This window comes from Pagrus major, chromosome 22 (assembly GCF_040436345.1).
Source record: "Pagrus major chromosome 22, Pma_NU_1.0".
NCBI lineage: Eukaryota > Metazoa > Chordata > Actinopteri > Spariformes > Sparidae > Pagrus > Pagrus major.
In genome coordinates, this window is record NC_133236.1 from 14,046,926 (window position 1) to 14,119,014 (window position 72,089).

The window sequence follows — 72,089 nt, forward strand, 5'->3', positions numbered from 1 at the left end:
CACCTGACGGGTAGAGCCGAGGCTTGGGCTACAGCCGAATGGAGCCGAGGTACCGCCATCTGCAATTCTTTGGCTCAATTCACTAAGGCATTTTCCCAGATCTTTCAGTCGATTTCCCCTCAGCCGGGAGGCGGCGCGGGCTCTGGTGCGATTGCGGCAGGGAGGACGCCGGGTTTCTGATTACGCCATCGAGTTCAGGGCGCTCTCCTGGCAGCGGAGAGCGGCTGGAATCAGGAAGCCTTGTTCGACACATTCATCGAGGGCCTTTCTGACCCCCTCAAGGATCAACTCACCCCACTCGACTTGCCTGCAGACTTTGACTCTCTCATCGCCCTGACTATTAAGATAGACAAGCGTCTATTTGAGAGGGAACGGGATCACCGCAGGTCAACATATTCTCCGCCCCTCCAGCAGAGGCGCCAGTTTTCCCGGGGAAGATCTCCGTCTTCGTCATGGCGTCGCCCTTCTCCTCCCAGGACTACTTCCTCTCCACCGACGGAGGAGCCCATGCAGGTGGGACGCACCCGCCTCTCTCCGGAGGAACGACAGCGCCGTATGGTAGATGCGAGGTGCATTTACTGTGGGCAGAATGGACATTATATCGCCACCTGCCCTCTGAGAAACTCCGCAAAATCCAGCAAGATCACTAGCAGTACCTGATCCATTTCTAATCCTGCTAAACTGCAAGTCTCAGTTACCCCTAACCTCTCCCTCACAAACTGTAGTTACCCCAGTGTTTATCGACTCAGGCTCAGATGCTAATTTCATGGACTTTTCTCTTGCTAGTTCTCTCAGGCTAAAGACTTATCGGCTCCAGAGACCCATAGAGGCCTTCGCACTGGACGGCAGACTTATCTGTAAGGTCACCCATCACACTCAGTCTCTCCTCCTCTCCTTTCCAGACTCCCACACGGAGAGAATTAGTTTTCATGTTTTCAAGGCTCCTCAGCACTCATTAGTTTTAGGTCACCCCTGGCTCTCCTCACATAACCGACACATAGACTGGAACACTAGTCAAGTAATATCTTGGGGAAAGGACTGTATGGGAAATTGTTTTCCCACCACCAAGGCTCTGACCCCCTCACTTGACGCTAATTATCCCGACCTCTCCAAGGTTCCCTCCTGTCACCACCAGCTAAAGGAGGTGTTCAATAAGGCCCGAGCCCTTTCCCTTCCTCCACATCGCTCTTATGACTGTGCTATTGAGCTCCTTCCAGGAGCTGCTCCGCCTAAGGGGAGGCTATACTCCCTGTCCGGACCAGAAACCTTGGCCATGAGGAGGTACATTGAGGAATCCCTCACCACTGGAATCATCCGTCCCTCCTCCTCACCTGCCGGAGCAGGGTTCTTCTTTGTTGACAAGAAGGATAAATCTCTACGGCCCTGCATTGATTACAGAGGACTTAATGACATCACCATTAAGAACAGGTACCCCCTCCCTTTGATCTCTTCTGCTTTTGAACTATTACAAGGAGCCAAGTGGTTCACCAAATTAGATCTCCGCAATGCCTATCATTTGGTCAGAATCAGGGAGGGGGATGAGTGGAAAACTGCTTTTAACACCCCCAGCGGCCATTATGAGTATCTGGTGATGCCTTTTGGCCTAACTAACTCACCAGCAGTTTTCCAGGCACTGGTTAATGATGTCCTTAGAGACTTTTTGAATGACTTCCTGATATCCTGATCTTCTCTCCCGACGAGCAGTCACATATCCAGCATGTCAGCCAGGTCCTACAGCGTCTCCTCCAGCACCAGCTCTATGTCAAGGCCGAGAGTGTGAATTTCACGTTGACTCATGTGTCCTTCCTCGGCCTCATGATCACCCAAGGAAAAGTGGCGATGGATCAGGAGAAGGTGAGGGCGGTGGCTGGATGGCCGATTCCCACCTCAAGGAAGGAGGTACAGTGATTTTTGGGCTTCGCTAATTTCTATAGGAAGTTTATCAGGAATTTTAGCTCTATTGCTGCACCTTTACATGCTCTAACCTCTCCTAAGACTCTTTTCCAGTGGACTAGCCATGCCGACACCGCCTACACTTCCCTCAAGAAAAGTTTCTCGTCTGCTCCCATACTCACTGTGCCAGATCCTGAACGCCAGTTTATTGTGGAGGTGGATGCCTCAGATGTGGGCATAGGGGCAGTCCTTTCCCAGAGGTCTGCAGCAGACGGTCGTCTGCACCCCTGTGCTTATCTCTCCAAAAAACTTTACCATGCAGAGAGAAATTACGATGTGGGAAACAGAGAACTGCTGGCGGTGAAGGTGGCGCTGGAGGAGTGGCGGCACTGGCTGGAGGGAGCACAGAGCCCTTTTCTTGTATGGACTGATCACAAGAACCTTGAGTACCTGAAGAAGGCCAAGAGACTTAATGCTCGTCAAGCAAGGTTGGCTCTTTTCCTTACCCGCTTTAATTTCACCCTGTCTTACCGTCCTGGCTCCAAGAACACAGAACCTGATGCTCTGTCTCGTCTGTATTCAGCTGAGAGTTGTGATCATTCTGACTCCATGATTCTCCCTCCGTCCTGTGTGGTGGGGGCTGTTTCCTGGGGAATAGAAGACCAGGTCTTACGAGCTAATGTTAATAATCCCCCACCAGTCTGCTGTCCGCCGAATCGTTTATTTGTCCCTGATCATCTTTGTTCACAGGTCATTCACTGGGCCCACGCTTCCCGACTCTCCTGCCACAACAAACCCTCTTTGTGACAAGACAAAGATTTTGATGGCCCGCCATGGAAGGGGACATCACGGACTACGTCACTGCCTGCCCTATGTGTGTGTAGGAACACGTGCCTGTGTTCCTTTCTCTCTGATGCTGAGGCCCTGTTTTTGTTATCACCTCTGTTTTTCTGGATGAAGCAATTCTACAGGAAGAGGGGCGCCATCTTATCGCCTGGCAGAGAGGACAGTGTTTTTCTTGGTTGTAAATACTTCGTATGAAGACACTTTTAATTAATTTACAACCCAAAGCCTGTGGATGAACTTTCTCTCCCTTTCAAGCACACAAATCCTCTTTCACAGGTCATGTTGAGGCCTCTGCCAGTTCACCAGGAGGGACGAACGAACTGGTCATCAGAAGGTGTCAATACAGAGTCTTTATATATGTAAATTAACTCACACATCAAATGGTTTTTTTCCTTTGTTTTAGAGTATCTCTCTCTACCTGTGTCTCTCTCCTCACCTCTAACTTCTAAAGCACACGTCAGAAGAGAAGACACTGGAAACCTTCTGATTTGTTCTATGCCCTCACTCCCAGGTCTGTGATTTATGACACGTCTGGATGCTATCTGTGGTCACATTCCACACAAATGGTCTCTGTGTTCCTCCAGATTTCAGACCATTTCTAATTAACCATTAAGTCAGGATCTCATTCTCTTAATTCCAACAGATTAAGGGTCAGTAAGAGAAGCTCATAAAACTGATCTTTCTCCCGTTTCTCTGTGATGAAATTTGGCTAAAATCAAATTTAATGTTTAATTGTGTCATGTGTTTGGTGGAACCACAGTGCCCTCCAGTGGTGAGTCCGGGTACAAAGGAATCAGACTGTTAAGATATCTATGTTTTAATACGTTTTCCTGATTAAAAGTCTGTAATATGTTTCTTCATTTACAGGTATTAGAACTATAAGAAATGCTTATATGTGGTCAGATTCTATCAGTTCTACTGAATCTTTAAGTGTTTTCATGTTTGATCCAGTGTTAATTTCTTTTAGTCGTTCAGCGAATTTAATCAGGTCATATTATTTCATTAAGTCCATTTATTTTGCCATGGTAAGGTCCTGAGAAAGGTGAAGCACGATCGCGAAACATTAAATCGGTTTAATTTAATTCAAGTTTCGTAAGTGTAGGCGATATGATACACAGTGAGAATCGTCAGCCCTCCCCTTAGGGACCGCCTGCCGATTTGGACTACAAATACCAAGAGACAACTGCTCACTCGCTCTCTTGCTGTAACCTCTTGCTGTAATCTCTTGTTGTAACTCTTTTTGTAACTCTCTTCTAAATTTTTCTTCACTTCTAAATCTTTACTTTTTGTATTTTTGCGACACTCTCTTAGGCAGAAATCTCCGCACAATTGACCACGTGCGATTTTTACCTCAATACCCTAATTTGAGGATGCACTGACTCTAAGTGCTTTCGTTTCGTTTTGTTAAGTATCAGTATTTTACTCAGTAGAAGTTAATTTGACTTAATTCGTCTTGTTTTGAGTAATAACTGAGGACTCGCCCGGCCAGCGTTATTCTCTAGTTATTTTCGTCAAGAAAGTTGAATTAGTTCGATCAAAAGTTCAGAGTCATCACTACATGCAAGAAGAAGACTTTTAATCCGACCACCAGCGTTGTGCAGTAATTGCCTGCATCAACAAACCGTGTGAACGGTTTGCAACGAACAGACATTTTGCCAAGCCGACCGGCCTGCCTTCAACGCTCACAAGCGGTGCCATTCCGCTGGGCAGCGGACCGGGACCTTCCTGCCGAGTACTGGACAGACGGCGTTCTCCCTCCGACACCGGGACGGGAGAAACCCACTGCAAGCCGCAGACGCTCTGCGACATCCCTCCGGCCAGCGGACCGGCACCTCAAGCCGAGGTCAAGCTATCAGCTCCGGAGAGGTCCAAAGTGGTGAACATCTCCCAGTCTTCAGGCAAAGTAGGCTAAACACCCACGCACACTGCTGGAGTCACACGCATGTTCTTGAGTTGGTGATGTCTCTTTTCTTTTGATTCATAGTACTCTTTAATTAATAAGAAATCCGGTTAGGGTCTCGTTAGTGTCAAAATTACTATAGTAATCTTTGAATGCTTCCCAGACTCGCGACTTTACCATCCGCTCATCTCCATCCATTCATTACCATGATCATTTAGTCTCTACATTTTATGTTATCAATATCGTTTGTTTGAATCATCCTTTCATTTATTCACCTTGATTTATTTAGTAAATAAACATATTTAACCGTACGTCGTTGTCTGTGCAGGTTTGTTTTAATGTGGAGAACCGATGGATATGTGTAGAATTCATTTCTTCATGTGTGAGATTGAATAAATTGTTCTGAAATTGATTAGAATTGATACAAGTTAACCTTGTTTAGTCGAATTTGATTAATTACCTCCGGATTATTCAAATAGATAAAACATTGGAGGTGGTGCCCCATTAACGAGTGTTTATTATTAGTGTATCTCCTACATGTGCACGGTGCAAAACCTCCTGTCGCCCCACTTCAGGCCTGCTTCGCCCTCTCCCCGTGCCAGGACGGCCCTGGTCGGACATTTCTTTGGACTTTGTCACCGGACTCCCACCTTCGGAAGGTAACACAACCATTCTCACAGTTGTAGATCGTTTCTCTAAAATGGTTCACTTTATTCCCCTGCCGAAGCTGCCCTCAGCCAAGGAGACGGCGGAGGTAATGCTGCAACATGTGTTTCATCTCCATGGTCTGCCTAAGGATATTGTCTCCAACCAGGGTCCCCAGTTTGTGGCACAGTTCTGGCAGACTTTTTGTTCGCTCCTGGGAGCCACGGCCAGCCTGTCCTCAGGTTATCACCCACAATCCAAAACAGTCAGACGCTCTCTACTGTGCCACTCGGACCAGTATAAGGTGGCGGCAGACAGGTGACACTCCAAGGGACCCAGTTATCAGGAGGGACAAAAAGTGTGGCTTTCTACAAAGAACCTGCCCCTCCGTGTGGAAGCCAGGAAGCTTGCCCCCAGGTTTGTGAGTCCATTTCCTATTTCAAAAGTTATTAACCCTGTTGCTGTGAGGCTTAGACTCCCCAGGACCATGAGGGTACACCCGACATTCCACATCAGCCAGGTGAAACCCTCCAGAGAAAGCACTCTGGTCCCTGCCTCCAGACCCCCGCCTCCCCCCCGGTTTGTGGACGGGGGCCCTGTCTTCACTGACATCTGGCTGTTCGCCAACGGGGACGTGGGTTCCAGTACATGGTTGACTGGGAGGACTACGGTCCGGAGGAGCACTCCTGGGTGCATGCTAGACGCATCATAGACCCTGACCTTATCCGAGAATTCCACCGTGAGCATTCAGGGGAGCCGAGGCCGCCAGGTGTCGGCCGTTGAGGGGGGGGTACTGTCATATCTCCCCAGCTAAGTGCTTCCCTCTTATTTTGTCAGTTTCTGTCTTGTGCTTTCTGTGTTTTATTTTGTTACTCACCCTGTTGTCTCTGTTCTAAGTCCGTCACTTCCTGCCCCTGTGTCCTTACCTCCTGTGTGATTACCTGTCCCCACCCTGATGTGTTTCACCTGTGTCTCATCGTCTCACCCCCTGTGTGCTTTAAGTAGTCTGCCTTCCCCAACTCCTGTACCAGTTCGTCTTAGCTTGTCTTGCGTTCCAGCCCTTTTCCTAGTGTTCCGAGTGTGTTTTGATAGCCCGACTTTTGCCTGTTTCTTCTGATGTACCGTACCCATTTTTGGAATAAAGTTTTTTTGTCTTCACTGAGGCCTGTGTCCTGCATTTTGGGTCCACCCTCTGCTCGGCCATGATAGCCTCACAAAATGTAACCATTAGAAGTTCTGTCCTATAACTGTTTATATGACTAAAAAGACAATGCATGATGTTTTTGCTAAGACAAGAAGTAATTTATTTGTTATATCAGCAAAATATCATCATTTTTGTAATGCACCTTTTTATTGAGCAGGAATGTTTTTAACATCAAGCAATTTTACATTTTTCTAAATCAATGGGAGCTGTTCCTGAGATCACAACACACATCTCAAGGGCTTCATGTTTACGCATCCAATTATTTCTTGCTTTGCAAAGCACAAAGATATAGCTGAATCAGTATTTTCAAAAAGAACACTGTTCACTCAAAAGAGCTGTCATTATGATGCTGAGACTGATCGTTGTCCACTCTAGGTGGGGGTCTTTCCACTCCTCTTTACCAAGTTACAGAAGAGAAAAACAAAACATTAGATCTGAAAAATTTAGTCAAATTAATAACAGAGAGGGTCAAAAATACAGCTTGATGCTTTTGTTAAAAGTCACAGTGACACTGACAACAGCCAGACAACAGCAGCCTGCCACACAACGCAAATACACATGACTGCATGACTTTAAAGCCACTGCATGTGTTTTAATGTTGCTTAACTGGACCTCCTTTCAAATCAGTGTGGACGTGTACAAACTGACTGACACCTCCCTCGTCCTCCTGTTAGGTTGGGACAACTTTCCCTGTGATCATTTTTATTAGCACTTTAAGTTCTGAGGACATCATAGAAGTCAACTTACACCTGACTGAAGGTCTTATCAACCACATCAATTAGAGACACCTGTGTGGATGGACAAAGAGTGTCATCTGTACTAGAGCTGCAGAGATTAGCTGGTAACTCACCACTGAGTTTTTTTGTCAAACTTCAAGCAAAATGTGATGATTGCAGCTTGTCAAATGAAGGAATTAGCTATTTTTTCCTCATTTTACATTTTAATACCTTGAATGTCTTTGTCTCTTTTGGAAACAGCCAACAGTACAAATGTCATTTACACAATGATCATCTTGTTTCTTATAAAATTGTTATTTTGACTGTTTTTCTGATGCTTTATAGACCAAATGATTCATCTATTGATGGAGGAAATGCCAGAAGACACAAGTACATTCAGAAACAGAAAGAAATAGGAAGAGTGTTCATTTAATAAAGTGATCCCACCAACACACATATTATTTAGATCTGCTTAATATAAACATTTACCTCTGGCTTAATGAAAAACAATGTTCTTGATCATGATCACCAATAAAATTACAAGCACACATTCACTTAAATAATACCACAAAACAGAGACGGTCTTTTGTAATGCAGCTTTATTCAGCAGGATAGTTTTCACTATCAAGCAATTTTACATTTTTCAACATCAGTTGGAGCTGTGACTAAAGTCACTACATCTCAAAGACTTCATGTTTACTCATCCAATTATTTCTTGCTTTGCAAGCACAAAGATATAGCACAGACTCAGTCTTGATCGTATCGCCTCAATTTGTCGTCGGCCACTTCATCTTGGGATCTTTCCACACTGTTTGCATACCAAGTTAGAGAAGGGGGAACAAAAGAGAGGAATCAGTTAGTTAAATTATCAACAGAGGTCGATCAACAGAATCTTAATTGACAAATATTCAATAATTGAATAATTTTGCAATAATTTTTCAAGCAAAATCTGACAGAAATTAACTGATTCCAGCTTCTGAAATGTGTCGACTTGCTTCTTTACCCTCTATTATATCATCGTGAATTTAAATGGGTTGGACAAAATAAGGTAATTGAAGACATCAATTTGGGATCTGGTTAATACTGATGCTTTCTATATTTGACAGGTTTGAGGAATTTCACAAAGACTTTTTATGTCTTTTATTCGTCTGTTTGAAATTAACAGAAAATATTCAGTAATACTTACCTTCTACGTCCGTTTCCTAAAGGGACAAAAAGATGAAAATGACATAAATAAACATTAGTATAATATTATCACATTTGAAAATCTTTGCATCGAGAACATTAATGATGCTCTCTTTACTAGTATAAGGTTTATTATCTGAGATGCCAGGACTAAATAAAAGATTTTAGCTAAACACAGAACTAAATGAAGTTGTATGTAGTCAGTTAGTACAGTCAAGTGTGATTTGTTGATCTCAGACTAAAGTAGCCTGCTGTTTGTGTAAATCAGAGGTCAATCTGTTAACATCAACTCAGTATGTAGGAACACTTGTGACTTGCCGCCTCCACTGCCACCACCGCAATTACTGCCAGCGCCACTACAACCTCCAGTTTGAGGACCACTCTCCCCGGGTTCAGCCATGAGGAGGACCAGCGTCAACACCAGAAAGATCATAACACATTTCATCCTGAGGAACAAATCACAATGGCCACATCCAGAATCATTCACTGCCTTCATTCACCAGTGTCAAAGCTCATCACATCTCATCTAAAAGACTTTGCATTTATTAAAGTAACATCAGGATTAAATTGACTTCTCACCTTTCCACAGCTTGTTTGTCAGAACCAAAAAAAAAACTGGTGTCACAGACAACAAAGTGAGCACTGTGAGATCTAGAGCTGATGTGGACGTCTTTGCTGAGCAGTCGTGAGTTACCCGTCTCTTTATAAGGATGGAGACGGAATAATCTTATCCAGTCATTCTGTATTTCTCAATGTGTTTTTCAAAGTCAAGTTCTGCACATGGATGACAAGATGTTGATCTAATCTCACTTTGTCATGACGGGACATTTCACTGTCCTCACAGTCACACAAAGTTACACAACACTACTTATCATCCCCCGACTCTATGGCCTCACAAAATGTGACCATTAGAAGTGCTGTCCTATAACTGTTTATATGACTAAAAAGACAATGCATGATGTTTTTGCTAAGACAAGAAGTCATTTATTTGTTATATCAGCAAAATATCATCATTTAAAACAACAGGCACAAAACAGAGACAGCTTTTTTGTAATGCACCTTTTTATTGAGCAGGAATGTTTTCAACATCAAGCAATTTTACATTTTTCTAAATCAATGGGAGCTGGTCCTGAGATCACATCACACATCTCAAGGGCTTCATGTTTACGCATCCAATTATTTCTTGCTTTGCAAAGCACAAAGATGTAGCTGAATCAATATTTTCAAAAAGAACGCTGTTCACTCAAAAGAGCCGTCATTATGATGCTGAGACTGATCGTTGTCCACTGTAGGTGGTGGTCTTTCCACTCTTCTTCACCAAGTTGGAGAAGAGAAAAACAAAACATTAGATTTGAAAAAAGTAGTCAAATTATCAACAGAGAGAGTCAAAAATACAGCTTGATGCTTTTGTTAAAAGTCACAGTTCAGTTCAGTTCAGTTCAGCTTTATTTATATCCCGAGGGAAATTGAATTTGCAGCAGGCATCAAAAACACAATAGACAGAAGACAGCACCAAAACATCAACATATCACTGGCCACAACATAGTGCAGTAGTACATAAAAACAGGTAGTACAAATAATAAAACATACTACTAATAATAAATTACTGTTAATAATAATGCATAATGCTCTCAGTGCATAGTAAAAATGTAAACAGTCCACACAATGCGTTAAAGTGCATAGTGCTGCAAGAATTAAAGAAAACACTTTAATACTTTAATACCAAAGTGCACATAAGTGCAGAGGCCTGAGAGTATAGGCAAGCCTAGCCCGGGAGATTAAGCCTGTTCTGGTCTTAGGCATCCTAAAACGGCGTCCAGATGGGAGGAGGTCAAACTCCTTATAAAGTGGGTGGTCAGGACAGTCGAGGATAAGTTTTGCCTTGGTCCATACTCGCTTGAGATATGTATCCTGAAGCTGGGCTTGCTGCACCCCAATCACCTTGCTTGCCACTTTGGTAAGCCTTGCTAGCCTGTTTTTGCTGGACAGGGTGAGGAATCCAAACCAAGCCACACAGCAATAAGTAAGAACAGACTCGATAAAACACTGGTAAAATAAGGTCATTAAAATTTGATCAGACTTTGAATGAATTTAGTTTTCTTAAGAAGAACAAGCGCTGCTGAACCTTTTTACATACTGCATCTATGTTTGCTTCAAAGCTCAGCTTATTGTCAATGACAGTCCCTAAGTATTTATATTCTGATACAATCTCAACCTCCTTGTCCTGAATGATTGTCCGAGGAGTACTGCTAGGTTGGGATTTTCGGAAATCAATAAGCATGTCTTTTGTTTTTAACACACTGATTAACAGGAAGAAGTCATTGCACCATGTTATAAAATCATCTACCACAGCACCATGCTCAGTTTCACTGTCCTTTAAAAGACTTATTATAACACAGTGACACTGACTAACAGCCAGACAACAGCAGCCTGCCACACAACGCAAATACACATGACTGCACGACTTTAAAGCCACTGCATGTGTTTTAATGTCGCTTAACTGGACCTCCTTTCAAATCAGTGTGGACATGTACAAACTGACTGACACCTCCCTCGTCCTCCTGTTAGGTTGGGACAACTTTCCCTGTGATCATTTTAATTAGCACTTTAAGTTCTGAGGACATCATAGAAGTCAACTTACACCTGATTGAAGGTCTTATCAACCACATCAATTAGAGACACCTGTGTGGATGGACAAAGAGTGTCATCTGTACTAGAGCTGCAGAGATTAGCTGGTTACTCACCACTGAGTTTTTTTGTCAAACGTCAAGCAAAATGTGATGATTGCAGCTTGTCAAATGAAGGAATTAGCTATTTTTTCCTCATTTTACATTTTAATACCTTGAATGTCTTTGTCTCTTTTGGAAACAGCCAACAGTACAAATGTCATTTACACAATGATCATCTTGTTTCTTATAAAATTGTTATTTTGACTGTTTTTCTGATGCTTTATAGACCAAATGATTCATCTATTGATGGAGGAAATGCCAGAATTGAATCATTTCCAAAGTGCTGCTTTACCAGAGACACAAGTACATTCAGAAACAGAAAGAAATAGGAAGAGTGTTCATTTAATAAACTGATCACACCAACACACATTATTTAGATCTGCCTAATATAAACATTTACAGCTGACTTAATGAAAAACAATGTTCTCGATCATCATCACCAATAAAATTACAAGCACATGTTCACTTAAATAAGACCACAAAACACAGTCTTTTGTAATGCAGCTTTATTCAGCAGGATAGTTTTCACTATCAAGCAATTTTACATTTTCAACACCAGTTGGAGCTGTGACTAAAGTCACTACATCTCAAAGGCTCCATGTTTACTCATCCAATTATTTCTTGCTTTGCAAAGCACAAAGATATAGCTCAAACTATATCTTCAAAATCAAGAACAGACTCAGTCTTGATAGTATTGCCTCAATTTATCGTCGGCCACTTCATCTTGGGATCTTCCCCATCTGTCTCCATACCAAGTTAGAGGAGGGGGAACAAAAGAGAGGAATCAGTTTGTTAAATTATCAACAGAGGTCGATCAACAGAATCTTAAATGACACATATTTTAATGATTGAATAATTGTGCAATAATTTTCAAACATAAATGACAGAAATTTACTGATTCCAGCTTCTGAAATGTGTCGACTTGCTTCTTTACCCTCTATTATATCATCGTGAATTTAAATGGGTTGGACAAAGTAAGGTAGTTGAAGACATCAACTTGGGATCTGGTTAATACTGATATTTGCTATGTTTGACAGGTTTGAAGCATCTCACAAAGTTTTTTTATTTCTTTTATTCGTCTGTTTGAAATCAACAAAAAATATGCAGCATTACTTACATTCTATCTGTGAGTACTGAAGGGGAAAAAAACAGAAAATGAGATAAGTAAACATTAGTATATTATTATCATATTTGAAAATCTTTGTATTTAGAACATTAATGATGCTCTCTTTACTTAGTTTTAGGTTTATTATCTGAGATGCCAGGACTAAATAAAAGATTTTAGCTAAACACAGAACTAAATGAAGTTGTATGTAGTAAGTTAGTACAGTCAAGTGTGATTTGTTGATCTCAGACTAAAGTAGCCTGCTGTTTGAGTAAATCAGAGGTCAATCTGTTATCATCAACACAGTATGTATGTACAATTGTGACTTAAGTGTTCTTGGGCGTAATATTGGACCTCTAGGGTTCTTGGGCCGGGTACGAAAATAACGACAATAATGTAATGTAATGACAATGCATGATGTTTCCTAAGTAAGGAAGTAATTTATCCGTTTCATCAGCAACTGAAGAACAAACAAGGTATTTCAGAACTGAGAGGTAAAAAGGTCAACTTCCTCTTGTCATGGCCAAGAAAGCTGGTGGTGTTTAGTTGTCTTGTGTCTATGTTGTCTTATGGTTTCCTGTTTTATTTTGAAATTCTACTCTCCTCTCGTTTCAGGTAACTTGCCCCTGCCCCTTGTGTTTTTCCCGCCAGTCTGATTGTCTTCTCTGCCCTGATTGTTTCCACCTGTTCCCCATTACCCTGTGTATATATGGTCTGCGTCTCCCTTTGTCTGTTGCCAGTTCGTCTTGTCTTGTGTGCCAGTGAACCAGCTCCGTGCCGTCATCTCATCAAGAATTGTCAGCGTTTGTTCCATGCCTGTCTTGTCAGGTTTTGTACTTTTATTTGATACTTTTTCAAGCCCTTGGTTTTGTTAGTAGGTTTTCCCTCTTGTGAGTGTTTTTTTGTTTATTAGCTGTTGTAGTGATTTTTTTCCTCCTTGTGAGTGATTTTCTGTTGCACTTTTATAATAAAAGATTTGTTTATTTTCTACTTTGCCTCCTGAGTCGTGCATTTGGGTTCAAGTCCTAGTTCAGTTGTGACACCTCTTTGTAGAATTAAAAGAAATATGCAGAATATAAGTTTATTGCTAAGTCTTGTAACATAACAGTACATTCTGAAATGAAATGTAAACTAGAGACCATCTTGTGATGGCAGGCCCGTAAATATGATCACCTTCGGACCCATGACTACTCAGTAGTGATATGGCTGGCTACTGCTACGTACTCCTCAGCACCTTCAAAGAGAAACAGTACCACACAGTAACTTGTCCACAACACCCAAATATCATACAGTAAGGCAGGGACCGTCACAGCACTCATGGCTTGGACCACATCCATCTTTGAACTCGACCTTCATTTTGTTCTCATCTACACACCTGAGAAGTTTCATGTCTGCATCTAACACATTTGTGATGCTATTGTGTTGGCAAAGTCTGCCCACGGACGGACAGACAAACAAGACAGACAGACATATTGAAAATAATAACAGTTGTACTCGAGCAGATGGGGATGACTGGAACTGGGTTACACTGACATGCAACTTAAAATGTGAAACAGTTAATCACCAACAATGACTTTTGCTGTTTTCTATTTCATAAATTCCACAACCTCACACTATTATAAAGTGGCCAGTTGTGTCATCTAATGTAATGGTAGCACTGCAGCAACAGCTAAAAGATTTAAAGGTCCTATTTGTAAGAAAAGTAGATTTTTGAGTCTCATTCCCAACTCGTCAAGTACTGACACTTTGGGATGTAGGTCGGGTTGACTACCATCCCAAAGTGTCAGTATTTGACGAGTTGGGATTAAGACTCAAAAAATTACTTTTCTTACAATGGGATTTTTAAAGACAATGATGAAAATAAATGCTTACTGCTAAAGTTCCTCCCAACATTTGATAGATCCACCTTCTCAATTGTGGGTATTAGCTGATTTTTTAAACTCATTTTACAAAATAGTACCTTGAATGTCTTTGTTTATTTTGGAAACAGCCAACAGTACGAATGTCATTTACACAATGCTCATCTTGGCTCTTATGAAATTGTTATTTTGACTGTTTTTCTGATGCTTTATAGCCCAAATGATTCATCTATTGATGGAGGAAATGCCAGAATTGAATCATTTCCAGTGCTGCTTTACCTGAGACACAAGTACATTCAGAAACAGAAAGAAATAGGAAGAATGCTCATTTAATAAACTGATCACACCAACACACACATTATTTAGATCTACTTAATAAAAACATTTACCTCTGACTCAATGAAAAACAATGTTCTTGATCATCATTACCAATAAAAATACAAGCACATGTTCCCTTAAATAACACCACAAAACAGAGATGGTCTTTTGTAATGCAGCTTTATTCAGCAGGATAGTTTTCACTATCAAGCAATTTTACATTTTTCAACATCAGTTGGAGCTGTGACTAAAGTCACTACATCTCAAGGGCTTCATGTTTATTCATCCAATTATTTCTTGCTTTGCAAAGCACAAAGATATAGCTCAAACTATGTCTTCAAAATCAAGAACAGACTCAGTCTTGATAGTATCGCCTCAATTTATCGTCATCCACTTCATCTTGGGTTTTTCCAATTTTACCTCTGCATCCGAATCTATACCAAGTTAGAGAAGGGGGGCGGGGGGAAATAGAGAGAAATAAGTCAAATTATCAACAGAGGTCATTCAACTGAATCTTAATTGAGGAATATACTAATAATTGAATATTTTTACAATAAATTTTCAAGCAAAATCTGACAGAAATTCACTGATTCCAGCTTCTGAAATGTGTCGACTTGCTTCTTTACCCTCTATTATATCATCATGAATTTAAATGGGTTGGACAAAATAAGGTAATTGAAGACATCAACTTGGGATCTGGTTAATACTGATGCTTGCTATGTTTGACAGGTTTGAGGCATTTCACAAAGTCTTTTTATGTCTTTTATTTGTCTGTTTGAAATCAACAGAAGATATTCAGCATTACTTACCTTACACCTCCAAGTACTAAAGGGACAAAAAGATGAAAATGACATAAATAAACATTAGTATAATATTATCACATTTGAAAATCTTTACATTTAGAACATTAATGATGCTCTCTTTACTTAGTTTTAGGTTTATTATCTGAGATGCCAGGACTACATAAAAGATTTTAGCTAAACACAGAACTAAATGAAGTTGTATGTAGTCAGTTAGTACAGTCAAGTGTGATTTGTTGATCTCAGACTAAAGTAGCCTGCTGTTTGTGTAAATCAGAGGTCAATGTGTTAACATCAACTCAGTATGTATGAACACTTGTGACTTACCACACGGGGGACGTCTGGGGACAGGGCGACGTCGAGACTGACTCTCCCCGGGTTCAGCCATGAGGACGACCAGCGTCAACACCACAAAGATCATAACACACTTCATCCTGAGGAACAAATCACAATGGCCACATCCAGAATCATTCACTGCCTTCATTCACCAGTGTCAAAGCTCATCACATCTCATCTAAAAGACTTTGCATTTATTAAAGTAACATCAGGATTAAATTGACTTCTCACCTTTCCACAGCTTGTTTGTCAGAACCAAAAAAAAACTGGTGTCACAGACAGCAAAGTGAGCACTGTGAGATCTAGAGGTGATGTGTATGTTTCTGCCGAGCAGTCGTGAGTTACCCGTCTCTTTATAAGGATGGAGATGGAATAATCTTATCCAGTCATTCTGTATTTCTCAATGTGTTTTTCAATGTCAAGTTCTGCACATGGATGACAAGATGTTGATCTAATCTCACTTTGTCATGACGGGACATTTCACTGTTCTCACGGTCACACAAAGTTACACAACACTACTTATCATTCCCCGGCTCTATGGCCTCACAAAATGTGACCATTAGAAGTTCTGTCCTATAACTGTATATATAATTAAAAAGACAATGCATGATGTTTTTGCTGAGACAAGAAGTAATTTATTTGTTATTTCAGCAAAATATCATCATTTAAAACAACAGGCACAAAACAGAGACAGCCTTTTTGTAATGCACCTTTTTATTGAGCAGGAATGTTTTCAACATCATTATTTCTTGCTTTGCAAAGCACAAAGATGTAGCTGAATCAATATTTTCAAAAAGAACACTGTTCACTCAAAAGAGCCATTATTATGAAGCTGAGACTGATCGTTGTCCACTGTAGGTGGGGGTCTTTCCACTCTTCTTTACCAAGTTGGAGAAGAGAAAAACAAAACATTCAATTTGAAAAACTTACAGACGGAGAGAGTCAAAAATAGAGCTTGATGCTTTTGTTAAAAGTCACAGTGACACTGACTAACAGTCAGACAACAGCAGCCTGCCACACAACGCAAATACACATGACTGCACGACTTTAAAGCCACTGCATGTGTTTTAATGTTGCTTAACTGGACCTCCTTTCAAACCAGTGTGGATGTGTACAAAATGACTGACACCTCCCTCGTCCTCCTGTTAGCTTGGGACAACTTTCCTTGTGATCATTTTTATTAGCACTTTAAGTTCTGAGGACATCATAGAAGTCAACTTACACCTGACTGAAGGTCTTAGCAACCACATCAATTAGAGACACCTGTGTGGATGGACAAAGAGTGTCATCTGTACTAGAGCTGCAGAGATTAGCTGGTTATGTCACAATCTCATTTTGTGGGGGATTATTTGTGTTTTGGTGCTTGGTGCTGTTTTCTGTTTTGCATGCAGAGGTGCACTGTGGCTGGGCGGAGTTTGCTGTCCCTGGAGTAGGGTTGCCAACTTTGTCACAATGAAATAAGGGACAAAAGGTAGCCTGCAGCAGCAATGCGAGTATGGTTTTGTGTGAATATACAGTGTATTGTTTTAAGGCATTTGTCATAATGATAGCAGTTTTGCAGAGGAATAAAATAGCAGAGACTCAGAACGTGCACCCTCTGTGTACACAAACAGTGGTGGGGAATAAATGCTTCACATTCTTATTCACTCAAACTATATATAAGTTGGAAAACAAAACATTTAAAAAAAAATAGAGGAAAAGAGGGGCTTACCTCTGCTCACCAACTCTACTTTTTCTATGGATATTTTTGGCTGCTCTTGACCGATTCAAGCAGTCTTTTGTCCTTTTGTGCAGCCAGAGAAAAGTCCTTACATGACAAGTCAGAGTTCACAGATATTTGAAGTTCATTTTTGATCAGCTCTGTGCTGCATCTGTTTCTTGAGTCTGACCATTTAATGGTCATCAGAGAGAAATTTCTCTCTACAAAGGCATTTGAGCTTGGCACACTGAGGACAAATGAGACAATCCTGAACATGTTGATCAAGTTGGCTTTCTCTAGGTTTTGGAAAACTGCAACCCACTTCTCACTGGTGGATTTTGTGGTATCCTGTGTGGCTTTCTTTATTTCCTCCCTGCTAGCACAAAACTCTTCATAGAGTTGGTCCATACTCACCGTCTCTGTCATTTCGAGGGCAACCACCACCTGCTCCAGGTCAGTGAAGGAGATCTCCTTGTGTAGGCCGATCGGTTTAAGTTTCATCATCACATTTTCTGATGAGAAATCAAACCATTTGTCAATGTATGCAATGACAGAGTCATAGAACGTCAGAAAGTCCTTTTATTGAGTTATTATAACTGAGGTTCAGGAACTGGACCATGCCGCCCCTTCTCGCTGATCTGCCACCCAGGCCCAGCCAATCCAACCGCCTGCGTCTCAACCAATTACCTGAGTCTCATCAACCTAACCACCTGTGTCTCATTAACTCAACCACCTACGTCAACCTGATTCAATCACCTGCAACTCATATAAGCATGCCTAACCAGTGTTCTCCCGTTCGTCTCAAGTTCTGATAACCCTCCCCCCCAGACCCTCTCCTTTTCACTATCCTCTCTCACAGGATCGCCAGCAGCCCAGCCTTCGACATCGCCATCCCATGGCAAGAAGATCCTCCAGACCAGACACCCAGGCCCCCCCCCCTTCATCCACCTACCTCGACCCCTTTCCCTCACCCAACGACCCCTAACCCCTTCCTATCCTTTCCAAATCTTCCACCAATTCAATAAACTACCTTAAACGTTAAACAGCGGCATGGTCTTGTTAGTGAAGCTGCTTTGATCTCTGTGCTGACAATTGTTTGTCCATTAGCTGCTTGGTCTGGTATCCAAAAAAGCTGTCTTCTTTCCGCTGAAGCATCTTCGCTTTGAATTTTCCCACCTCCCCGTACACATCTGTGATGCAGAGCTTTGTTTCCTCCAGCTTTTTAATGAGTGTGTCAAAAACACACCCCACGTTGTGGAAAAAGCACAGATAAATCTCAGCAGCTGCAGTTTTTTCTTCATCCTCAAAAATCCTCCTCAGATACACAGGACAGGTCCCCCCAAGGGCCCTGAAGTATGAGGTGAGAGCTGGCCAGCTCTGCAGGAGACGATCAACAGCTGGATGGAGAGACAGCCATCGTGTGCAAACATGACACAGAATTTCACGCCACTCAATGTCAACAAAAGCAAAACATGCACGCAGTTCCTCTCTTCTGGAAGCAGATACTGAGAAGTGGCTGTAGATCTTTAAAACCAGTGACTCAATATCCACTGACAGCTGATCACAGGCGTGCTTGCAGGTGTTATGAGCTATGTGAGCCGGGCAATTAGCTTTCAAAATGCTACTGTTGGCACTGCTCAATAACTGGTTAACAGAGTGGTGTTTTCCAAAGTTTACATTGGCATTATCTGCCGCATAGGCAGTGATGTGTTTTATATCCAATTCATACTTTTTCAGACAGTTCATCAGAGCTTGATGAATACCATTTGCAGTTTCATCACTATCTTCATAAAAGTCAAGTAACTTGCACCGCACTCCATCAGACACAGAAAAATATCTCACACACACTGGAAACATTTTTCTATTTCCCTTGTTTGAGGCATCGGAGGCAACCGAGTAAAACACAGGCTCACCTTCAGTCGGGGATAGATCATTCAGGATATCCTGCACAGTCTTTGGTCCTAAAACATTCATTGTGATCATCTCAGCTTTCGTTCTTCCCATGTGCATCTTCTTCACAACATTTGAGTCATGAAACAACGCTCCGTTTAGCTTAACAAGACAGTCGGCGCTGTTGTAGCCAAGTCCATGTTTGACAGTGTGATACACGTACGAGGCTTCACTTGCCGCTATTTTGTCAGTTTCCACAGTAGCCGCCCCGAAGAATGCACCGATATTGCTTGCACCTTTAGCTAGTGTGGCCTTCTTGTGCATTTCTGTGGAAGCATGTTGGGTCAAGTCATTCTCACCTCCATAGCCAACTGAAAATTCCTGGCATCATAAAGTACAGAAGGCTTTCATTGAGTCACCGCTGACGGGCTTAACCCATGTCTTTTTAACTTCCCATAGTTTGTTGTTGCTGCACAGTCTTTTCTTTTTTGCAGGTTTATCCATTTTAGTTAATCCGTAGCCTATTTACATATTCCAAGTCGACTCAGTAGCGTCACACACTGCTGTAATTTTCTTTTCTTTTTTTGGAGGAATTGACGCATTTACTTAACGTATACCGATGCGTGAGGTGGGGCTGTGATTGGATGGTGACAGGTGTCGTCGATGATTCTCAAGTGTCGTGATCAGCACTGCTGCTGTTGTTGTTGTATCAGTCAGTGTTTAGATCAGCGTAGCAGTCAATAAACGGGACAAGAGAGGTCACGTACGGGACAAATAAATTAGGCCCAATATATGGGACGTCCCGGCTAATACGGGACAGTTGGCAACCCTACCCTGGAGTCGCTGACACACACGCCCCTCCAGCACGTTGGCAATCAGCGCCTGCTGATAAGCCCTGCTCTCAACGCTACCTGCTGCCAGATGATTGCGTCATTCACATGCGGTAGATGGCTCAGTCGAAGTTTACTAGCTTGTCTCTAGTGTACCCGTGTTCTCAGTCTCAAGACTTAACTTTGTTTTTTTCTGCCTGTGGTGTTCTCCTGCATGCTTGCCTGCCTGTGTCTCCGTTCCCAGCGAACCAACTCTCTGCACATCTGCGACATGATGCCCTTGCCCTGCATTCTCAGGAGCGTCTGCACACCGCGCAGCACACCAGCGCCACTGTGAGCCACCGCTCCCCCTCCCTTCACCTCTCGGACCTAGACCGCAGCCTGAACAGCTTCCCTCACCTGCTGAAACCCTGTACTTTTCAATAAATTGCCTGAAGTATCTGATCCTGCCTCGTGTCTGCTTTTGAGTTCTGTAAGACTTCATTCGTTGTAACAGGTTACTCACCACTGAGTTTTCTATCTTACATTTTTGCCAAATTTCAAGCAAAAATGCCAAAAATGTGATGATGCAAGCTTCTCAAATGAAGGAAATAGTAAATTTTTCCTCATTTTACATTTTAATACCTTAAATTCCTTTGTCTCTTTTGGAAACAGCCAACAGTACAAATTCCATTTACACAATGATCATCTTCTTTCTCAAGAAATTGTTATTTTGACTGTTGTTCTGATGCTTTATAGACCAAATGATTTGTCTTTTGATGGAGGAAATGCCAGAATTGAATCATTTCCAAAGTGCTGCTTTACCAGAGACACAAGTACATTCAGAAACAGAAAGAAATAGGAAGAGTGTTCATTTTATAAAGTGGTCCCACCAACACACACATTATTTAGATCTACTTAATATAAACATTTACATCTGACTTAATGAAAAACAATGTTCTCAATCATCATCACCAATAAAATTACAAGCGCATGTTCACTTAAATAAGACCACAAAACAGAGACGGCCTTTTGTAATGCAGCTTTATTCAGCAGGATAGTTTTCACTATCAAGCAATTTTACATTCTCTAACATCAGTTGGAGCTGTGACTAAAGTCACTACATCTCAAGGGCTCCATGTTTACTCATCCAATTATTTCTTGCTTTGCAAAGCACAAAGATATAGCTCAAACTATATCTTCAAAATCAAGAACAGACTCAGTCTCGATAGTATCGCCTCAATTTATTGCCGTTCCATTCACCTGGGGGTTTTCCGCCGCTCAGTCTGCATCCGACGCTATACCAAGTTAGAAAAGGGGGGAAATAGAGAGAAATCAGTTAGTCAAATTATCAACAGAGATCAATCAACAGAATCTTAATTGACAAATACTTTAATAAGAAATTCACTGATTCTAGTATCTGAAATGTGTCGACTTGCTTCTTTACCCTCTATTATATCATCATGAATTTAAATGGGTTTGACAAAATAAGGTACTTGAAGACATCAACTTGGGATCTGGTTAATACTGATGCTTTCTATGTTTGACAGGTTTGAGGCATTTCACAAAGTCGTTTTATTTCTTTTATTTGTCTGTTCAAAATCAACAGAAAATATTCGGTAATACTTACGGTGGGTCTGGAGGTCGTAAGGGGACAAAAAAGATGAAAATACGATTAATAAACATCAGTATATTATTATCACATTTGAAAATCTTTGCATTTAGAACATTAATGATGCTCTCTTTACTTAGTTTTAGGTTTATTATCTGAGATGCCAGGACTAAATAAAAGATTTTAGCTAAACACAGAACTAAATGAAGTTGTATGTAGTAAGTTAGTACAGTCAAGAGTGATTTGTTGATCTCAGACTAAAGTAGCCTGCTGTTTGTGTAAATCAGAGGTCAATCTGTTAACATCAACACAGTATGTAGGAACATTTGTGACTTACGGCACCAGGGCGGCAGGTGGACAATATCAGGTCGAGGACCACTCTCCCCGGGTTCAGCCATGAGGAGGACCAGCGTCAACACCACAAAGATCATAACACACTTCATCCTGAGGAACAAATCACAATGGCCACATCCAGAATCATTCACTGCCTTCATTCACCAGTGTCAAAGCTCATCACATCTCATGTAAAAGACTTTGCATTTATTAAAGTAACATCAGGATTAAATTGACTTCTCACCTTTCCACAGCTTGTTTGTCAGAATAAAAAAAAAACTGATGTCACAGACAGCAAAGTGAGCACTGTGAGATCTAGAGGTGATGTGGACGTCTTTGCCGAGCAGTCGTGAGTTACCCGTCTCTTTATAAGGATGGAGATGGAATAATCTTATCCAGTCATTCTGTATTTCTCAATGTGTTTTTCAATGTCAAGTTCTGCACATGGATGACAAGATGTTGATCTAATCTCACTTTGTAATGACGGGACATTTCACTGTTCTCACGGTAACACAAAGTTACACAACACTACTTATCATTCCCCGACTCTATGGCCTCACAAAATGTGACCATTAGAAGTTCTGTCCTATAACTGTATATATAAGTAAAAAGACAATGCACGATGTTTTTTCTAAGACAAAAAGTAATTTATCTGTTATAATCAGCAAAATATCATCATATAAAACAACAGGCACAAAACAGAGACAGCCTTTTTGTAATGCACCTTTTTATTGAGCAGGAATGTTTTCAACATCAAGCAATTTTACATTTTTCTAAATCAATGGGAGCTGTTCCTGAGATCACAACACACATCTCAAGGGCTTCATGTTTACCCATCCAATTATTTCTTGCTTCGCAAATCACAAAGATGTAGCTGAATCAATATTTTCAAAAAGAACACTGTTCACTCAAAAGAGCCGTCATTATGATGGTGAGACTGATCGTTGTCCACTGTAGGTGGGGGTCTTTCCACTCTTCTTTACCAAGGTGGAGAAGAGAAAAACATATATATATATATATATATATATATATATATAGATATAGATATATCCTATGAATGATATGGGAAAGCTAAGGTCTGGAGTATTAACAAGAATACACTTTAACACTGATGTAAACTTTAACAAACATAAACTGTGACACAATAAACCAAAGGCTTACAACTACCCTATTACTTATAAAATGGGTTTAAAACTAATAGCATATTAACTGGCATACAAGCAGAGAAAACACAGCCAACAGGTTAAGATAACACCTGAACAGGCCTAACGTTAACTTTCCAAATGTCCCTGATGAATTTAAGGTGGGAGTAACATTAACTTATGTCGACTCTAGTTATTTACTGATGGTTGAACAATGCTGCCATCGTCCGAAGTAAGCTAGCAAGTTAACACTCTGCTCCAACAACGGTAACTACGATGCATTAAACTATTAATTTTATTCACTTCATCACATTAACGTTACTGTACCTGGGTCACGGTCCGGTCAGATTCAGGCAACTCGCCTCTCGACCCCGCCCCCCACCCTCACAGAGGGCAGGTACAGTGCAACGAGCCAGCCAGGAACCCAGAAAAAGGCCTCTCCATTATTAAATAGGCTTTGCTATGAAGTTATGTTGCTGTGGGCTTATATCATATTTCGAAATAATAGTAGTAATAGCTCTGGTAAAAAATAGTAATTTTTTATTTAATTTTTTTCTCCCCCTGTTTGCGGCGCCCCCGTGGATGACGGCGCCCTTAGCATTCACCTATACAGCCTATGCCAAGGGCTGGCTCTGCGCTTAGCCCAGGTGCTCCAAACCTGGCTGGCTACTGCTACGTCCTCCTCAACACCTTCAAAGAGAAACAGGACCATGCAGTAACTTGTCCACAACACCCAAATATCATACAGTTAGGCAGGAGCCGTCACAGCACTCATGGCTTGGACCACTTCCATCTTTGAACTCGGCCTTCATTTTGTTCTCATCTGCACACCTGAGAAGCTTCATGACTGCATCTAACACAGTTGTGATGCTATCGTGTTGGCAAAGTCTGCCCATGGACGGACAGACAAACAAGACAGACAGACATATTGAAAATAATAACAGTTGTACTCGAGCAGATGGGGATGATTGGAACTGGATTACACTGACATGCAACTTCAAATGTGAAACAGTTATCACCAACAATGACTTTTGCTGTTTTCTATTTCATAAATTCCACAACATCACACTATTATAAAGTGGCCAGTTGTATCATCTAATGTAATGGTAGCACTGCAGCAACAGCTAAAAGATTTAAAGGTCCTATTTGTAAGGAAAGTAGATTTTTGAGTCTCATTCCCAACTCGTCAAGTACTGACACTTTGGGATGTAGGTTGGGTTGACCACCATCCCAAAGTGTCAGTATTTGACGAGTTGGGATTAAGACTCAAAAAATTACTTTTCTAACAAATGGGATTTTTAAAGAAAATGATAAAAAATAAATTCTTACTGCTAAAGTTCCTCCCAACATTTGATGGATCCAGCTTCTCAATTGTGGGTATTAGCTGATTTTTTTAAACTCATTTTTCAAAATAGTACCTTAAATGTCTTTGTCTATTTTGAATTGAATCATTTCCAAAGTGCTGCTTTACCAGAGACACAAGTACATTCAGAAACAGAAAGAAATAGGAAGAGTGTTCATTTAATAAACTGATCACACCAACACACATTATTTAGATCTACTTAATATAAACATTTACATCTGACTTAATGAAAAACAATGTTCTTGATCATCATCACCAATAAAATTACAAGCACATGTTCACTTAAATAACACCACAAAACAGAGACGGTCTTTTGTAATGCAGCTTTATTCAGCAGGATAGTTTTCACTATCAAGCAATTTTACATTTTTCAACATCAGTTGGAGCTGTGACTAAAGTCACTACATCTTCAAGGGCTTCATGTTTACTCATCCAATTATTTGTTGCTTTGCAAGCACAAAGATATAGCTCAAACTACATCTTCAAAATCAAGAACAGACTCAGTCTTGATCGTATCGCCTCAATTTGTCGTCGGCCACTTCATCTTGGGATCTTTCCACACTGTTTGCATACCAAGTTAGAGAAGGGGGAACAAAAGAGAGGAATCAGTTAGTTAAATTATCAACAGAGGTCGATCAACAGAATCTTAATTGGCAAATATTCAATAATTGAATAATTTTGCAATCATTTTTCAAGCAAAATCTGACAGAAATTCACTGATTCCAGCTTCTGAAATGTGTCGACTTGCTTCTTTACCCTCTATTATATCATCGTGAATTTAAATGGGTTGGACAAAGTAAGGTAGTTGGTAAGTGAGGTAATTTGAAATCAACAGAAAATATTCAGTAATACTTACCTTCTATGTATGATTCCTAAAGGGACAAAAAAATGAAAATGACATAAATAAACATCAGTATATTATTATCACATTTGAACATCTTTACATTTAGAACATTAATGATGCTCTCTTTACTTAGTATTAGGTTTATTATCTGAGATGCCAGGACTAAATAAAAGATTTTAGCTAAACACAGAACTAAATGAAGTTGTATGTAGTCAGTTAGAACAGTCAAGTGTGATTTGTTGATCTCAGACTAAAGTAGCCTGCTGTTTGTGTAAATCAGAGGTCAATGTGTTAACATCAACACAGTATGTAGGAACAGTTGTGACTTACCGCATGGGGGCGGTCTGTGTACGCATATGAATCTATACCAAGTTAGAGAAGGTGGAAAAAGAGAGAAATTAGTTAGTTAAATTATCAACAGAGATCGTTCAACAGAATCTTAAATGATAAATATTCAATGATTGAATAATTTTGCAATAATTTTTCATGCAAAATCTGACAGAAATTCACTGATTCCAGCTTCTGAAATGTGTCGACTTGCTTATTTACCCTCTATTATATCATCGTGAATAAGATTGGTTGGACAAAGTAAGGTAGTTGAAGACATCAACCTGGGATCTGGTTAATACTGATGCTTGCTATGTTTGACAGGTTTGAGGCATTTCACAAAGTCTTTTTATTTCTTTTATTCGTCTGTTCAAAATCATCAGAAAATATTCAGTAATTCTTACCCTCCAAGTCCGTTTCCTAAAGGGACAAAAAGATGAAAATGAGATAAATAAACATTAGTATATTATTATCATATTTGAAAAATATTTGCATTTAGAACATTAATGATGCTCTCTTTACTTAGTTTTAGGTTTATTATCTGAGATGCCAGGACTAAATAAAAGATTTGAGCTAATCACAGAACTGAATGAAGTTGTATGTAGTCAGTTAGTTCAGTCAAGTGTGATTTGTTGATCTCAGACTAAAGTAGCCTGCTGTTTGTGTAAATCAGAGGTCAATCTGTTAACATCAACACAGTATGTAGGAACACTTGTGACTTACCGCATGGGGGCCGTCTGTGTATGCATCCAAATCTATACCAAGTTAGAGAAGGTGGAAATAGAGAGAAATCAGTTAGTTAAATTATCAACAGAGATCATTCAACAGAATCTTAAATGACAAATATTCAATAATTGAATAATTTTGCAATAATTTTTCAAGCAAAAACTGACAGAAATTCACTGATTCCAGCTCCTGAAATGTGTCGACTTGCTTCTTTACCCTCTATTATATCATTGTGAATTAGATGGGTTGGACAAAATAAGGTACTTGAAGACATCAACCTGGGATCTGGTAAATACTGATGCTTGCTATGTTTGACAGGTTTGAGGCATTTCACAAAGTCTTTTTATTTCTTTTTTATTTGTCTATTTGAAATCAACAGAAAATATTCAGTAATACTTACGGTGGAGGTGGAGGTGGAAGTGGAAGTCCTACAGGAAAAAAAAATGAAAATGACATAAATAAACATCAGTATATTATTATCATATTTGAACATCTTTGCATTTAGAACATTAATGATGCTCTCTTTACTTAGTTTTAGGTTTATTATCTGAGATGCCAGGAATAAATAAAAGATTTTAGCTAAACACAGAACTAAATGAAGTTGTATGTTGTCAGTTAGTACAGTCAAGTGTGATTTGTTAATCACAGACTAAAGTAGCCTGCTGTTTGTGTAAATCAGAGGTCAATCTGTGAACATCAACACAGTATGTATGTACAGTTGTGACTTACCGCATGGGGATGGTATGTGCATGCATATGAATCTATACCAAGTTAGAGAAGGTGGAAATAGAGAGAAATCAGTTAGTTAAATTATCAACAGAGATCATTCAACAGAATCTTAAATGACAAATATTCAATAATTGAATAATTTTGCAATCATTTTTCAAGCAAAATCTGACAGAAATTCACTGATTCTAGCTTCTGAAATGTGTCGACTTGCTTATTTACCCTCTATTATATCATTGTGAATTTAAATGGGTTGGACAAAGTAAGGTACTTGAAGACATCAACCTGGGATCTGGTTAATACTGATGCTTGCTATGTTTGACAGGTTTGAGGCATTTCACAAAGTCTTTTTATTTCTTTTATTCGTCTGTTCAAAATCATCAGAGAATATTCAGTTATACTTACCCTCCAAGTCCGTTTCCTAAAGGGACAAAAAGATGAAAATGAGATAAATAAACATTAGTATATTATTATCATATTTGAACACCTTTGCATCTAGAACATTAATGATGCTCTCTTTACTTAGTTTAAGGTTTATTATCTGAGATGCCAGGACTAAATAAAAGATTTTAGCTAAACACAGAACTAAATGAAGTTGCATGTAGTCAGTTAGTACAGTCAAGTGTGATTTGTTGATCTCAGACTAAAGTAGCCTGCTGTTTGTGTAAATCAGAGGTCAATCTGTTAACATCAACACAGTATGTAGGAACAGTTGTGACTTACCGCATGGGGGCCGTCTGTGTATGCATCCAAATCTATACCAAGTTAGAGAAGGTGGAGATAGAGAGAAATCAGTTAGTTAAATTATCAACAGAGATCGTTCAACAGAATCTTAAATGACAAATATTCAATAATTGAATAATTTTGCAATCATTTTTCAAGCAAAAACTGACAGAAATTCACTGATTCCAGCTCCTGAAATGTGTCGACTTGCTTCTTTACCCTCTATTATATCATTGTGAATCAGATGGGTTGGACAAAGTAAGGTACTTGAAGACATCAACCTGGGATCTGGTAAATACTGATGCTTGCTATGTTTGATAGGTTTGACGCATTTCACAAAGTCTTTTTATTTCTTTTTTATTTGTCTGTTTGAAATCAACAGAAAATATTCAGTAATACTTACGGTGGAGGTGGAGGTGGAGGTGGAGGTGGAAGTGGAAGTCCTACAGGGAAAAAAAGATGAAAATGACATAAATAAACATCAGTATATTATTATCATATTTGAACATCTTTGCATTTAGAACATTAATGATGCTCTCTTTACTTAGTTTTAGGTTTATTATCTGAGATGCCAGGACTAAATAAAAGATTTTAGCTAAACACAGAACTAAATGAAGTTGTATGTTGTCAGTTAGTACAGTCAAGTGTGATTTGTTGATCACAGACTAAAGTAGCCTGCTGTTTGTGTAAATCAGAGGTCAATCTGTCAACATCAACTCAGTATGTAGGAACACTTGTGACTTACCGCATGGGGATGGTATGTGCATGCATATGAATCTATACCAAGTTAGAGAAGGTGGAAATAGAGAGAAATCAGTTAGTTAAATTATCAACAGAGATCGTTCAACAGAATCTTAAATGATAAATATTTTACTAATTGAATAATTTTGCAATCATTTTTCAAGCAAAAACTGACAGAAATTCCCCGATTCCAGCTCCTGAAATGTGTCAACTTGCTTATTTACCCTGTATTATATCCAGTGATGGTAATAACGGCGTTAGAGTATAACGGTGTTACTAACGGCGTTATTTTTTTTCAGTACCGAGTAATCTAATTAATTAGTTTTCCCATCGTTGCAACAACGTTGCCGTTACTGAGAATGTAAAGTGGCGCGTTACTACAATTGTTTGAATGAAGCACAAGGTGTCAGGCTTTGGCCAGTGCCACACATCAGCTGCCTGGAGAGAGCAGGGGTGGGGATGATGACATCGTTGCAAATGCGATGGTGATTGGCTGGGTGGGCGGATCATGCCCTGCTCACGCTCTCTCACTGCACGCTCTGACTACCAAACACAACAAGACAGCGACAATGGCGACGAGCCAGGTAAATTCAAAGGTAGCGTTCTCGAACTGGAAGTACCGGCACTACTTCTCACTCATTGAAATTAAAGGCAAGAATGTTTATGTAACATGCACGCTATGCCCAGGAAAAAAGACTTTATCCACGTCTGCCTCAAGCAACTCGAATCTTATGAAGCTCCTCACATCAACACATGCTAACAGGACACTTGTTGCTGCTGCTGCTAACCCAACCCCAAGCCCAAATGTAGCTAGCGTGAGCTCCAGTGAAGGAGATGGAGCCACTCTGTTAGAACAAGCAACGCTCGATTTTTCGGGTCAGCAACAGGTGACCAAGGCTGAGCTGAACACATTGATTGCAAGGTATGTTGTTGAAAACATGCTAGCCCTGTCCACTGTGGCGTCAGAGTCATTCAGAGCTATTCTTGCTAAAATACCAATACGAGGAGGAGGAAGGGGGGTTGCCCCATGCCAAAACACTTTTGCTAAATTCATAGACAGTGAATACGAAAAAATGAATATTGACCTCAAAAAGTCATTTGAGGAATTAGAGTTCATTTCAAATACAGCAGACATCTGGACTGCCCACAATAAAAGTTACATGGGTGTGACAGCACATTGGATCAATCCAAATAACATGGAAAGAGAGAAAGCAGCTCTTGCCTGCAGAAGGTTTAAGGGGCAGCATACTCATGACGCCATTGCAGTTGAGCTTGACAATATACACTCAACATATGGGATAACACACAAAATCACAGCAACAGTGACTGATAATGCCTCTAATTTTGTTAAAGCATTTAAGAGGTACCAGCCACTTGAGGAGAGTGATTCTGAAGACGATGAAGATGAGGTGGCATTTACAGACATTAATGATGCTCTACATGCAACTGATGATAATGATGGTGATGTTGTGATCACTTTGCCCCCCCACAAGAGATGTGCATCACACACACTAAACCTGCTTTCGTGCACAGATGTTGACAAGTGGCTGCTGTCAAAACCTGCAACAAAGGCTATTTACAGAAGTGCTACTGCCAAATGTACAGCCCTATGGAACAAGACTAGTCGATCAACTTTGGCTACTGAAACAGTTGATGAGTTGGTGTCAAAAAAGCTGCTTGTACCTTGTACAACACGATGGAATTCCTTCTATGATGCCCTGGCTTGAATCTGTGAAATATCCATGGTAGACCTTAACACCATCTCCTCCAAATTAGGACTGACAGCGATAACAGAAAGGGAACACCAGTTTTTAAAGGAGTACTGTACTGCAATGAAGCCCCTTACAGTTGCCTTAGATATACTTCAAGGAGCTGAAGTGGCAGACTCTTTTAGATCTTCAGCACAAGACTTCAACTCTCTGTGTGAATTATCTCTCATCAAGAAAATTTCACTACGTTACAATGCTGCTACTCCATCTAGTGCACCTGTTGAGATACTGTTCAGCCTGGGCAAGCTTGTCTTCTCTCCGAAGAGGAACAGACTGTCTGACAAAAGACTCGAAAAGCTTCTCCTCCTACGTTACAACCACTGGTTTAGTCGTTAGATGAGAGGAGTATTTTAGTATAGATGAATGTATTGTTCATTTTCACTGAGAACGAACAACATGTTAATCTACATAGAGAGTTGGATAGTGTTCTGTTTATTGTGCAATAATATACAGGTACAGAGATTTGCACCACTTAATGGCCAGATTTTCCTTTGTTTCTTTTTACCCAAGTTTACATCTGTGTGTCTTAATTTTGCACTTGAATTTTATTTTCAATATTTATTTTTTATATATTTTTATTTCTATGCATATCATATGGCAGGCTGCAATCTATTGAGTTCAAATAAATACCAAATGTTCTGAAATACTGTATATAGTGTTTTTATTCTTCAGTCAGTTAATATAAACATCTTTGACGTTAAAGATGTTATAGAACGTAATAGCGTTATAGAACATAAAAAATAACGTCACAGTTACTTTGCTGAGTAACTAATTACTTTTACAATGTGCTAACTGAGTTACTAACTCAATTACTTTTTAGGAGAAGTAATTTGTAACTGTAACTAATTACTTTTTTAAAGTAAGATGACCAACACTGATTATATCATCGTGAATTAAATGGGTAGGACAAAGTAAGGTACTTGAAGACATCAACCTGGGATCTGGTAAATACTGATGCTTGCTATGTTTGACAGGTTTGAGGCATTTCACAAAGTCTTTTTATTTCTTTTTTATTTGTCTATTTGAAATCAACAGAAAATATTCAGTAATACTTACGGTGGAAGTGGAGGTGGAGGTGGAAGTCCTACAGGGACAAAAAGATGAAAATGACATAAATAAACATCAGTATATTATTATCATATTTGAACATCTTTGCATTTAGAACATTAATGATGCTCTCTTTACTTAGTTTTAGGTTTATTATCTGAGATGCCAGGACTAAATAAAAGATTTTAGCTAAACACAGAACTAAATGAAGTTGTATGTAGTCAGTTAGAACAGTCAAGTGTGATTTGTTGATCTCAGACTAAAGTAGCCTGCTGTTTGTGTAAATCAGAGGTCAATGTGTTAACGTCAACTCAGTATGTAGGAACACTTGTGACTTACCGCATGGGGGCAGTCTGTGTACACATCCAAATCAATACCAAGTTAGAGAAGGTGGAAAAAGAGAGAAATCAGTTAGTTAAATTATCAACAGAGATCGTTCAACAGAATCTTAAATGATAAATATTTTAATAATTGAATAATTTTGCAATCATTTTTCAAGCAAAAACTGACAGAAATTCCCCGATTCCAGCTCCTGAAATGTGTCAACTTGCTTATTTACCCTCTATTATATCATCATGAATTTAAATGGGTTGGACAAAGTAAGGTACTTGAAGACATCAACCTGGGATCTAGTTAATACTGATGCTTGCTATGTTTGACAGGTTTGAGGCATTTCACAAAGTCTTTTTATTTCTTTTATTCGTCTGTTCGAAATCATCAGAAAATATTCAGGAATACTTACCCTCCAAGTCCGTTTCCTAAAGGGACAAAAAAATGAAAATGACATAAATAAACATCAGTATATTATTATCATATTTGAACATCTTTGCATTTAGAACATTAATGATGCTCTCTTTACTTAGTTTTAGGTTTATTATCTGAGATGCCAGGACTAAATAAAAGATTTTAGCTAAACACAGAACTAAATGAAGTTGTATGTAGTCAGTTAGTACAGTCAAGTGTGATTTGTTGATCTCAGACTAAAGTAGCCTGCTGTTTGTGTAAATCAGAGGTCAGTCTGTTAACATCAACACAGTATGTAGGAACACTTGTGACTTACCGCATGGGGGCCGTCTGTGTACGCATCCAAATCAATACCAAGTTAGAGAAGGTGGAGATAGAGAGAAATCAGTTAGTTAAATTATCAACAGAGGTCGATCAACAGAATCTTAAATGACAAATATTCAATAATTGAATAATTTTGCAATCATTTTTCAAGCAAAATCTGACAGAAATTCACTGCTTCCAGCTTCTGAAATGTGTCGACTTGCTTCTTTACCCTCTATTATATCATTGTGAATTTAAATGGGTTGGACAAAAAAAGGTACTTGAAGACATCAACCTGGGATCTGGTAAATACTGATGCTTGCTAGGTTTGATAGGTTTGAGGCATTTCACAAAGTCTATTTATGTCTTTTATTCGTCTGTTCAAAATCATCAGAAAATATTCAGTAATACTTACGGTGGAGGTGGAGGTGGAGGTGGAGGTGGAGGTGGAGGTATACCTGCGTTTCCTAAAGGGACAAAAAGATGAAAATGAGATAAATTAACATCAGTATATTATTATCATATTTGAAAATCTTTACATTTAGAACATTAATGACTCTCTCTTTACTGGTATAAGGTTTATTATCTGAGATGCCAGGACTACATAAAAGATTTTAGCTAAACACAGAACTAAATGAAGTTGTATGTAGTCAGTTAGTACAGTCAAGTGTGATTTGTTGATCTCAGACTAAAGTAGCCTGCTGTTTGTGTAAATCAGAGGACAATGTGTTAACGTCAACTCAGTATGTAGGAACACTTGTGACTTGCCGCCTCCACTGCCACCACCGCAATTACTGTTAGCGCCACTACAACCGCCAGTTTGAGGAGCACTCTCCCCGGGTTCAGCCATGAGGACGACCAGCGTCAACACCACAAAGATCATAACACACTTCATCCTGAGGAACAAATCACAATGGCCACATCCAGAATCATTCACTGCCTTCATTCACCAGTGTCAAAGCTCATCACATCTCATCTAAAAGACGTTGCATTTATTAAAGTAACATCAGGATTAAATTGACTTCTCACCTTTCCACAGCTTGTTTGTCAGAACCAAAAAAAAAACTGGTGTCACAGACAGCAAAGTGAGCACTGTGAGATCTAGAGGTGATGTGGACGTCTTTGCTGAGGAGTCGTGAGTTACCCGTCTCTTTATAAGGCTGGAGATGGAATAATCTTATCCAGTCATTCTGTGTTTCTCAATGTGTTTTTCAAAGTCAAGTTCTCCACATGGATGACAAGATGTTGATCTAATCTCACTTTGTCATGACGGGACATTTCACTGTCCTCACAGTCACACAAAGTTACACAACACTACTTATCATTCCCCGGCTCTATGGCCTCACAAAATGTGACCATTAGAAGTTCTGTCCTATAACTGTTTATATGACTAAAAAGACAATGCATGATGTTTTTGCTAAGACAAGAAGTAATTTATTTGTTATATCAGCAAAATATCATCATTTAAAACAACAGGCACAAAACAGAGACAGCCTTTTTGTAAAGCACCTTTTTATTGAGCAGGAATGTTTTCAACATCAAGCAATTTTACATTTTTCTAAATCAATGGCAGCTGTTCCTGAGATCACAATGCACATCTCAAGAGCTTCATGTTTACCCATCCAATTATTTCTTGCTTTGCAAAGCACAAAGATGTAGCTGAATCAATATTTTCAAAAAGAACACTGTTCACTCAAAAGAGCCGTCATTATGATGCTGAGACTGATCGTTGTCCACTGTAGGTGGGGGTCTTTCCACTCTTCTTTACCAAGTTACAGAAGAGAAAAACAAAACATTAGATCTGAAAAACTTACAGACAGAGAGAGTCAAAAATGCAGCTTGATGCTTTTGTTAAAAGTGACCGAAAACATCTCAGACTTCACACAGTTGAGCAACCTAGATACAATGTGTGGCGGGGAGTCTTGTTCTGACTGACACCTCCCTCGTCCTCCTGTTAGGTTGGGACAACTTTCCCTGTGATCATTTTTATTAGCACTTTAAGTTCTGAGGACATCATAGAAGTCAACTAACACCTGACTGAAGGTCTTATCAACCACATCAATTAGAGAGACCTGTGTGGATGGACAAAGAGTGTCATCTGTACTAGAGCTGCAGAGATTAGCTGGTTACTCACCACTGAGTTTTTTTTGTCAAATTTCAAGCAAAAATGCCAAAAATGTGATGATTGCAGCTTGTCAAATGAAGGAATTAGCTATTTTTTCCTCCTTTTCAAGGGCGTAACCGTGGTATAGATATTGGGGGGTCCAAATTTGAGCCCTTCCCCGGATATTATTTTTTGTGTGTCCTCTCCCTATATCATGCCTGTGACTGTCCCTCTCTCTGTCTCTCTGTGCTGCCTGCATTGCGACCAGATACCATTATTGTACCAGAGGAACAATGACTGACCCTAATGATCATTTTAATTTGAATATTGTGCTCTTATTACTAGTTTACTGCTGACATGTATGACTAGGTAAATATAATGTTATCATGTTGTTTAGAGACTCATATTACAGTGCTTTTCCTGATCATCTTCAGAGCAGGTCTCTGTGTGTCCTCTCCCTCCATCATGTTGTGACTGTCCCTCTCTCTGTCTCTCTCTGCTGCCTGCATTGTGACCAGATACCATTATTGCACCAGAGGAACAATGACTGATCCTAATGATCATTTTAATTTGATGCATTGAATATTCTGCTTTTATTGCTGCTAGTGTTATTTGCTTTAACCTTACCAAGCCTGTTTAAGTGCCAATTGAATTTTAAAACCATCAATCACACACACACACACACACACACACACACACACACACACGACACACAGGGAGGAGATGGGGAAAAAAGAACAGCACACACGGATGATACAGAGTTCAAATGGACCCCTTTTAAAAGTTTTCCCCCACCAGAATTTAGCCTAACTTTGGAGCATTATTCAGCCCATTTTCCGACAAGCGATCATGCCATGGTTGGTACCAATGGATGCCTTATATATTCTAGTTTCATATGATATCTGATATCTGTTGATATCTATTTTTATTCTAGCTTTAATACTCAGACATTTAAACACGATAATTGTTTCACATTCATTCAAAAATTAGCGCGCTCGTTTTGACCATAGCACTACTTTTTAGGTGTCTAGTTGCTTACCGTCTGAAAAAAAGGCGAATGTCCGCCTGTTGGTCCTGCTTTTTCTGCTTTGGTGCTACTCCCTCCATTTGTTTATATGCCCATGACCACGAGTGACAGTCGGACTGAGCAGTTTTTCAAACGAAGCCGGCGTTTACGGGTGCAACCAAGTGTACAGTCGGGAGGGGGGTGGTCATACAGTTTTGTTTTCCTTGTTTTTCCTAAATTGAAAATAAATCGGAAATAACAAGAGACGGATCCACTTACAGCCAGGGTTCATAAAAGGAAGACATATCATATGTCACATATTTATTTATATTATTGGGGGGGACAGATTGGTATTTTCCCAAGCCAGGAGTGCTGTGAAGGCCCCTGCCTAACTGTATGATATTTGGGTGTTGTGGACAAGTTACTGTGTGGTACTGTTTCTCTTTAAAGGTGTTGAGGAGGACGTAGCATTAGCCAGCCATATCACTACTGAGTAGTCATGGGACACGTCCCCCCCAAAGTATATGGTAGTTACGCCCATGCTCCTTTTACTTTTTGATACCTTAAATGTCTTTGTCTCTTTTGAAAACAGCCAACAGTACAGATGTCATTTACACAATGATCATCTTGGCTCTCATAAAATTGTTATTTTGACTGTTTTTCTGATGCTTTATAGCCCAACTGATTCATCTATTGATGGAGGAAATGCCAGAATTGAATCATTTCCAAAGTGCTGCTTTACCAGAGACACAAGTACATTCAGAAACAGAAAGAAATAGGAAGAGTGTTCATTTAATAAACTGATCACACCAACACACACATTATTTAGATCTACTTAATATAAACATTTACCTCTGACTGGTTAATTTAGTACAGGCAGGTGTGATTTGTTGATCACAGACTAAAGTAGCCTGCTGTTTGTGTAAATCAGAGGACAATCTGTTAACATCAACACAGTGTGTATGTACAGTTGTGACTTAAATGTTCTTGGGCGTAATATTGAGCCTGTAGGATTCCTGAGCCGGGTACGAAAATAACGACAATAATGTAATGTAATGACAATGCATGATGTTTCCTAAGTAAGGAAGTGATTTATCAGTTTCATCAGCAACTGAAGAACAAACAAGGTATTTCAGAACTGAGAGGTAAAAAGGTCAACTTCCTCTTTGTAGAATTAAAAGAAATATACAGTATATAAGTTTATTGCTAAGTCTTGTAACATAACAGTACAATCTGAAATGAAATGTAAACTAGAGACCATCTTGTGATGGCAGGCCCGTAAACATGATCACCTTCGGACCCATGACTACTCAGTAGTGATATGGCTGGCTACTGCTACGTCCTCCTCAACACCTTCAAAGACAAAAAGTACCACACAGTAACTTGTCCACAACACCCAAATATCACACAGTTAGGCAGGGGCCGTCACAGCGGTTGTGGCTTGGACCACATCCATCTTTAATCTCGGCCTTCATTTTGTTCTCATCTACACCCCTGAGATGTTTTATGGCTGCATCTGACACAGTTGTGATGCTATCCTATTGTCTTTGCGTTTATTAAAATAACATCAGGATTAAATTGACTTCTTGTTTGCATACCAAGTTAGAGAAGGGAGAACAAAAGAGAGGAATCAGCAGGGCCGGCTCAGGGCATAGGCGATATAGGTGGTCGCCTAGACCACCATCTGCTGGAGGGGCGCCGCCAGTCACCCTCGAGGGAGAAAAAAAAAATCGATAATAATTTTCGATGCCCATTGGCGCCCTCCCTTCGTGTTCTGTCTTGAAAATAATAAATATTAACAAAATAAAGAAACAGATGAACAATTACATGTTTCTCACTTGTGGTGCTGAGTCACGTGACGTGTGGTCATTGGCTGCGCACCTCAGAGGGTCAGATAGGTGTCACATTAAGTGACAGACAGGTTATGTTTTTTTATTTTGCGAGATGAAACGGCCGTCAAAGCCCTCGGGTGCGCAATACCGAAAGAGAAGACAAGAGGAGGAGAAGAAGAAGTCCCAGTATAAAGGTTACATTATGTCATCTTTTCTTAAATGCCGTTTTGTGTGAAGACGTTTCATTTGTATTAACTTGCTAGCTAGGTTGAAATAAAGCAACGCTGGCTTAACACGCTAGACAGTGACACTGATAGCTACTAAGAAGGATAAATGAATCATGAATCAAAGTAGAGGCTGCAGGTTGTACTCTGTGTTGTTTATTGTGAAATAGTAGTGAATCTTTTATTATAAGGTAATTATAAATGTTATGTTGAACACACCACTTATGCGAATAACTGCTGCAAGCTGCAACAGTTGTTTGTCAGTCTTTACTTAGTTTAGGTTTATTAGCTGAGGTGCCAGGATAGAAAATGTACTTTTTTTGTGTTTGAGCCTCACATGTTTGTAATGACAATGCTTGATGTTTCCTAAGAAAGGAAGTGATTTATCAGTTTTATCAGCAAAAGAAGAACAAACAAGGTATTTCAAAACTCACACACGATGGCTGATCAAACGGTTGGACTCAGGTCCAAGATGGTGGATCACCACTTGTTTCTTTGATAGGAGAGGACAAAGAAACAATGGTGGTTCTCGCATCATGTGCCCACTGATATCACATGTGGGTGTGATATGCTCCAGGCTGAAGGAGAGTGTGTGTGTGTGTGTGTGTGTGTGTGTGTGTGTGTGTGTGTGTGTGTGTGTGTGTGTGTGTGTGTGTGTCAAGTGATGCCAAGTTCGAGAAGATGGTTAGTTGCATACAAAGACCCTCAGTCTCTGTGACTCATAATTCGACTAACGTGAAATTAGTCGTGCAGCAAAGCAAACTACCAATAACCTGACTACACAGAGATCACAATAACACCCAAACAGTGACGGCAGGCCCGTAAACATGATCACGTTCCGACCCATGACTACTCAGTACTGATTACTACATTGTCACAGGAGTACTCAGTACTGTCATAACCCGGCTCTTAGGCCATGACAAATACGGGATGGACACAATAGATGACTGAGAATTAAAGTGTTTATTATGATGAAGCATATAACTGGAAATAAATAACTACAAATGTGGAGTGTGTGAGTCAGTATTATCAGTATTGTAAATGTGAATGTGTGAGCATTATGAGGTGTGCAGTGTTGTAGCGCGAAAACAAAACCAAAACCAAACAAAGCAAAGGCATGTGGACGGTGGCTGGGTCCAGACCAAGTGAGAGAGAATGCAGAGCTGGGCTTTTATCATGTGGGAGCGCTTAGCCCAGGTGCTCCAAACCTGGCTGGCTACTGCTACGTCCTCCTGAAGCACCTTCAAAGAGAAACAGTACCACACAGTAACTTGTCCACATCACCCAAATATCACACAGTTAGGCAGGGGCCGTCACAGCACTCGTAGCTTGGACCACATCCATCTTTGAACTCAGCCTTCATTTTGTTCTCATCTACACACCTGAGAAGTTTCATGACTGCATCTAACACAGTTGTGATGCTATCGTGTTGTCTTTGCATTTATTAAAGTAACATCAGGATTAAATTGACTTCTCACCTTTCCACAGCTTGTTTGTCAGAACCAAAAAAAAAACTGGTGTCACAGACAGCAAAGTGAGCACTGTGAGATCTAGAGGTGATGTGGACGTCTTTGCTGAGCAGTCGTGAGTTACCCGTCTCTTTATAAGGATGGAGATGGAATAATCTTGTCCAGTCATTCTGTATTTCTCAATGTGTTTTTCAAAGTCAAGTTCTGCACATGGATGACAAAATGTTGATCTAATCTCACTTTGTCATGACGGGACATTTCACTGTTCTCACAGTCACACAAAGTTATACAACACTACTTATCATCCCCCGGCTCTATGGCCTCACAAAATGTGACCATTAGAAGTTCTGTCCTATAACTGTTTATATGACTAAAAAGACAATGCATGATGTTTTTGTTAACATAAGAAGTAATTTATTTATTATATCAGCAAAATATCATTATATAAACTAAAAGGCACAAAACAGAGACAGCCTTTTTGTAATGCACCTTTTTCTTCAGCAGGAATGTTTTCAACATCAAGCAATTTGACATTTTTCTAAATCAATGGGAGCTGTTCCTGAGATCACAACACACATCTCAAGGTCTTCATGTTTACCCATCCAATTATTTCTTGTTTTGCAAAGCACAAAGATGTAGCTGAATAAATATTTTCAAAAAGAACACTGTTCACTCAAAAGTCTAACAATGCAGCTGAGCGACCCCGTGGGTAAAATGGACAGCTCCTTCTTTCTACCGGCTGGCTCTGCCCTTACATGGACAGGAGGTTTTTTCCAGGCATCCAGTTAACTGTGCTGAGGAATTAGAGCAGTGTCAGTGTCATCAAACAAACAGGCAGGCAGTGACAAGAGGAAGACATCAATTATGTCACAGCTGGCCCAGAGAGGCTGCACAGTGTGTGTGTGTGTTAGGCTGATATGCAGTATCAGGCTCATGTTGCTCTTGTAATTACATAATAGATGTCAGTCAAATCTTCTCTGGATGTGACCGACCACAGAAACATTTCTTGTTTCTCCAGGCTCAAGTCCAAAGAACTGCAGAAGTTGCTTTTATGCTAGAGTCTATTTGGTAATTTAATGGCTCTATTGAAACCCCATTATGTTGCAGTTATTTGGACCAATCTGTGGTTGTGTTTATGTAGATTTGGTGTCATACAGTAATATGTTGGTACACATTTTGGGTAAAACTTTCACCCGTGTTTCGGCTTCTTATGCCGGGTGCATATACTTAAAAAAGTATATGCACTTGTTTGTTCTTACCCTTAGCACTTTAATCATAGCACTTATTTACTTAAGGTTTCCTTGATAAATAGCAGCTACCCTGCTCAGATGAGGGCTTGACAATTGTTTCTATTTTTTTCATTCTTACTTTATCAGTGGTGATATGTTGTGGATTCTTTCTTGTGACAAATGTACTTATTGTAAGTCGCTTTGGACAAAAGCGTCTGCTAAAAGCCCTAAATGTAAATGTAAATGTTAGTTGGGTGAAGTTAAACAAAGAGCATCAAAGTCCACATAAGCAAGAGGTTGGGGTGGACAGTTAGGTGAAACAGGAACAGGACTTTCATCCAGACGACCACCATTTGTGCCCAGTGTGAAACCAAAAGTCAACGTAGAGTTATTTCAATTTACTTTGAGTAAAGTGCAGTGGTGTCACATACCAGAAGTGAACATTACTGAAGTACGTAACATAGGTTAATAAATGTATAAGTTACGTAGCCAAGTTTTTTTTTTTTTAACCCAAACCCAATGTTTTCCTTAACTTTAAACACAATACACGAAGGTTCAGAGAGGACGAAAAAGTCTATAGTTTTAACACAACATATATTAAGAGGGCTATGAAATTTGACATTATCCATCTGTACTCACTACATCTTAGGTTTTCTTAGGCTCAGGTATGTGTACAGGGTAGGAACTTTTTAAAATACAAAAATGTGAAATTATCGGTTATCTTATCCGTATTGGTCATGAGAAGCTGGTAATTATCAGTTATTGTTTCAGCTAAAAAAAATCCATATTGAGCATCACTAGTTTTCTTGCCTAAACCTAACAAAACTGCCAACAAACGATGCAGTACACCTGTCGCTTTACAATACCATGGTCATATATTTTGGGAGCAATGATATATGTTGTTGTGAGAGTCACTGAAAATTGACCTATTCAGACCTATGGGTATGTAGATGTGTTGTCTGAAGTGATGTTTATGATACTGTTTCACAGTTTCATCCCATGACATCATTCCCCTTTTGCTCCTCTGTGCTCCTATTGGTCAGTGTTTAGAACGTGGTATGGAATTTATCGTGGAAGCCGAAAAAATAAAATCTGACACGTCTTTCTGTCAGTACATTGTGAAGTGTCTGAGATGTGGCGTCAGTCTTCGTCCATTTGAATTTTTCTTTCCAGATGGCTATAATCGGTCTGATATCACGTAGTCTGAATCCAGCATAAGAATAAAAAATGTTTCCAGGCACCAGCCGCTAATGATCCAACACACATGTCTAGAAAACGTTTTATATCAAAGACTTTGTGGTAAGGGTTACATTCAATGTGAATATATATATATATATATACATATATATATATATATATATATATATATATATATATATATAAAAAACAGCGTCACACAAACCCTTGTGTAATCCCAATGTTCTATCATGTCAGCTTCAGACATGCAGTATGCCAGGAATGCCCACAGACAGGAGCTGCAGGAGGTGACCATAGGAACACAGTGAGGCTGGCCAGACCAAACCAGAACCACAAAGTGACTATTGTTCCCTCTGGCAGCCATCCCAGCGGCTGCCCTCCACACTCCCCATGTTGTTTTGGAACAGCCTGTTTTTGTTTCAAAGAGAGAGCACCCTGAGTGATGATCCCAATTATTATTAATTACACATCAGCAGTAATCACAGATGTACGAAATTACCATACAAAACTGACAATTTGCATACATTGTTCTGCTCTGAGTGTCACGCTGAGTCACAACAAACACAAATTATCTGTCTGAGCCTGTCACCACACGTCCGTCCCCTGTAATCTATCACACTTAATATATGGTCAACTTTATCAAAAAGCTCAAGAGACACAAGATGTTCTTTCCAAAGACAGTTGAACACAAAGCAACAAGTCATAAAACCAACACATGATTTATCTGTGGGATAAAAAGGAACATAGAATATTTATCCTTCGATTATTCCGATCCTGACATTTCACAAATTCAGCCCCCCCAAAAAGCTTCATTTCAGCAGAATACCTCACTCCTTAACTGCAGGTGGGAATCTGACAGAAACCTCGCTTCACATCACTGCTGATGTTTTGGCACGGCTAGCTGTTGTTAGCCGGTTTGGCCGAGGCTGATTAGCAGCCTGCAGCGGGGAATCCTCACGTCAGTGGGCCAGGAGTCCTGGAATCTGACCTTTCCCAGCGCCAGAATAAAATGAGCCTACATTTTGTTTACCAACACAGAGAATTAGACTTTCCTCAGCTTGTTTTTGCGGGTACGGCTGCAGAGTTTATACTCTCTAAGTATTGGATCCAATCTTGTGCATGAAGTGCAGAATGCTTTATGGCAAGAGGGCAAACATCAGCAAAAACTGAATCTTACATTAAAGCAACATTAAGTAGAAAATGGCATTTTGTATGATTTGGCGCCCCCCAGAGATTCTGAGTGCAACACCACTATCATAAATACAAATCCCAGGTCTGTAACAATTTGTCAGATGTAATGTACGTAGGTGCTAACTACAAACATAACTCATTACGTCACAACAATGTTATGTGTTTAAAGCTTGTATCTTGAAGTAAACATGTATGTAACGCTGTGATCCTACCCTCTCACTGAAGTTACATAGTGCAGAAGTGATAGGGGGGCGGAGTGGCTGAGACAGAGACACCATTCACCCTGTTACAGACACTGTACCATCGAGATGATTTTGAAGCTGCTATTTTAAAGGTACAAAAGTTACATAATGTTGTTTTAAGGGGAACATTTTCTCACTCACATCACACTCTGTGAGTTAAAGAGATTCCTTATGGATGGAGAACATTAATTGCATCTAAAGTAACTTCTGACTGCTGGTAACTGTAGCTGCAGTTAGCCAGTAAGCTCAGTTAGTCATGCAGCTAGCTGACTCTGCCTGGACCAGACTGGGAGCTTGAAGCACTCAGATTGTTTGTGTTCACACCGCTATCCCAGGAGCTTTGGACCTCTGGAAGGAGGAGGTCCAGGCCCAGAGCAGAGAATGCTGGCAGGGAGCGGCTGCAGAATCGGCTCCAGAACCAAAGCTGGTTGACCTGTCAATGGAACAGGACTCAGCAAGCAACAACACTGACAAAAACAAGCAGGGGCAAAACTGATAAACTGAAGAGAAATACAAAAACTAAATGATGTACAAACAAGGATCAAGCTTGGGGAATACGGGCAGGATTGCAAAGGAAGAGGGAAGAAAATGTGAGAGTTAGCACACAGTGAGACTGAGGGAAAATCGCAGGCTTAAATGCACAGGGACTTATTAACAAATAAAACACAGAAAAAGCGTCTGAAAGAGACAGTGGAAAGTCACAACAAGACGCATGAGGATGAATTCTACAAAATTAAAGAGGAAACTGAAAACCAAAACCTTGACATGCTGACCTTCCGTTTCAGAGAGGTGCTCCGACTACACGTGCATCTTGTTTTTGGGTACACGTCAACATGAAACATGTTCGAAAATAGCTCACAAACGAGGTCAACATGAGCCAAGGAAAATCTTGGACTAGATGCAATTTTGCGCTGGCTTTTGAGATGCACTCACCGTGCAAAGGCCAAGCAGTAGCAACAACCCCCCCACCTAGAAAAAAATAAACTATAGTTTTCTTGCTTACAAACGTTTGGCCGGAGATGAGAACGACACTGCCTTGGAAAGCTTCAACCTCACTCGTTTTGCCAGTGCTTGTGTGATCAGGTGTAGATGATTAGGGGGATTCCCATGAGATTCAGAAAAATGCTGGATAGTGCTGTGGTTCCCAAACTGGGGGTCAGAACACCCTGAAGGTGTCACAGGAACATCTCACAACTGCCATGCTTTAAAATAATAATCTGTGATATGTTACAAACACTATTCTACTGGCTGTTTTGTGAATAGCAGCATACTGGATGTAACATATCAGTGTCACTTTGCTTTTGTGTAACATAAGATTTGCTGACAAGCTTGTAAATACATCAGATTACAGTCTGCTCTAATGCGTTTGACACAGTAGACACATTTTACAGGCTGGTCCATAAAGTCCTCGCTCAGACCCTGCGGTTTCTGTGGCTTCATACTTTCATGATACTTGACGATGTTCCCGTTAATGTCTTCTGCACATGCCCAGATGTCTCCCTCTGCTGAGTCCTACTCCCTAACACTTGACACGGCTGTTAATAAAAAGGACAATAAAATGTTTAACACATCAGTTAGAGGACTTTTGCATTGGCGTTCATGCATGTTTTCTATTTTTGTGTTTTAAACTTGAAAGAAAACAAATATTAAATTCAACATGTATATACCCAGGAACATACAATTATATGAGCTGTATATACTGTACAGGTGAGATATCATGGTTACTACTGAAACAATCAGCTGATGAGCAAGCAATCGAAATAAGTCTGGTCAATTGATCAAATTTTGTCATTTATCAAGCAAAAATGCAAAAAAATTGCAGTTCAACCTCCTCACATATGAAGATTTACTGGGTTTCAGACTGTAAGTTCAACAAAGAAACAATTTGATGTGAATATTTTAACATCTGATTATTCTGTTTGAGTTTTTGAAGCAAACAACTTCCTCACAGTGTATCGTATGCCTCTGCGTACCAGACATGGTGCTGTTCCTGAGCTATGCCGTTGAATAATGGTCAAAACATTTTTTTTGCAGAACATTATGATGTCACAGTGAAGTTGACCTTTGACCTTTTGCATGTAAAATGTCAAAACGTTACCATTTTAGCCTGTTGGACATTTGTGTAAAATTTTGTCATAATTATCATATAAATTGTTGAGTAAGGGGGAAAAATGTGTTTTGTGAGGTCCCAGTGACCTTTAACCTTTGACCACCAAATTCTATCAAGTTCACCCTTAGAAGAAACTTGCACAAAGGCGTTCTTGAGATATCACGTTCACAAGAATCGGACGGACAGACAGACAGGTGGATGGACGGACAACCTGAAAACACGCTGCCATGGCTAAATCCAGTATGTAGGCATAAAAAAGCCAAGAATTCAACTTCTTAAATATGAATATTTGTTGCGTTTGGAGTCTTCTAGGATATTAGATTGAATATTGTTGGGTTTTGGATTGTCAGTCAGACAAAACAAGACAACTGAAGATGTCACGTTGGACTTGGAAACAGGGATGGACATTTTTCACGGGTTTCTGACATTTTATAGATCAAAAATTCATCATTATTCGAGTAAATCTTTGACAGATTAATCTATAATGAAAATAATTGTTAGTAGTAGGACTTTTTTAGTAGGACTTTCAATCTTGTTGAGATGTGTAAGTACATGACTTATACTCTTAATGTCAGAAATCACATATTGGGTATTTAAGATATAATTAGTCAGAAAAAAAACCTGATTGATTTAATCTATAATGAAAAATGTTAAATAGTTGTATCCTAACAACAGAGACCAACAGAATAAGATGAGATACAAAGCATCAGGAAGCACTGCCCCTCTGGGTTTCCATATCAGGGAGTCCAAGAAAAGTCTGTATGATGAAAAACATAAACCTTGGAAAACCGCACAGGGAGATCAAGTAGTCTGACCACTGAATAACAGACTAATCAGTGACATCATTCTGTCTGCTGAGCCAGGCGCACAGTCCAGGAAACACACAGGGGACAACATCTGTGTTTAGAGCCTCTGTTCACACACACATACACAAATGAGTATTTAGAAGGAAACCTGTTTATGTTTCATACCTGTCTGATCAATCTGAGAGCACATTGGTGATTATGGATAATTAATTAATCTCATCTGATTTACATCTAAATGAATGACAAATTCAAGAGCACTTTCTCAGCATCAGCGTTTTATCAAGCCTTCCACAAAGTTGGGGAACTAAAAGCAAAAGTTTGGCTTCACAGGCGGAGTCACCTAAGATCTTTTGGAGAAAGCGAATGGAAGGAAAAGACACATAAAAGTAGGAGAGGAAATAATTTCCATCGCTGCCCGTCTCAAATAAAATGAAATTTAAAAGTAATGCAATAAGATGAGAACTCTTGGAAAAAGATCCCTCTGGCTTCTCGCTTTGACTCTCTGTAATTTGTATAACTTAACCACAGTTTTAAAAAAACACAATTGCATTAGTATTCAGTACCACATTGCAAATTTAAAAATGCTGTTTTCTCTATATCCTATGATCACTACTGCAGAACTACTGCAACACATTTACAAACAAAACCTCCACACGTGCCACGGCCCTCAGGTGAGATTAATGCCAAGTACATCTACAGGAAAGCCACAAAGCTGAGTATAATAAATACAGACAAGATTGTTTTACAACTGGCAAAAGTGTGTATGTAACTCAGTTAATGATGAGAACAACCAAAGCTAAGTTTTTAAAGTTTAATCTTCAACAAAACGTTTGTCTCTTTTTAAATCCCTACACAAATAATAATGATAAAAACCTATTAGTATAGTATTGGGTGTTTTTTAACAGAGTTTAAGTTTATCTAATCAAGTTTGACTGGGAGCTATAGGCTGCAAATAATGTTTCCTTTTGCATTTTCAATTAATCTGTCGATTACTTTCTTGATTAATCAAGTTGTTTGGTCTATGAAATGTCAGAAAATGCTGAAAAATGTGATCAGTTAGATATTTTATATAAAATATTTGGGGTACTTTCACAGAGAAGCAAAGAAACCAGAAAATATTCACATTTAAGAAGCTGGAATTATCAAAATAGTCAACCGACACAGAGAAATATTAGAAGTTGTGTTAATCTTTAACCTGGTTAAATGTTCTTCTTGCTCTGTTTTTTATCTGGCTCTTTAACTGTGAAATGCTCCACTGTGTTCCCTAATGTAGCTAGTCACTAACTTCTGCTGTTTGATGCTGAGCGGGTTGCATATAGTGGATTTATCAGAGCTTTCTCTTCTGCTGTATGGATCGTTTACTCCGAGCTGCGAGGAGGTGAAAACAGGTCGGGTTTAGCTCCACTTCCAACGTTACTTAATGCTGTTTACAAGATTCATTATTAGAAGGTAGGTCAGCTCAATTTATGTGAATTATAAAAAATACCCTCTGCTCCTGGTGGTCCTCGAGTAGAGAGGCTAATCAAACAAACGCCATTCAAAAAGCAGGTGTTTTATGGTCTGGCCTTATTTTTTCAACAAAGTCTCTTTTTTGATTCACTTCGATCTACAGGCACAATCGGCACACACACATTTACTAAGTGACATCAATAACTAACCTGTGATGAGGTGTTTGCCACAGACAGACATGTGTTGACTGGCTGGGTCTCAGGATTTAGCATTTTCATCTTCTTTGCGGATGACCTGAAGCCACAGATCCCTTCAATTTCTGTCCTTTGTTCTTTGGGGAATTAAATAAAATCACAACCTTTGGGATTTTTCATTGTTTTACGTGAAAAATGCAACACAGTCACTTCTAACCGTTTTCAATCTGGCGCCGGCACTTTCAGGGTTTGTTTTTAGCTAAATGGAGCTGTGGTCATTCTAGCGACAAGAAAATGACCTGTGGCTGTGCCATGTAGCTGCAAAATAAATTAATAGAGCTCAGAAAAGCAGCCGCAGTAAGTGAAGAGGCTTCAGTTCTTGTAGTGGCTTCTGATGTGGCCTTTTGGTTGCATTACTTCTGCAGAATTTCGTATTCAAGTGAGCATTTTTAGACTGTGTGTCTGCTAACAGTTAGCAGCTCCTGTCAGCTTGTGAAGGATAACTTCCTCTGCCAATCATGTGGCAGGAAACCAACGTTTCCTGTTTATGGTGTATTACATTGAAACGTGCCACGAGCACATGCACACATGTCAAACGTCTAATCATACTGTCAAAAGATAAGGCTCGGATGACTCAGGGTTTTATAGGAGCATCAGAGAGCAAGATGAATGTTTTGTCTGCCCTTGATGGTTGGTGCCAAATCGTTTCCCGGTTTTGACTTCAAGCGAAACAGTATTTTGTGCTAATTACATACTGGCAGCAGTAAGATATTGATTGTTGTGACAAAGTGTTAGGAAGAAAAACATGCAGCTTTTCCTATTAAATGAGCCAATAAGAAGTCTTAATCATGCTGTTGGATCTTGTACCAACAGCACACACCCACACAAACATAAACACACACAAATGATTCACACCCATAAAACTGAGACATGGAAACTGGACCAAACAACTTCACTCAGTGATTCTTTCCTTTTAGCCATCTGATTTTGCTCAGAGTAAAGGCATGACTTTTATCCTTGACTTTCAATAATCAATCATAATGTTATAATATCCAGACTTGCTAGCGGCTCTGAGAGGCTCTTCTTTGGCTCTGTGTTGCTTTGAGCTAAATGCTAAGATTGGCTTGCTAACATCTTCACATGACTGTGGGGTGATTTTTATGTGCGGGGGATTTGACCTTTTCTTCTATGAGCAACAAATACAAACATGAGGGAGCTGCAATCAACAACCATCTTTATTCAACACTCCTTTTTCATGTTTTATCATCAACCAAACACAACACAATTTTTTGGTGCAAGCGTCAGGTTTTCCGAGTGACTCTCCCATAGAAACTATTGTGAAGTACAGACTGTATCAGTTGTTCAATACAGTGATGTCCCTTCAGTTGTGATCTTGACCAAGACCGATCTCGAGTACTACAACACTAGCTGAGGCTGATGGGAGAGTCTAAAGAGGTCAGAACAGCACCTGTGACAGAGACCGACACGTATTAGCTTGTGGCCTTCATCAGGGTAACAAGCATCAGGTGACTCTGATAATAAAGTTGTTGTATGTACAAGTCATGCTGAAGCTTTTTGGCCTCCTTCTTTACACTTGTTTCCCTTCTCCCTGCACCTTGGAAGTAGGTGAAGGTGTGCCTGAAACCCCTACTCTGCTTATGGGAATGTCATAAGTTGCTAACTGAGCTAGCTAATGTTACTGCTCAGCCCAGGAGAATGTCATTCATGTTTACATCCTGCGCTGTCACGAGCACGAGCCTCTTGTCCATTACCGCAATTATCTGGTTGGCAGGTGTAGTTTGGTCGAAACAAAATAGTTCCCACATGAAACTGCTCCCGACAACGTCTGTTCAAATGTATTTTCTTTGGTTCCACACCACAAGCCAGGTCCCATCTAGGTCCATTATATTAGAGAGAAGGCAGACATCGCTACAGCCATTATCTCCAAAACTCAGCAACTCATACCAAAACTGCTTGATGCAGTTTTATCAATGTTACTTAACATATTGCTTTGGATGAATCCCAGAGCTCTAACAAATCAGTCCCTTTAGGAAATTGTAATTTTGCAGTCGCCAATCTCTGTGAATTCTGCACAACCATACCATGAACTTTTTGTCCAATCGCCACAACTTTTCTGCAAATTTGAGCAATCATCAAGTATGCAGTGTTAGAAAAAAAATCGCAAGAGGATTAGAAATTGCATCATTGCAACTTCCTGGAGGGACTGACAAATGTGTAACTACATTGAAGGCATTTAAAAAAAAAAGAACCTATCTTGCAGTCTTCTTCCCTGCCATGTAGGCGCATTGCTGAATTTCTGCGTGCAGTAAAATCAGTGAATGTGCTTCCTGCTGTCCTGCAGAGAGTCACAGCATCTCTGTGGCCAGACAACCTTGTCATGAATCCTAGCTGTGGAGTTCAACGAACTGCTAAACGCCTACAAACTCCCTATTCTCAAAGCATCTGAAAAACAACTCCCGTCTCACAAAAACACTTTGGTCTGTGGTGGAGATAACATGTAGGTCACTATAGTAACTTGTGTTTACTCAGATGACGGAGCCCTGCACAATCTAATCATTCCTTCAGAGAGATAGAGCTCCCTGCATTTACTCAGTGAGCGGGAGGGAAGTCTGCTCCTTCGTTCTCCTCGTGTCTTTGATGTTTCTCCTCTCCGGGTGAGGAAAACTGTTTTGGTAGCAGCAGTCAGGCTGCCTCCCCCATCTGCACGAGCGAGACGACTGATCCTCCTTGAATTCATCACGCGCAGTGAGGAAATTCTCCTGACAGTAAGTGGAGCCACGTTTGGGCAAAGACATATGAAACAGCACTTGTTTCCTTTCTCTTCGACAGACGCTGACGATGTCAAGAGTTTGGTCCGTGTGGACCTTTCCATCGCCTCGTCAGTGAGGGGCAGCCAAGTGCAGTGAGTGGAAATCGGACTGAACGAGAGACGGCATTAAAAGGATCCTGCCAACTTCTGCCTTGCCGGACGTTTGCAGAAAAGAAAAACAGGCCTTCGTGCCGTCACTCAGAGGAGATGAGGCCTGGGGTTATCACAGGGAGAGCATTTGGGGAAACCAGTGGAAATTCAATCTGAGGATATACACAGTGTAAAATAAGGATAAGATGTTTTGATGCATCAACAAGACAAATGCTGAGAGCATTAAACTAGCATACACATTTCCACACACACTACTGACTTGGACTGAACTTACTCTGCAGGAGAAGGTTTGACTGTTAACAATAACGCAAGGTGACAAAGGAAATGAATGACTGACAAACAGCTCCTGCCCTAAGCTTGCATTATTTCTAATGACCAAGCAGGGGGCAACTCCACTGGCTTCAAAAGAAGTCCGATGTATGGAAGCTTACCTTCCCTACTTCTCACTGGATTTATTACCTCAGCAAACAGTTTCCTCATGAGTTTATTGTCTCAGTTGCTAGTTGTAAGTCTTCTTTAATACAGCATGATGTTCATTTTGTAAATTATCGTCCCATTTAGAGTAAAATTAAACAAGTCAAGTGACAAGTCCCTACCACAAGGTTTCTCAGTCAGATCCACTTGGAATATCTTCTGCAGCTTCACCCTCTCATCCAAATATGGTCACTACTGGCATCGAAAAACCAAGATGGCGATGGCCCTGATTGTATTCAAGGATTCAAAACGGTAGTCTGCAAACCAGTGGGTGGCATCATGATGGATTTACACTTTCTGTGAACGTATTCCAGGGAGTGATTGCATTTGTCACCACAACATCATTGGGACAGATACTTAGTACTTTAATTAACTAGTAGACGGAGCTGTTGAAACAATAGACCAATAAGGGCGCTGAGGAATGATCTTACATAGCTAGCTGTCTACAAAAATGGTGAGAAGAGAAAACATCAACACAGCTATGCAGGTTGTTTTAAGTTAATGTATAAAACTAAAAACTCAACATATTGAGAAATTATTCAACATATTTCTTTAATAATCCTGAAAACGTATTGACAGGGTGGATATGTCACTTGCTACTCATTCATTGGCGCAAATCAAACATAAAGCATTCAAGGTATACCAAGACTTGTCACCATTGGGATCCGAACTCAAGCATTAAGCTGCCGTCCTCAAGACTTGATCTACAAGTGTTTGAGAGCCATCTTTCAAGCCTATAGAGGTGTGAGCAGTAGTATATAGTAGGAGTATTCCTTAAACACAGAAAGTTAGTTGCTGTTTAGAACAGCACTAATTTAATCTCTCCATGTGTTGGTGAAACATGTGTTGTGGCTGCTAGCCTCAACTATAAGCCACAACTAAGTCAGTACTGACCAAGCCACCAGAACCATTTAAAATCAGCTGATTTATTAAAAAGCAAAATACAGCAAAAACAGATAGATATAAGTACAGTGTGTATACAAACATTATCTCACAGACACAAAAGTGCCATTTTGCAGCTTTATTAAGTGCTCTCTGTGTCTCGACGGGCTCGAGGCCACCCACCCACTGCACCACCAAACAATCCCAACTCTGTCAGATGTTGGTAGCAGCGTGGCAGTTTCCTGCCATGGGCTCCGTATTGCAAACCCACATCCAATTATCCCAGCATGGGGAAATAGATGTGTTTGTCTGGGTTTTAAAGTAATGAAGACTGTGTTTTTAGAGAAAGTATGGGTGAACGGTACCTGCAAAAACATTTTAGTTTACTCTCTGAACCAAAGGAAAGGAAGGCGAGGGACTGCAATGATGATTTTGTGGTTGCATCATCCAATATGTGACATGTTTTTTGGAGCCAGTGTCATCTAAAAGTCAGTGCAGCCTTTTATGGCTTATTCTGGAGATAATATATTTTTTGTTTTGTCAGCAAATCCCAAATAAAAGACCAAAACCAACAATGAATTGATCCTATAATAAGTATAGTACATTTTGACAAAAGAGAGAGTGAGACTTGACCTGAAATGCACAAATACACACACCCTCTGCGTGTCGTTGCTTGCTAGCTTATGTTTAATGTACAATAAAGTCATGTGGCCGTTTGGGGTGAATAAACACTCTGATGAGTAACCCCAGTAAAGACAAATGATCCTGTGGTCAAACTGGCGTGACTCAGTCACAAATTTTCATGGATGTGGATGTTTTAGTTTTATTCATGTTACATTTAGTCACATTCGGCGACATTCTTCCTCACTGTGTCCTGCAAGTTATAGCGTCAGCTGACACGCACGGTTACCTCAAGTAAACGTGTGGATTTCTTTGAGTTTAACATTGTTAGAAACATTACTACTAGCATTAAGCTAGTATGTCAAAACCTGCCTGCTGAAAACACGGTTGATGAAAGCAGTATTTATTGACTAATCCACCGAAACAATGAGCTAAAAGAAGCTAAAAAAGGCATCAAAGGTAGTCTTTTTAGATGACTTTATTTGATTTAATAGCATTGTTTGTTTGTTGTACTGTAAGCACACACTACGAGATAGTGAGATTACACCTAACGTTACCATTTGACCACTGCAATGTTTCTAAGCCATGAATCTCAAATCTTTTAAACGTGCTCCTCATTCACATTTGATCTCGAGTCAAAGACGTCTATTACAAAAGAGGATTTATGCTGCTCCTTTATCTGCCCTTTTGTTTTCCTCCTCGCTCAGTAGACCTTCACGCAGCAGCTGCCTGTAATCCAAGGCATCCTTGTCTGGCACATATGCTGTGAGCTGTTTTACCTGAGGCTGTTTTTCTGAAGATTGAATCTACCAGATGGAAAGTGATGACATGAAGAAACGAGAGATTTTGGATGGAGGGCTGGGCCGCAGGAGACTGGCAGCGCTGTTACGTGGTATTAATGTTGATGCTTCAGATGTTCTTTTTTCTCTCACCATGATTTTAAAAGTTTTGTAGTTATGAAGGTTTTCATTTTATGTTAACTCCTTGTCAACCTTATTGTAAAAGACTACAGTACACTTATTAACCTGTCATGAAGTAACGCTGCTTTAATTAACCAAGCTACATATCTCCAAATTAGCTGATTTTGAATTATTCAGATAAACTTCTTCTCTTATTAAAATCCTCCAGCTTCTTTAACAAATTGAACCATTTTGAAAGCCATTGCAGCATCTTCAAAATACACTGTCCTAAACCAGGTACAGTATGTACACAAATGATCTGTCACACAGATCGACACTGATAAGCTCTAATGTGCCACAAAAGTTGCATGTTTTTGCAGTTTAAGTACTCTGTGACCTTTTACACACTGTTCATATGGACATGTGCTTTTGTCTCCTGCTTGTGTTGTTTGACAGATCCTCTCATCCACACACATGCTTCGGAACTCAGCCTTCTCTTAGCTCGTGAAAGGTGATGATTAGGAGATTTGTCACAAGACAACAATAATGTCATGATTTTAAAAAGGGTTAATAACACACTGTGATATAGTTAACTGCAAATAAGCCATAGATCAATCATACACATATGCAATTTCTCCCTCAGGGAGCAATAAAGAATTTGTCATTCTGAAATGGAGGCGGAAGTAGACAAGCCACAATTAATGCAGTGGTATCCCCTGATAACACTGCATAAAACGCACATGGAGGATGTAATTTTTTAAGCCCTTTTGCCAAGAAAAATTGTGCAGGAGATCTTGTTGAAAATATAGTCATCATATGTCATTAAAATAAAAGCTATAATGTAAAATGAAAAGTTTCAACAAAGACATCTTTTCTCGGCTGTGCTGTTATCAACTGCTCCAACAGCAAAGTAAGACTTTCGGAAAAAATGAAAAATGAAAGTCACAAGCCTCTGATCCATGAAATCAATTTTACTTCCATAAATCTCCATTCAATCCAGCAGCATGTCAGCTAGCTTGGTGCTGTTTCCTGCAGAAATTCTGCTTTTGCAGGACCAAACATTTACTATTTTTAAGAAATTATACATTTCTTCTGATTACAATGCAAGGAATCATGGGGTTTGATTATTTCATTTTTAAGCATGTAAGTCATTCTCGCTGGGATTAAAGGTGCTTTTTGTCTCATGTCTCATTCCCAACTCGTCAAATACTGATGCTTTGGGATTGTAGGAGGGGTCGGCCACCATCCCAAAGCATCAGTTTTTACTTATCAAATACCTATAGGTAAAAAATATCAAATACCTATACAGCAGTTTTATTTTTAGACTGTGGATGTCGGGCAAAAGCAGTACGTTGTTGCGTTTTATTTCCAAATCTGTGCCATAATGAAGTGTAGCGGCACTAGCAGGAAAATGCCTAAAAACCAGTCCCCAAACCACATCAAAATATAAACAAAACATATATATTTACAGGGAATGCCAGCGTCATTCCATGTATTTATTCATCAATACTTATAACTTCTCTGATGAAGACACATTTGATATTATCACAACTGCATTTTACTACATTGTCATTCATTATCTGTTACACCAGTGTCCACTTATGGTATTGGTACCCATAGGAAGAGTGATAGCTGTATACAAACACATTAATAAACACTTATATATGCTACAGATTGGGGAAATCACAACGCAATCATGGTGGCAATTAACCCCATTCTCTAAACATTTAACATTTATCTCATTATCACTTCATAATAGTTTAATGGCACGACTACAAAGTGTGCTGAGCAGGCCATAAAGGAAAAAGCTGCAGTCATGAAAGGATCACAAAGAACAGTGGCATACACAAGAGCCAGATGTGCAGGCACATCGCGTGGGATCTACCCAAACAACAAACACTATGAAAACAAAGGCTAAATAACACATGGTATGTGAGTCTCAAACTAAAATAAGACTGTTCCTTTTTCCTCAGACTGTTTACGACCTCTGTCAGAGAAACACGACAGCTGTATTTTTGTTAAAGAAAATGTAAATAAAATCCGGCATGGAAATATTTCTTTATTTTATTACATAATAATGGGTGCAATAAAGTGCCTTTACCGGGGTCATATCATCTTCTGGGTATTTACAGGAATGACATGTGAACAATAAACCCATAACTCTATTTTACTACAACTTAATTCAATAAAAAAAACATCTTTCAAGCCTCAGTCCATGTACAAGTTTGCTGATTTGCTGTTGCATCTTGAGAATCAAAAGAGCAATTTTACTCTTTTAAACAATAATGTCACACCCTCCAGGGTTTTTCCACACAGTCCAGAGAAAAGTGGCTGTTACCGTACGTCATAAACAGTATGGAGAGTGCAGAGGGTGGGAACAGGAGGTGCTAGAAACCATCAAATTAGAAGCAAATGGTCCAGAACTTTAAGAAGGAAAATCACATTAAAGCCGTTCAACCTTTGGATGCAGTGGGAAGTGGATTTCAAAGAAAAGTAAAAAAAAACTGATGATCTGCAAATTTGCCAGAAATAAGTTTCCGTATGGAAAAGATTATGTAACATGTCCACCTCTCTCTTTTCTCTATAAGGCAAAGTGAATAGGAGAGGGGCCCTGTGTTGCTACAGGGGCCTACATATCCCCCTGTCTCCTCACAAATAATGAATTATGAGAGTGGGTGATCTGACCCGATTCTGACCGTGCTCGAGAGCAGAAAACAAATCTATAAAAAAATTCACGAAAGTCTGATTTCCGCTGTAGAGAATGACACCGGCCTCTCCATCAGCCTAAGTAACACAAGGTGTATGAATATACGGAGTTAGTGTTGCTTTAGAGAGATGAAATCGAAAATAATTATGACTAATTATCCGCTGACTAAGCAAAGTGAAAACTGTAAAAAGGTCGACTTATATTTCCTAAGTGAAGTTTTATGGAAACTGGGTGGATGGATCGGAAGAAAATAATCATATGGACAGTCAAATTTAAATGTTACATAATTAAAGAGGTCATATTATGCTAATTGTCTGGTTCATATTTTATTTGGGTGTCCTAGTGGAATAGGTTTACTGTACATACTTACATTTTCAAAAAAACAATAATTATAATAATTTTTCTCACATGAGCCTCATATTGCTGCAGCGCCCCTTTACACTGTGTCATGAACGCTCCGTTTTAGCTACAGAGTGAAACATCTCACCTCTGTTCAATCTTTGATGAGAGTTGCACATGCGTATTACTTAATGACCAGGATGTAGCCAGTCAGAGGCAGAGTAGGGTGGGTCATGCCAGGCAAGGTAGTGTGATCTAAAATAACACTGCTATAGCTGGTAAGCATGGCTGCGGTACAGCCGTATATATTTTATAATATATATATAAATGTATATATTTATAAAATGCCTCTAAAAAGTGTTTTAGAGAGATGTTGACTCAAATGTATTATCCTTAAAATGATCAAAATGGGATGGACAAAATATTAGAAAGATCTATCAGTATAACGCAATACAATTCAGCAGCATCACAAACTGCAGCCTCCAAACTGACCATTCAGTTCTGTTGTTTTGCTTTTGTACAAAACAATTAAACTTTGTGAGTAAAAACTGTAACACGTTATGATAAGCATCATTAATAAATGGCAAATGTATAATTAATTAGACAGTTAATAGTTATTTTACTGTTAACAAACAATGAAATGCTTTTTAAACCACGTATTAGGCCGTTGTTTATTATAAAATTGCAAATGATGTCTATAATACTCTTGGAGAGTTTAATAAATATTTTGTGGTTCATCCATAAACATTCTTTGGACAGCAATTACAAAGTTGCACTTGATTATTATGAACCGTTACAATTGCTTAACGTTTAATTAACTATACATTTACCATTTGTTAATGATGCTGATTATAAAGTATTATCATTAAGTCATTTTTACCAATAAGAGTGATGGTGAAAACCCAGGTTGTAAAGAAGTAGAACAAATCGTTTTCACAGCAGATGTTTTGACATGCATGAATAGCAAGGGCGTAGGTTTGGTCTCAGCTTTGGTAGTGACATTACCAGGGGTGGACTGGGACAAAAATTCAGCTCTGGCATTTTCTGTCCAGACCAGCCCACTATATTATCAGCGGACACCACGAAGAAGTCCACAAATCTCGTGGCGTCCTTTTTCACACATACTACAAAGGAGAGTCATATTCCTTGATAGCAGTTAACAAATAAAGCACGTAGCTATGAACTCAAGGACTAAAACTGACAGCTATAGCAATCAACCAATCAATCTTTGTTCATTATAGTGTCAAATCACAACAGAAGTTATGTTATGACCAGGGGTGGGACGAGACTAACGGGAAGAACCCAAAACCAGAGACGGGGTGGAGTTTTTCTCACATCATTACTTACATTTGCACAACAGTTGGTGCATTTCTCAAAACAATTAGTACAAACTGCAAAACCTTGTTGATAACCTGCAAAAGCATGTCACATGCTCAAAATAGAGGTCATTCCTCAAAACCAAGTATTCCTATCAATGAAAGTGTGTGTGTCATAAAAAAAAGTCCTGACACCATCATTTATGAACAAGGTAGTCAAATGGCTTTGTCGTGTTTTCATTAGGACACTTTACTAGTGTTTCCCAATGCAAAAAAGCCAGATCTTTGTGACCTGAAAATGCTCAAGACTATACACTAACACTATACACAGCCATTTGAAAACTACAGTAAAAGTAACACATTTACACACAAATTATACCTATTAGATAGTTATCACCTCAGTAAACAATAAATGAATTGAAAGATTACAATAAATGCAGTTAGTGAGGTCGCATCACATTCAATGTAAAAACGTTTTTTTACTTTGTTTTGGACATGTCTCAAACATTTAGCCGAGCCAGCCCCAGGCTGACGTTACTGACCCTGTCTGCCTCCACTCGCTCATCATCGTCAGGTCCTCCTCCCTCGTCTCCCGGCGCAGCAGCACCTGTGGCTGCTGGCGGGTCGGTGTCACTGGTCCCGGCACCAAAAAGCTCCGTCAACTTCGCACATTTAGCAGCCTCCACCTCCAGAGACTTCAACTTTTTAATCGCTGTTTCTCAGCTGTTTCTTCCTCTTATCCATTTCAAGTAGCGGACACAGTTTGGAAGATGCTCACTACTACCACTCACTAACGTTACTACTGGCTCAGCAGCAGACAAATATTGGTAGTGACTATTTTGCAATCCTCGAACATTGGTTGTGACATGTCACGACCATCTATATAGAAACCTACGCCCATGATGAATAGAAAAGCTCAGGTGGCTCAGGAAGCTGCTTAAATACAAAATATAAACAGAATAGACTTGTATGTAATACAACTAATTAGGGTTGTTTGGTTGAAAGATAATCAGTGACAGAAAAAAGAATTTAAAAAAAATGATTAAGAGTCACTGAAATTAAATCTGTTGCTGTCCTGACCTTCAGATTTAAATCTCTGATCTTTTCATTAAACATTCACCGATGGTAATGAGTTCTATGTAGTAGCTAAAATAATGAGATTGTGCATACAAGCGCCTAAAATGAGTATCCTCCATAAGGTCGTGGGCTCAGCCTTAGAGATCGGATGAGGAGCTTGGACATTCTGAGGGAGCTCGGAGGTATCTTTTGAGGTTTTCCAGCCATGTCCAACTAGGATAAGACCCCTGGGCAGACCCAGATCATGCTGGAGGGATTACAAACCTGATCTGGTCTGGGAAGGCCTCTGAATCCCCCAGAAAGAGCTGAAAAACATCGCTTGGGAGAGGGACATCTGAAATACCCTGCTTAGCCTGCTGCCGCTGCAATTCAAGCCTGGAAAGGTGGAAGAAAATGGATGGATGGATTTTCTAATCAAAGCGGGATCAATAATGTATCAAGGAAGTCTACTAGCTGGCTGGCAGCCCTGTATTTCTGCCACATAGTTTTCACAGATGTTAGCTGTTGGCCGGGCGGTTGTAATGATAATTGAACACAGGATGACGATCACGTTTCCACATGCACAGCTCGCTCTGTCCTCTGCGAGGTCTGCTGTGTGACAGGGAGATGAACACTTTGTTATTCCTGTCCAGGAGCTGACAGGCCATGACTTCCACTGTGGTGAGCCTGACATGTTGAAGCCATGCGGGGGTGGAAACCATTCCATTCACATCGATTTGATCCATTTTATTTGCACACAGATGCACATGCACACACACAGATATATAACAGGGTTTTATTACTGGATAATGAGAGACACAGTCAGTCCACCAGTCTTAATGTATCAGCTAATGTCGGAATTATTCCATTCATCTTTGTAGAAACAGTCTGTCTAATAATCTCTGAACGCATTATGAGTAATACTTGGCACTTTGCTAAGTGAAATTATGAAGTTAACAACCCTTTAAAACCCTTTGCAGATATGATCATTCACAAATTGGAGTTTAAAGGCCGAATTTTGCTATAATTAACTGTATTTTCCTGTAAAGTAAAGGGTGATGTTAGGTTCATAATATTTAACCATTGTCTGGTTTGGGTTGAGCTTGTTATGTAACTAACTTCTCGATTTTCGAAACAAAGTACACAGATTTAAAACATAAAAATGTTGTATTATTATGAAAGGTTAACAAATGAAATAAAATAAACTATAACTTTCACAGCAACACAGATGTAATGCATTAATAAAAAAAAAGAAAAGCAATTAATACAGCCTGCTTTGTGTGTCTACACCCACCTGCAGCATTCTTGTTTAAAGAGCCTTTACATAACCAGGTAGTCTCATTTACAAGTGAGACCAGGACAGCTGCATCAAGTTTACTTGTTCCTTCCTTCTTTTTGGAGCGGGGAGAACAGGGAGTACCACAACAGCTCGGCACGTTACTGAAGTTCAGACGGACTTTTTATCAGCCAGTGCACATGCACGTGCCATGTTTGAGGGTAACAAGAGAGGCAGAGGTTTTCGTTTGCAGCAAAAAATTGCTGGGAGACTGAACCACTGCACAAACCAGTATGTGTTTGTATTCCAGCTCCTCATCAGTAACAAATGAGTCATAATGCTGTAACGTGATCGACCGTGGTCTTTCCTGGCCTGGTTTTGGTTCTAAGGCAAACATCAGCATCACATCAGATGGCTGAAACTTGTGTTTTTTCAAAATGTTTGGCATTATTTCCTCTGCATAATTCAAACTGCTCAGTAGATGTAAAAAGTCCTTATTTAGTTAATACCGGAGCAGCACATGCAGCATCAGCCATGTTTGCACGTGTCATGCTTGCCCAATAGCCGGCAACACATGCCCATTCTCAAGCTAGGATGGCGTGAAGATTTACTGTTTGAAATTGTCCAGACATTACCCAGAGGAGCTTTAGGTGTGAACACAAATGTCCAAATGAGCTGGCCTGGACATTGAACGGACGGCGTCCTCATACAGTCCTGTTGAGCCCATGTGTGAATACAGCAGGTCATTGTTCACAGTGAGCCATTCACAGTAATGACAGCATGACAGCTTTTATAACCTCACAAAAGTCATAATATATCATACTATGCAAAGTGTTTGTTATCACTTGTTATTCTGAGAGTCTTACCAGACAAAGTGTTAGTGCTAACTCGACCACGAAGCCCTTCACGTACAAAATGGTTGCTAGAGGGGTCGGTAGAGCGTCATAGTCTGAAGCTTGAGGGCACGGACCAAGCTGCTGAATTTGACAAGATGGGAGTGAGAGCGTGTTGGACACAGACAATCCTGTTGTGTGCTACATGTGTGAAAGGACCAATCATCAATAATTAGAAGATTAATCTGCAGCAGTTTTGATAAAAGATGGATTATTTAAGTACATTTTTCACAAAAAAAATGCCAAAGATTTCTGTGATTCTGGCTTCTCAAATGTGAAGATTTGCTTGAATGTTCTTCTATGACAAGAAACTGAATATCTTCAGGTTCTGAATTTCTTTTCGACAACACAAGTAATTTTGGCCTCCAGTTGGTAATAGATGATTTTGAGTCTTATTCCCAATTTATGAAAAACTAATGCTTTTGGATAGTGGACGACCCGACCTACAACCCTGAAGCGTCTGTATGTCTATCTTACCAACAGGAGCTTTGAAGATGTCAGCTTTGGCTCTAGGAAATTCTGATCGCCATTTTGTCACTATTTTCTGACATTTATAGACTTGTGATCAAGAAAGGATAGATCGATAATGAAAACAATCTTTTGTCGCAGCCTTAATGCAATTGTACATATTTGAGCTTGTAGTAACTAAGGGTCAGTCTATCTATGCAGAAGAATGCAGATGTATTTATGTTCATATGAAAGTTGCCAAAGTGGTTTTAATGAGTTTTAATGAAATGAACAGATCACCAGCACAGACTGTCAGGCTGCAAATAAATGTAAAGGCTCGGCGTAATGAGGATAAAGTTTCATGGGGTCGTTATCCTCAGGTCAAGAAATTATTTATGGTTCCACTCATTTAAAAGGCTAAATACCTTAGGAACAAAGGTGGACTACATTTGGCTTAGTATTGCGCAGCTCTTACTGCTGGATCACTTAACAGTTTTAATCTTGTTATGTAATTAAACTAGCCTCATGCATCGTATTATTGAGAGAGAAGAAAGAATATTAATAATCCACAGGCAGTTATAAAAAGGGAAGTGGAGATCTCCTCTGAGGAAGTCTTGAGTGTTTTATAATTGTGTCTGAGGCAGATCACTTAAAGTGCTGACTGTGCCTGGAGCCTTTATTTGTCTCAGATGCAGCCTCTCCGGATCAAATGCATACTTGTCCAATCTGGGCAGTAATACAGTGATTTTCTCCAGCTCCTGTGATGCATTAGGCCCATTATGTAACAACACTTCAGGTTGCTTAAGGGAGTTTCACCCAGTTTTGAGCCCACAGCATCTTTACTTCCTTCCACCTCACTTTAATCCTAATTGACAGAACAAGGCCAAGGTGGAGCTAGACATCCTATAGACCAAATATGACTATAAAAAAAAAAAAAAAAACTGTACTTCCATGAGAAGACCTTGAGAAATTACAATTTGAGAAATACATTTCTGTCACGTCCCTTGGCTGTTTAACGTCACAGTTCTTGGACAAAAACTACTGACCAAATATTTGGAGCAGAGCTGCTCGAGCAGATCAGCAGTGGTATGTCTTGACAAAGGCTCAGACACAATAATAACCTCAGAGCAATTAGGCTGCATCTGATAGTGAGCAAGTACGCGTTATCAGTCTCTAAGTACTCTGCGCTCTGGTCATGATCAAGGAAGAGTGCTGCCGTTACGACTTAACGGCAGAACTGCTGTGCTAAACAACTCAATCGATGGAAACAATGCTTGGAAGCCAGAGATTAGAGATCATCTATATGACCCTGTTTCCTGCTGCTGATCTCAAGCATGGTTGGTAGAAGACTGTATTTTGCTGGTTGTAATTCAACACAGGAATCAACATTGAAGAACAACAAGTGCTATTTAAGAAAACAGCTAAAACCTGAAGGATCCCATATTGTAAAAAGTGAGATTTTCATGCCTTTTTGATTATTCTTTTGGATTAAAATACCTGTTTTGGTTAGTGCAAAAACGGCAGGATACGTCTCAACTTCCTGTCAAAAATATGAATTTTTGGTCCACACAAACACAGCTGGAAGTTGTACCGAGGTTTCCTTAAAAATATCCAATGATTTCACACTTGCAAATGTTGAAAGGTAGTCTTGAACTGTATTAACTGGATTGGCAGCCTTCTTACTTAACTCTGTCACCATCCCCTCTACTATCCCCACACAAAGTCAGGTCATGTTATCTAGTTATGTGAATGTGATGTTACACGTTTGTACAAATGTCAATATGGGTAGTAGCCTATGATATGCACAAATGTGAATGTATCTGTGGTTTGCTGTTGACTGCCAACATTTTATCCTGGCGACTGGTCTGCTGTGAGAGAATCAAAACAATTTATCCACAGGGAAAAGCACACAAACGTCACAACTACACTGTCATCGCCCTCAACCATCCCACCACGGCCATGTTTGCAAAAACGCCTGCAGAGGCCTGTGTGAGCTGACTAATCAGAGCAGATTGGGGTTTTTTGGAAGAGGGGCCTTAAAAGAGACACCATGCAAAAAAAGAAAAGGAAAAGAGGCTACAAAATATCTAAGTATGAATCTGAAAATGAGCATAATATGGGACCTGTAAGCCATCAGAATACCTCGACAGAGCGGCTTTAATGAGGTGTGTTCTTGCCCATTCACAGCCAACTACTGATGAATACCAACATACCAGCTGTTGCTGTTGTTGTTATCTAGCAAGGAATGCAAGCACTAGCGATGTGGTTTGTGATACAGCTCGACTCTGACTCAGAACTTACCAGGAACTCTTCAGTACTCTCAAGCACCTCTTCAGTGTTTGGTCAGCTCCAGGCTCGTCAAGGAGACAAGAGTCTCTTCCTCTTTCCATACGCAAAGCAGGACTGCGACAGACCATCAGAAACAACTGTGAAAAGGAACATTTGGTACATTTGGTTTAATTTTCAATCAACAAGAAAATACACTAAGGTTTCCAAATAATTCAATCCAGGAGTTGGAAACAGGCGTCATGTGAATTTGTCTCCGTTTTTCATTAGAATTGATTGCTTAAAGGGCTGCACTGGATGTGAATTACATCACAGTCACAATTATTCAAACAATGTGGTCCAACTGTTTTTCATATTGCATAAAGGGATCCATTGTCTGTAATTACAAGCCATTCCTCTATTTAAAAAAGTGTCCAGAGCAGACCAGTCTGCCCATTTAGAAAGCAGGCGTTCCACTAGAAATGGCCTGGTGTCGCTGACAAACAAGTCAGTGAACTGGTAGCTACAGATCTCATCCCCTCTCCAGTGGTTGGGCGGAGGAATGAGAGGAAAGGTTAAAAGGAGGAAGAAACCCAGACACCCAGCAGAGCAGCAGCCAGATTATAAATCACCTAATTGTAACCAGAGGAAGGAGACGACGCTCCGTCTGCAACAGCATCACTGCTTTTCCACTGCAGCTTCAGCCGCCGGCCGTTAGTTCCACTTCAAAACACGAGATGATGGAGGAGAGCTGCGTCAAAAGTCTTTGTGGAAAAAATCGGGAAAGATTTCACTTAGAATCCCATGAACCGTGACATCCCAGATTATACACTGTCTACACCTCATGTTTCCTCTTGATTTGTGGGCACTGGTTTGAAAACTGACGTGTTAAATGAACAGAAGCTTCAAGGATATTCTGCACATTTCAGTGTAAGAAGAAAGCTTTGGCTACATGTGCACACTGTTGATCATGTTGTTTGTTTATTGGCTCATGCAATGGGAAAGCTTTGAGGAATGTTCACTGGAAGTCCATTGCACTTTTTAGCGAGTGTTGACAACCCAGACGTTGTCAAACCCAAGTAAGGCTTAGCTGAGCACGGCTCCAGACAGAAGCTTGGATCGGGACAGCGGATCGGGAAAGGCTCGATGACAGTGAGTCAGAGGGACAAAGGCAGAGCCAGACAGTCTGAGCATCGCCACCGGGGACATGACGCTTTTCATCTGCTGGAGATCTTCCGCTATTCCCATGAGTATCAGTCTCACAGAGGATGAAGCAGAAATTCAAGACACAGATAACCCCTCAGACAAGTCAAACTGGGTAAAAAATCAAAAAAGAAATCCCATAAATACTGTACATGGGTTGATATAAAAGACCCTCAGGTGCATTACATAATATTTAGGAGGCTTTCTGGACAGTGGACAGCAGAAAATGTCTGCTGAGGTGAACAGGTGTTGGTCTGCTGTTGTCTTTTTTTACTGTTGATAATAAAACAAAGCTGCACGGTGTGTGCACGTGCGGTTCAGGCTCAAAACAAAACCTGAATACAGGGAGGTGAACTCCTGACATCTGTGTTTCGGCTCATTAGAAGACTCAGATAAGCCAAAATGGAGGATGAGTTTGTACTTGAAATGTGGGAATTTAAAATTTTTTAAGGGTCAAATAAAACCAAAGAAGTTACGCAAGAGTATTTTCCATCTTCTGTTTGGCACGCTTTCAAAGCTGCTCATTCATGGACCTCCGCCGTGAGATGCTGGAAACGTCGGAGGATTGCCAAGGACATTCAAGTGATAAAAGTGAACCAGGCTGGAACGACTGCTTTAACTTCAACGAATCAGAGTCCAAACGTACAATCAATCAATCTTCAGATGACATGACATGTATAACCCTCAGTGTAAACACAACATGGTTTTCACAACTGTTCCAGCTGTCAGTTCATCACAGTTTACTTCAGGTAGCATCATCTACATTTTCCTCAAAATTAATCTAGACTGATCGACACACTGCACAAGTGCTGGAAGTACAATGTATACAGGTGGGATGATGATTGATTTCCTTATTAGATGGCCATTACTGCAAAAACTTCATCAGAACAAGCAGGAATCCTCCTTTTTTTGCACCTTGACAGAGCTACTTCAACAATAGCGTCTAGAGGCAAAGCTGATGAGGTTTACAAAAACTGTTTGACTCATCTGTTTAGCTCACAAGGCAGTTTACACATCCATCAATGTCCATTGTTCTCAGTTTTAAAAGAATAACTCCTGGTGTCTTTTAGGACAAAAATACTGCACTAAAGCACAGCAATATGACCACAGCAACACACGAAGAGTCCCCTATCTACTGATTAGGAGCATGCCACATTCATTTAATTTTCCTGATATACAAAGTACATCGCACGCTATATATTATAGTAAATATATTAGGATTATTATTATTCTTCCATATGACTTTTTGGTGCATAACTAGTCCTGCAGCTTCTCCGACTCATACACAAAAAAAATGGATCAAAACGTGTAGAATCATCATGTGGAATGACTTTTGGTAGTGATTTGCCAAACCTTTATCGCAAAAAAAATGAGCTCAAACCCACCCCTCTTTAGGGGCTTGTTGTCTCACCATACCTTGCCCTTGAGTGATTCAAAGTTTAATTTAATGAGTCACCAGAGATGGTACTGTACCGGCCATAATGCACATTTTGATAGCTAGAACAGTTTATGAGCAATCACAGATTATGTTTCGGGAAATGTTCGGTCCGTTTCAGATTTTATGACGGGTGTGTACTTTTAGTGAAAAATCTTGATTTTTTTTCAATATATTTCTCTATATAGGCTGTTTTTCCACCTAAGCACTTTTCTTTGACTACTTTACTCGTACAAAGTTAGTGAAACTAAGGAAATAAAGAACTATAATACATTTTTGCCCTGTTGCTCTCAAGCAGGGGTATTTTAATATAACAAAATGACATAGTTTCCCCCAGTGCCTGGATATTTAAGTAGAGAACATGTGCAAAGTGTCCATTTTCAGTGATATTGTTATTGCACCTACAGAGCTTCTGACTTTTTTGGGGAAACAAATTCTAATTGTGACCTTTCAAAAGAGCCCCAAACCATGCATGTACTCCAAACAGTTCAACAACAGCTTTGAATTTACTTTGGGCAGGACTGAGACAGGCATTTCAGGAGAATTTTTAAAAAATTTCCAGTAATGGTAACAGAGAATAAATAATTACATATGTTCAAAATAAGAAAAGAATAAAACAGCAGTAGACCATCACAGATTAAACTTCCCAAGCACTTCCAACTTTGCTTGAAAGAGAGAATAAAATGTTCCTTCTCAGTAATGTGATGTACAAAGTTTCTTAGTAACAGTAGGAATGCCTGACTGTGTGTGCCTTTGGTTACTAATTTGGACAGTATGTTCAATGACAGCCAAGATGTGCTGCCCTGAGCGATACACAGCGTGCAAAGAGATGGTGTCAGAGATTAACTCGCAGCTGCATCACCCTTCATTATAGCCTTTTATCTCCCAGATGCTTGGGGAGATATTAAATCTGAGAAATATGTTAAACCCCTGAGGCATTCATACCTCTCCATTCTTAACACCAGCAAGGAACATCGTTGTGTGACAAGCTTCACAAACACCCAAAGGGAGAGGGAACCCAAGACAAGCAAAGACGGGAAAGGTGCTAATGATATTTGGGTGAAAACTATTCTCAGGACATGTTTGTCATGGTGTGCTTCATCAGAGAGAGCAACGCTGTCAATGGACATGATCTGACAAGCCTGAACTGAACTCTGTGAATGACTGAGCACAGACATGGATTTGTCTGACACCATGTGGCTGTTTCATCTTCATGACTAATGGTTTTACGCTGCTACTTGTCAATGCTTTGTTGCAATGTTTCACTGAGCTCAGAGTAATAAGACATAATGATGTGCTGACAGCCAAGATTACCGTCAAAATCAAATCAATGTTTTGCTGTAATTTGGATATCAATGAATTTAAGCATGCATCACACCCACTGCTGTTTTGATGTGATCTTCATAAATAGGCTAAAACATGTTTGTATTCTGTTAGTTTAAGGTCACTTTATCCAGTTACAAGTGGACTGAAATAAAGATGATGGACTCCTTTGTCTTTCCATTGGTTTTATCACCAGCTGCGACAGCGTCAGCTGGTGATGTTTGCATTTTGTGAGTCTGTGTGTGTATGTCTATCGACATGGCAAAATGTGGTCCTGGAGTAACATATTGTACCAGGAACTACCACAGATGCAATTGTTGAGTATTTTGCCAGGTGTTTATCTGTTTGTCCCGTGACAGTGCCAAAACCTTGCAAGATACAATCAGGACACTTCACACAGTGTTGAGAGCAAAATAAAGATAGGCGGTTATCCGAGTAAGCAAACAGTTTCCTTTTTACACCTCCAGCAGGTAGTGCACGGAGCAACACTGGCATTAAGAGTCCCTCAATTTTGACATTCAGTCAATCCTGTTGCTTAACCAAAACCAGTGTGCTGCTAAATAAAATCAGGATCTGTGGATATTATGTGATATGTTTCGTGGTCATGACTGTTGCCTTTGTGAATATGTGCCATATGTCTAATTTGTGTGTGAACTTTTTGAGCAAAGGATGCAAAATTTATTTCAATCGTATCTTTTGTATAGTATCGTATCATACCGTTTCGTCTCGTGTTGTATGATTTGAATCTGGAGGCATGTTTCTGGCCACCTGACAAATGTACGTCCAATATTCACTGTCTTTTAGCTCTGTTTTGGTCTCCACCAGTGTCTGAGGGAAATATCAAGCTTTAGTGCTCAGCAAGTACTGTACCAATGGTTTATAACAATAGTTTATTTTCAGAGAAACTAATTCTTAAAACGAAAAGTTTCTGCTGATGTTTACAGTTCTGGTAATTCAGTTTAAAATATCCGCACTCCCTAATACTGTTGACCAAATTAAAAAAATTGCTCACTGCTTTATAACTGACTTTGGTAACTAATGAGTAATTACACTTCTTTCACTGTTGTGCACTATGTTCTGCCACTGTTCAGAGAATGCAGCTTTCAACATGATTTCAGCACTTAAATGTCTTTAAATGACTGTAATTAAACAAAAAAAACCCTGTTAAAACGACATCTAAAGAGCATTTGTACTAACAAATTTTAATGAGCCACAGTTATTTCTTAAATCTCATTAGTACAGTTGATTGCTATGCGGATTAAAATGCACATTTAGATGTTTTTACGTGGAGACTTGATGTGTTGAACAACAATGATGAAATGCGGGAGAACTTGGGGATTTTCCAGCACAATTAGGCTCAGGGAGTGTATCTGTGATACCTTAGACTGCTGGCATCGCTGCTGTGTTTACAAGTTTTATTCACATAGTTCTGCAATTTGTGATGTAACGCTGGAGATATTTAAGCCTGTAAAAATCCCACAACCCCATTATGTGAATGGGATTTCCCTTTTGGTAAAGTGTACTTACATAACGTTAAATTACAGCCATAATGTATCACTCTTACTGAAGTACTTGAGCATGACCTCTTGTAACTAAAATATCCACAATTACAATTTAAGAAAAAACCTGAGACAAAAGTACATATGCAGCTTTATCTTTATGTTTTTTTAAACCAACTATTCACTGGCTAATAAGGAAGCCTACTGGTAAATCTCGTATCAACTCGTATCAACACATAGCACCGATAAGGTGCTAGCTGCCCTTTTTCCTTCAATGCACAGTCAAAACACTGTTATGTCTGGTGTGTGTGTGTCTCAGGAGTGAGACAGGAATGCAGTCTTGGGCTATTTTAAGTTTTTAAAGGAGCAGCAGGGTTTTGTGAGGTCTGACCCTGAGAGTATCTGACGTAAGACTTGGTCAATATTTGTAGGCCCACTCTCCTTGTGTCAATGGCCATTTCTGACTGACTGAATTCCCATCACACACATAAACACACTGCACACACATTTAGAAAGCACATGACACACACATTTTATGGCTTTTGAGTCAGTGAATGTTTTTGCCTCCTAAACTAAACCTAAACTATAAACAATAAGCAGTATTTTCACACAGAAACATATTAAGGGATGAAAGAAGAGATGAAAGGGTGAGAAAAAATGAGTTTATACTATAGCAGCGATTTAAAAAACTTTCCTACATGAAAGAAATATGTATGTTTCTGTGTGTATGCATTCACATATGCAAACTGTGCTAACAAGCCCTCATTCATCCAGTTTACAGCCACAGAGAGAAGAAAGTCACTCTGGCCGTTCTTTGTAGCATGTCACTCTTTGGCTCAACGCTTTGTTTCATTAAAACTTCCAGTCTTGGTATATTATCAAATGTTCTACAATAAACCCAGACATCATTGGGAAACGATCACTAATGAGCTACCATGGGACAGCGGAGGGTGTGGACCACCCTGCATCTCCTCACCCTGGCACACTGTGGCCGTCATCATGCTGTCACAAGCTGCACTGCGCTCATCATTCATGAAATATGAAGAGAGAAGAGAGAAAATGGCAGCCTATTATAATGCATGGTTTACTCTGAGCTTCTGTGCCTTTGCCTGGAGGAAGTCGGTCGATTGACGTCAGAAAATGCACGTAATGAGTGAGTGAATTTATGATAATTGGATTTCAGTTTCAGACCAATGCATACTGATCTTTGGCCTCTCGAAGTTAAAGACGTGAAGGGAGAAGTCTGAACAGACAATCACGTCCTCTCAAACTGTTTTTGGTTTGCTCCATTTGTTTGCCTCACCGGAAGAGTCGGACAGGACAAGACTCGAGTTGTTGAGTAAACATCTGAAACATTTCCAGATACTTCCAGTGATTATCTAACTCAGGCCACGATCAGACCCCTTTGAAACACGTATGCACTTGTTTTGTTCGTTATTTTTGATGGTCACGGCACATACTTGTCACCTCCTTCAAACTGCACCACAGCTGTGCTCTGACTCTGGTGCAGAATATGCTGTTGGTTTGTTATGTAATGAGTAAAAAGCCCTTGAAATTGCAAAAAAGGGAAACACACTGACATCTGCAGGCACTCAACACACCACCTAATTCTCTTTTTAGTTGCTTTCTTAACAAAAGATAAGTGAGAAGATTGATGCTACTCACAATTTGGAGCAGGTTAGCTCAGCTTAGCATAAAGGAGGAAACAGCTGACTCTGTCCAAAGGTGACAAAATTAGCCACCAGCCCCTCTAAAGCTCACTAATTAACATCTTAACAAGACTTCAAGAGGTCATTTCTCCTGGCCAAGAAATAGTCCAACACATAAAATCTCTTAGAACCTCAAGTTAACCCTTTATTACCTATAAACAGAGCCATGCTAGCTGTTTACAGTCTTTATGCTAAGCTAAAATAGCAGACTGCTAGCTGTAGCCTCTAATTTTCTTGAAAAGATATGAGTGGTGTCAATCTTCTCATCTCACTCTCAACAAGAAAGTGAATATTTTTCAGAATGTTGAGTATTTGCTGTAAGCTTTAATATCTAATCTTGTACTTCTGCTGCGACACTAATGTCTCTGTAAAGGATCAATACAGGTCATCATCTTAAAGGAGCATTCTGTCGGACTTGTAGTGGGAAAAAAACCCAATTAAAATAATAACAGACTGTAAAGAAAACAACATTACTGTATTCCAATAATGGTGTTTGCATTTGCTACTGCTCATTAAAGCTGATGCTAATTAGCTACTTTGTAAGTTGGTGCCAGCCTCGAGTGTTGTATAACAATCAGAGTGATGTAATTCTCCTGGTGCCCTTTTAAGTTCGTGCTCCCTGCTAGCAAAACAGCTGCACTTTGAATTTGAGCAAAAAAGTGTAGAACCAGATCACAGTCACGCTGAAAAACAAGATGTACCTCAAATAAAGGATGAGACCTCAGATTGTCTCTGATTGGTTTGCTTTAGACAGGCAGGCTTCTGGTTTGACTGAGACACCGAGGCGGCTGGATGGCGAATGATTTAGCCGTTTGGCAGCTCTGGAGGTTTAATAATGATCTCACTGGTCTCAGCTTTCTGGGTCCAGATGACACAGTCACTGAAACCCCAGTGCCTTATCACAGCAGGCCATGGAAAACACAGCAAGATGAAAAATAAGGTAAGATTTACCCCTGTTATACAGCGTTTGAATATACCCAGGGTCCAAAATAGGATTATTTTGCCAGCATTTGGCAGGTGGCAGTCCTAATTTTATGCCCTGTAGTCCTACTGCAGGTGCCTGTTGATATATAGATTCAATCCTGTCCTTAAAGTGTGTCAATCTCTACTGGAAGCAATTGTGTAACATCTTGGCGTACGAGACAGGAAGGCTGTGCGGATGAGCAGCAGATTCACGTGTATCTAATTTCAGAAGCTTGAAAACACATTGACATACAAGTATTTGGATAGCTGCATTTCAGCGGAATAAATTCCAGGAGTGACTCTTCACAACAACAGAAAAATGGACTGATCAGTTCACTCCATTACTGAAAGGTCCAACAGCTGAAGCAAACTCTCCCTCCACCTCTGCTGCTTCTAAATATAAATCATATCAGTCTTGACATACAAAGCGTGGACCGCAGCAGAGCAAAGCAAA

General features: G+C 39.9%; 1 protein-coding gene and 2 long non-coding RNA genes across 3 annotated transcripts; all 3 read right to left on the reverse strand.

Annotated features, from left to right (window-relative positions):
* Positions 1-7,788: 7,788 nt before the first annotated feature.
* On the reverse strand, positions 7,789-9,066 carry LOC141018234 (uncharacterized). The gene is made up of 4 exons (XR_012180705.1): positions 8,969-9,066; positions 8,708-8,835; positions 8,391-8,406; positions 7,789-8,012 (listed from the first exon to the last, which is right to left on the reverse strand). It is a non-coding gene; the product is annotated as an uncharacterized lncRNA (long non-coding RNA).
* A 5,500-nt stretch (positions 9,067-14,566) lies between these two features.
* LOC141018277 (uncharacterized) lies at positions 14,567-15,861 on the reverse strand. The gene is made up of 4 exons (XR_012180712.1): positions 15,768-15,861; positions 15,528-15,634; positions 15,210-15,225; positions 14,567-14,834 (listed from the first exon to the last, which is right to left on the reverse strand). It is a non-coding gene; the product is annotated as an uncharacterized lncRNA (long non-coding RNA).
* An 8,834-nt stretch (positions 15,862-24,695) lies between these two features.
* Positions 24,696-34,947, reverse strand: LOC141017714 (uncharacterized). Its single transcript, XM_073492446.1, has 19 exons — positions 34,849-34,947; positions 33,364-33,494; positions 33,103-33,230; positions 32,750-32,801; positions 32,348-32,361; positions 32,030-32,045; positions 31,627-31,640; positions 31,297-31,324; positions 28,476-28,507; positions 28,134-28,173; positions 27,731-27,762; positions 27,413-27,428; positions 27,011-27,042; positions 26,682-26,709; positions 26,279-26,310; positions 25,960-25,975; positions 25,559-25,590; positions 25,241-25,256; positions 24,696-24,945 (listed from the first exon to the last, which is right to left on the reverse strand). The coding sequence occupies exons 1-19, from the start codon at positions 34,945-34,947 to the stop codon at positions 24,885-24,887; spliced, it is 819 nt and encodes a 272-aa protein (XP_073348547.1). The 3' UTR covers positions 24,696-24,884.
* Positions 34,948-72,089: the final 37,142 nt, after the last annotated feature.

What these genes read in the sequence shown, in the direction of transcription:
- LOC141017714 (XM_073492446.1), bottom strand. Translation starts at nt 34,947, where the DNA reads ATGCAGGCAGCAGAGAGAGACAGAGAGAGGGACAGTCACAACATGATG. An exon ending in CGGTGGTGGCAGTGGAGGCG is followed by an intron (nt 32,802 to 33,102) that starts GCAAGTCACAAG and finishes TTGTCCCTTTAG; the next exon opens with GAAACGCAGGTATACCTCCA. An exon ending in CCTCCACCTCCACCTCCACC is followed by an intron (nt 27,763 to 28,133) that starts GTAAGTATTACT and finishes AACTTGGTATAG; the next exon opens with ATTTGGATGCATACACAGAC.